This window comes from Heterocephalus glaber, unplaced genomic scaffold, assembly GCF_053883595.1.
Source record: "Heterocephalus glaber isolate CG9 unplaced genomic scaffold, H.glaber_assembly_v1.0 deba00000546, whole genome shotgun sequence".
Classification (NCBI taxonomy): Eukaryota; Metazoa; Chordata; class Mammalia; order Rodentia; family Bathyergidae; genus Heterocephalus; species Heterocephalus glaber.
This window is the reverse complement of record NW_028258147.1, coordinates 20457122-20529210: the sequence shown is the minus strand read 5'-3', so window position 1 is coordinate 20529210 and position 72089 is coordinate 20457122.

Below are 72089 nucleotides of genomic sequence, written 5' to 3'. Positions count from 1 at the left end.
TGGGAGACAGTCCTGATGGGGCCACGTAAAAAGAATAAAACATGAACTCGTTTGTCCTATGATGCAGTAGAAATTTACTTCTCTAGGTATAGACTTTGCTGACAATTTTAGTGTTTCTTTTCTGCAAATAGAGTTGGATGTTTGCAATGATTACAGTTTTCCTCATTTGGTCAGAATCTTTCTGATACCAAAACTTGTTATCTAGCAATTAAAGAAAACTGATTTAAAAAAAACCTGTGTTTTCAAAAGGAAGGAAGTCCCTATGGACTCCAGCATGCCCTGTGCTTAAATGGATGCTATAAAAATGATGCAAATATTTACTGAACAGTCTAAAATGCAAAATAAAGATATGTTTACCAAATAAAATTTGAACTTCTAAAACAGTTTGTTGAAATTTGTATAAATGGCAAGCTAATCTATTCCTACCAAAATTTTATAAAGTGGTAAGAAAAACTATCCTCAAACAATAGAGCCTTGAATTTGAAAACTCCATTTAATTTCAGAATTTCACCCCATATTTTTCCCCAAAGATACCTTAAACAGGTCCCCCAATTATAAAACAGACACATATGAGGGCTCTGTCTTTGAAATCTGAAGTGTGAAACACTTCTGTGGAGTCTTAGGCCAATTTAAGGTGCCGATGGAAAACCTCAAAACAGAACATATGATAATGGCCCAAAAGAGTGTCAAATCAATTTTCTTGGTGATAGCAAGAATACCAAAAAAAAAAAAAAAAAAAATTAAAAAGACAGAATCTTTAATATTCTTGACAGTGAAATAATAAATATTTTAAATTACTACTTTATGTTTTTCAACAGTAGTTTAACACAATTTAAAAATATATGCCTGGACAATAATTTTAGACTTAATCAAGTTAGGGTGCCCCTAGTACCACACTTAAATCTTCCCATGACAATAGATAATACTCTTACATATAAAGAGAATCTGTGCAAAGCTGGTACTCAACCAGCTGGAAAAAGGCCTTGATTTGAAAACTTAAAAGCTAAATGTGTTCTGTATTAGAATTACAAACTACTGCTCTGATACATTATTGGGTCATTTCACCAGCAGTGGACCACAGATATAAGCTTTATTAAAAAACGGCGGCATGTTTTAAATGTCCATTAATGTATGTTTAATTGTAATGAAATGCCTATAAAAGTCCATGTGACATCTACATGAAGATCAAAACAATTAATTTTAATCAGTACTAACTCAATGGCTATGGAATGAATTAGAATGTAATGTTCAAAAGAGAAAAATACTAAATGTAGAAAGGCTGAATATGAATAATAATAGGTTTATCTTTATCAATAAATCAAGAAAAATTTAAAACTCACATTTTATATATATTTTAATTAATAATTCTGTTTTTAAAATGCACATTTTATCACTTGCCAAAAAATTCCAAACTCACAAAAGTACAGGAAAACAGATTATATATCTGTTCACTCATTTATTCATTAACACAACAAGTATTTACGAGGGCCGAGGATGTAGTTCAGTGGCACTGTGCCTGCCTAGCAAGCGCAAGGTCCTGAGTTTGATCCCCGGTACCAAAATAAAAAAAAAACAAAACACAAGTATTTACTCAACAATTGTCAGGCATCAGATATAGTAACAAGAATATATGCTACCAAGTCACAAGTTGCTCATAGACTTAATTCAAACAGGCATGCACATGATTACTTAATTGCAATCAGTACAATAGGAATGATTTTGCTAAGTGTTATGTGCCCAGAGAAGAGACCAGTCAATTCTGCTGTAAAGGATACGGGCTTGGGAAGTAGTGAGTGACACAGAAATATACTTGAGAGAGATGAAATCCTCACAGAGCTCTCAATAGAATGAGTGGTAAGTAAAGGGATGGAAAATGAAAGATTACTTCAGGAAGGAAAGAGAATTTACACAGTTGTGTGGAAAACCACTATCTTCCGAAAAGCAGACCTTGTACATTTTAGAGAAAGTGAGGGTAGGGAGGATGTGATGGGGAGCATGAACTGAGCTGAACTGAGGAGATAAACTGAGCTGAAGGTAGGGAGCAAGGTGAGAAATGTGGATTTCTAGGTCCTAGGAAGGACTGAGGAGTTCAAAGCTAGTGAGTAATGCGATCAGTTTTACGTTGTTAAGCGACGAGTGAATTTATAGATAGAATAAATATCAGAATTACAGATAGGGAGGCGGTCAATAGAAAACTACAATCCCCCAAAAGGTGAGGGCCAAGGCTAAGACAGTGACAAGGGAATTCAAGAGAACAGTAGAACCTATAGAATAAACAGGGACTTGAATTTAAGGGTGGATGGAATAGATTGTGTAAATTTGTAGGATAACTCCCTTGCTTTAGACTTAGTGACTTGTCAGATTGTAGTATCATTTACTAAAATTTTAAAAAGCACTGGGAAAAAGTCCAGGATGAAATTCTGAGTTCAGTTTTGGACATGTTGAATTGATGTGCCTCTAAGATATGTTTGAAAAGATCTCAGGCATCAGCTACTTATATGATTGTGGAGCTCAGGAAAAAAAGACCTGAATCAGAATTTTTGCAATAGCTATAATATGTCCATGTTTTAAATGTCTATTCAGCATACATATATATCTGTTAGTAGTTCCAATGTGTGGCATATTGCCCCAATAGACAAAGTTTTAAAAAGAACCTGTGACAAGTATCATGGGTATAGCAGAGAACTACAAATTTTGCCATCAAAAGTTTGAACTGATAAATACCTGTGCTCATGGGCATGGACAAATGATTCCTTAACTAAATATCAATATCAACCAACTTAATGTATCTGGAAAGTGAAAACTTCTTAGTCCAAACTCAGCCATTTATTTTTGTACACTAGTTCAAATATACATTTTTTTATTTTCACTGTTTTAGATGCTGGATACTATTTTAAATACTATTTTAGATGCTATTTTGGATGCCAGAGAAATAGCAGCAAACAAGACAGTGAAAGTCCAAGGCTTCATGGACTTTACAGCAGTTAAGATTCAATACAAATACACACACACACACGCACACACACACATATACAAATAAGTCCATATCTTAATTTCAGGTATAGTAAACAGTGAAAAAAAGAAAGCAGAAGGAGACAAAGTGTAAAGAATGACTATTTTAAGAAGGGCCATAGAAGAATTATCTTTGATAAGAGAAATAAAAAGAATAATTATGGAAAAATATGGGAGAAAAACATTAAAGTCCAAAGGATCAGCAAAGTCAAAGGCCCTGAGGCAGCAATCAGTTTCTTTCACTGGAGGAAATAAATTCAGCACACTTTACAGCAGAGTAAAGGAAGGAGAGATGGCAGTACACGAGGTTGGAGAATATGCAGAGGGTGAATATTGTAGTGGTTTAGTGACTGCTGAGAGCAGTGTGGGTTTTATTCTAGTTGAAGCACAATTTGAATTCATTGTAGATGAAAATATCTGGTTTCTGTTTTCAAAAAGTTAATTATGGATGCTATGCAGAAATATGATGGGAGTAGATCAAGACTGGAAAGAGTAATACTAGTAAGGAGGACCCTAGGTGACAAAGGATCAATGCTGCACTGGGATGATGGTGGTGGAGTTAGTGAGCCACCAGTCATATTTGAGAGATATTTTAAAAGCCAGGAGACTTACTGATGCATCACAAAGTATCAGTCCCAATAAAATACTGGTCATGATAACATCTGAGGAATTCACATATCAAATAAAGTTTGTTAGAGTATAAAAACCAATACCTTTCGCTAAGTTCTATTTTCATCTGATTTTACCAAAATGTTTTGATGAGCCAACATATTTAAACAGGTTACTGAATCTATGTACGAGCTTACATAGAATGATCTTTCCCTAATATATGACTATGATTGCTAAGTTATGAGTGTGGTATATTTAAATAGACGATGTGATTTTTTTTAAAGAAACATGACATGGGATACAAAAGATAAGACATAATGTTGATTTCAGTTACTGATTTTTTTCCTTATCTTCACCACATTTCTAAATATGTGAAAAACATGCAGGTTACTATTCACTCATGGAATTTGGTACTGTATATACATACAAATCTAACAAATATTTTACTCTTTAAATAGCAACATGAAAGTGTTGCCTGTGAAATATTATGCAACATATGGATGACTGTGAAGATTTTCATACATTCACAAATTAGATTCTATTACACTTGTTACTTTATAGAATGGAGAACTGTTTTGTTCACTTAAAAATGGATGTAAAACATTTATTTGAAAGCCAGTGACTTCCATTCTGTAGCTTAGAGCAGATGAATCTAGCAGAAAGAAGTTTTTAACTCATGAAAATTGGAGTTTACTTGGCAAATATCACTAGTGTCTTAATGAAAGTGGCATGGATGCGCCTTCTGAAAATTACTGCATGGGATGAACCTTTCCACATCTGTAGCAAATGCAGACTATGCTGCCTCAAGGGCTTGGCATTTTAAGATAAAAAAGAATCAATGTTATTATACGGTATCTCTCTAGAGCATCATAATTATTCTGCATGCATACAATATTTATTTAAAACTAAAAATTAAACTTCAAGAGGTGGTCATTTGAAAGCTGGCAGTCAGTGAACAGATCCTATATTCATGAAAAAGAGAATATTTCTTCTAAAAGTTGAGAAATAGATCAAAACAGTCTCTCCAGTAACTGACACTTTAGTCATATAGATGCTTTTTATGTGTCAGATTTATTAATAAAGAAGGTCCAAGGGAACAAGAGAAGGAAATCTTGAAGATGTGACTGTCAGTTTTTGATATATCAGGTCTAATTTTGTAGCTGTGATTTTTGGATTGCAATACACACACAGCATTGTACTGATGTTTGTGTACCTCTTTGTACTCATCATTTGTGATGACTGGAAAAGAAGATAAGGCAGAGATGTTTTGATACAGGATTGAAACTTGAAACTACAGTCCTTCAATTTGAACAGTGTTCCTGTTTCATCTTTCTTTTCATGTTACCTTTTTAACTTTTGCCACTGATGTAAAAGGAAAAAAAAAAGAAAATTTGAAAAGATGCCAGGTGTTGGTTCTTATCTGGGTGAAGGATCACAGAAGTACAGGATAAAATATAGTTTGTAGTTTGTCACAGCAGCAGACTTATGAAGATCAAGCACTTGTCAACAACAACTGTTTGTCCTCCCCTGGCCCTCACAGAATTATTAAGATGGTGACATTTCCTCAGAGTTGGTATATTTTGCCAAGATTGTAGCATGTAATGTTCCCATTAGTTAAACAGGTTGTATTTTGCTGTGATGAATACAGTCTTCCTTAATCGCTTTTGGCTGCTTCCTGAAATAAAAGAGTAGCATTGTGTTACAAATACACTGGTCATTGTGAAATTCAGAATGGTATGCTGTCTTTTATGCAGTCAAAAATAACACACACAAAAAAACCAGTTCCAGAAACTGGGATAGTTTATTTTTATGATATCTAAACTGAGAATGAAACAAAATTGAAAAGTTAAAAAAGAGCAATTTCTTCCCTTTTTTTTGATAATCATTTTACTCTCCTTGCCAAATAAACAATTTTATTTTCTGCTTTTATTTACATGAACAAACCAGCTAACTATGTACTACTTTTGTATCATATCATGCAATTCTTGGTGAAAATTCTTAGTTTGGAACAGAGATCAAAAATGATGGACAATTTATTCTCATAATTTATTTTTTGACTCCTGCAGATATCAGTCCATCCTAAATGTCTTACATCCTAGTGCACATTCAACTCAGATTAGTTCTGAGAAGCTCATCTTCGTGCGTTCTTTGACCCAATGGTGCCTTTCTCAGTTTGGAGTAACTGGTGCATGGCCTCAGTTCTTGCGACAACTCTAGTTGGTCTATTTTAGTTTCTCTTGGTAGCTATATGAGGCCCTGAAGAATCTAAGAGTCTGGAAAAAATTTAGAGCCACCATTAGGGCCCAATTAATAGGAATCAAAAGTGAGGAAGAAATGTAAAGAAGAAAGTCTTGGGTAGAGATGTGATGCCACTAAAATGTAAAGACAAAGTTTTAGATGAAAAATATACTCTTCTAATTCCTTCAGGGATTTTATGTTGTTTTAATATGTATGTGGGGTTTGTATTTCCGTATGTGCCAAACAGAGCCACTTGAGAAAACCAAGTTAAACATAATAAAATTTTGTGCATATAACTAATAAAATGACATCATATTTATGATGAATACTTTACAAATTGTGACCTAATCTATGCACCTGTTGTAACTTCAGATAAGTCTAGATTCATCCAGATGGTTCTAATTAATGGCTAGTCTCAGAAATAAGAAAACAATAATGAGTCAACAGATAAGGACCACAACTTAACCAATCGAATTAATTTGCCTGAAGTGGAAATAACTCAGTATAGTCTTCTCAAGTGACTTCTTCCTATTAACGTTTATTATTAAGTTCCACTTTTCAGAAAATAATACATACATATATTAGTTAGAGGCTTATACCAGAATACAGCTTTCCTTACCAGACCACTAACCATTCTACTCTGTACAAAAAATTGCTTTCAGGGGAATAGATTAGAAACTGCCTGTATTTCAGCACTCAAAGAATCTGAGGCAGGAGGACTGCAAGTTTGAGCCCACCTTGGGTAAATTAGCAAGTCTCAGGCTCAAAATTGAAAAAAAAAAAAGCAACTGGGATGAAGCTCAGTACAAAGGTCAGGGTTCAATTCCTAGTACTGCAATGGAAAAAAATGAGAGGGAGAACTGCTTTCAATATCTGATGTGTTTCTCGTCTGATATTCACCTTTATAAACATATACATATACATGCACACACATACATTTTTACATTTCTTGATTTCACAATTTAAAAATTATATACTGACATATACTGACTTTTTGTATAGAATTTCTCTTCTATATTCCATATCTACTTGTTCTCTCTTATTCTCTGGGTATGATTTTTATAATTTTCTGCTTAAACGAAATATCAATATTTTTATAAATACCACTTCAAAATACTTTTTCACTTTGGGGTCAAAAAATTAATAATAATTATACTTCCTTTTTATCAAGGCGTTTTGTTTTTTTCTGGACTTAATGTTGCCTCCTTTTCTTCACTTTTCTATAAGCATTTTGCACTTATAATGTATTAAAATAAGTACTCCAAAGATATGGCAAATTTCTGGAAGTATCATTTCTAAATTTTAAGAACAGTTCTAGGCAGTGTCTGCTCTGGCCCTCCATTCTTGCTGTAATCAATATTTTCTTTTGATGTTGGGTAGCTGACAACCCTGTTCTTGCTGGTCTCCTCTATTTGGGAACCGGATTTTGGGGTCTTCCTCCTAGTTTTTCTTCTTCTATTCTGAAGCCTATATTTTGTACTTTTCTAAGAAACTGTATAGAAAAGATACTCCTTCACTTTAGATAGCTGAATATCTGAGCATATCTTTATTCTATCCCCAAATATCTTTGATGACTTAAAAACCACTTGGTAATGAACCTTTTAGGCACTGAGGCACAATCTTCTGAAACTCAGAGTTGTGTACTTCAGTTTTTATTCGTATTTCTCCATGATTTACTTCTGTTCTTTAAGATGTTTTTAGGTCTCAAGATCCATCCATAAACACTAAGTGAAGTAAGTCAGCCACAGAAGGTTAAATGTCACATGATTTCTCTAACATGAGAAACATGAAGTGTAAATAAACAGCAAAATAAAGGAGACATGCTAATAAACAGGGAGGTAGACTATAGAGATGAGAAAGAATAGCAGGAGTCAGGGGGAATAAAAATGATCAAGATGTGACATGTATATGTATCAATCCTCCAGCTGAATGTAATCACTAAGTATCACAAACACACAGTAATAGAAATTTTAAAAAGTAAAAGGGATTCTTAAGATCTTTTTAAAATCCGTCTTCCTAAAAGTTTATGACAAGCTGCATTACTAAGGGTCGCCATTGAGTGTGGCTCTCAGTGGGCCCTTTCTGCTTGGAGAAATGTGTGCTTTGGTTTTAAGAAATACTCCTGAATTGACTTTGGATAATTTTGTCATTTCTTTTAATATTGTTTTTATTTCTGAATTTTGTATATCTTAAATTTATTCTCTATTTTTTCTTTTCTATAGTGTTTTTTTTTTTCTATTTTTGCATTAAGTTTATTGGTACATTTTAGGTATAAAATAGTTACATTCATCACTGGGATCTTGTACCTTTACATGAGGTATCTTGGTTCTTATTTTTTTCCCCATTCCCTGCCCTCCCTTCACCCCCTCCACCCTTCCCTATTTACAAAGACTCTGTTTCCATTTTTTTCTTTTCTCATATTTTTTCTTTTGCCTTCTTTGCTTTCCCCTACCTCTCCCACTTCCCTTACTTCTTTAGACCTTTTCTTCCTATTACACAATATCAATTATACATTTTTTAAATTAAATTCTTTTATTGGTACATTGTATGTATACAACACAATTACATTTCTCATTGGGAACTTGTACCTTTATATGATGCATCTTGGTTCTTATTTTTCCCCCCATTCTTAGCCCTCCCTTCACCCTCTCCACACTTGCCTATTTACAAAGACTTCATTTCCAATTTTCCATTTCTCAGCATTTTTCCTTTCCCTTCTTTCCTTTCCCCTGCCCCTTCCACTACTGCTACCCCTTTGGACCTTTTTTTCCTATTTTACATTATCGATTATTCATTCTAATAATTGGTACATTTTAGGTATACAATATAATGACATTCATCATTGGAAATTGGCACCTTTACATAGTCTCTCTTGGTTCTTATTTTTCACCCTTGCCCAGGCCTCCCTTCAACCCCTCCATTCCTCCCTATTTACAAAGATTTTGTTCCTTTTTTTCCATTTTCTCATATTAATCCCATTCCCTTCTATCCTTTCCCCTAGCCCTCCCACTTCCTTCCCCTTTGCCCCTTTTCTTCCTATTTCACATTACCTATTATACATTTAGTCCCTATTTACACTTTCAGTTTCTCACACTAGAGAAACTATTGGTATTTACACATTTGTGTCCTATTTATTTCACTTAAGAGTATCACCTCAATGTGCATCCACTTAGCTATAACTATCTCTAATTTCTCATTTTTTATGGCTGAGTAGTATTCCATTTTATTAAAAAAATCACATTTTCTTTATCCAGTCTCCAGTTGATGGGCATTTGGGCTGTTTCCAAGTTTTAGCTATTACAAGCTATGCTGCTATGAACATGGGTGCACATATATCACTGTTGTATGATTCTTTTAATTCTTTGGGGAAGATCCCCAGAAGTGGAATAGCAGGGTCAAATGGGACTTCCAGTCCTAGTTCTTTGAGGTATCTCCATACTGATTTCCACAGTGGTTGCACCAGTCTATACTCCCACCAGCAGTGGAGCAGGGTTCCTCTTTCCCCACAGCCCCGCCAGCATTGGTTATTGGTTGATTTCATGATAGCAGCCATTCTTTCTGGAGTGAAGTGGAATCTCAGTGTTGTTTTCATTTGCATCTCTCGAATGACCAGTGATGTTGAACATTTTTTCATGTATTTATTTGCTATTTCTACTTCTTTGTCTGAGAAATGTCTGTTCATTTCAGATGCCCATTTTTGGATTGGGTCTTTAAATTTGGGTGGTCTGATCTTTTTAAGTTCTTTCTAGATTTGAGATAGTAGACCTTTGTCTGAGGAAGAGTAGGTGAAGATTTTTTCCCACATTGTGGGTTGTCTCTTCACACTGCTGGTGGTTTCTCTTGCTGTGCAGAAGCCTTTTAATAAGAAGAGATCTCACTTGTTGATTGTTTGTGCTAGTTCACGGGCAACTGAGGTTTTGTTCATAAAATCTTTTCCTACACTGATGTCTTCAAGGGTTTGTCATTATTTGCAGATGACATGATACTCTATATAGAAGACCCCAAAAACTCCACCAAAAGTCTTCTAGACTTAATAACCAAATTCAGTCAAGTAGCTGGTTACAAGGTCAACACACAAAAATCAATAGCTAACCTCTACACAAATGACAGACTCACTGAGAGAGAAATAGGGCAAATAATTCCTTTCACAATAGCATCCAAAAAACTGAAATACCTAGGAATCAACCTAATGAAAGAAATCAAAGACTTCTTCTCTGAAAACTATGGCACTCTGAAAAGAGAGATTGAAGATGATATCAGAAAATGGACAGCCATCCCCTGCTCCTGCGTAGGAAGGATTAATATAGTGAAAATGGCCATACTTCCAAAACTGCTATATAGATTTAATGCAATTCCAATTGAGATCCCAGCAGCATACTTCATGGACCTTGAGAAAACAATCCAAAAATTCATTTGGAACAAGAAGAGACCCAGAATAGCAAAAGCAATTCTAGGTAACAGAGACATGGCAGGGGGTATCACAATCCCCAACCTGCAACTCTACTACAAAGCTACTGTGATAAAAACAGCATGGTACTGGCAAAGAAACAGACCTGAGGACCAGTGGAACAGATTAGAAGATGCAGAAACAACACCAGACACACTCAGCCATCTCATCTTTGACAAAGGAGCCAAACACCCTCACTGGAGGAAAGATAGCCTCTTTAATAAATGGTGCTGGAAAAATTGGGCTTCAACTTGCCACAGATTAAAACTAGACCTGTATCTCTCACCATGCACTAAACTAAAATCAAAATGGATTAAAGATCTAAATATTAAAATAGAAACTCTGAACCAGTTGGAACAGAGGTTAGGTAGAACCCCGATTATACATTTTTAATTATAATATCAAGATTTAGAGGGCATTACTGAAGCTTTTACCGAATTTTAAAGGATATAGAAAGCATATTACACTTATCTTATTTGAAATAAATTTGACAACTTCTATGAAGTACCTTGGAAGAAAAATTAATGAAACTTACTCTGGAAGAAATATAAAATTTGAATAGCACCTATTAAAGTAAGTATATTCCTAGCTTGAAAACCTACCTATATGACAACAACAGGCTCATATACATTTTAACTGATGAATTATATCAAACTTTTTTTTTTTTTTGGTACTGGGGATCGAACTCAGGTCCTTGCGCTTGTGGGGCAGGCGGTGGAACCACTGAGCTAAATCCCTGGCCCTTATATCAAACATTTAAAGCAGAAAAAGAAGGAACACTTCTCCCCTCATTTTAGGAAATCAACATTGTGCTAATACTAAAACTGGATAAAGATAATAGAAGAAAATTTGTTTCTTTTTATTCCCAGACTATTTTGGTTTGGGCCTATTTTTCACAGTTTAATGGACAGATGAAGAGTAGGCATATCTGCCCTGTTCCCCACCTTAGGGAGAAAGCATTGTATCTTTTCCATTCATATAAGGCGTTCTCGGTGGAAGTATGGAGTACATGTCTTTTGTCTGTTGAAAAGTTTCGTTCTACTTCCAGTCTCCTGATAGCTTTTCCATGAACAGCTGTAGAATTTACTCCAATACTTTTTCTGCAACTACTGATGGTATCATATGGCGTTTTCCTTGCCTCTGTTAAAATGATGACTTATGGGGGTGGATCTTCCTATGCTGAACCAACACTGCCATCCCTATAATAAAACCACTTTCTACATACTGCCAGATCTGACTTCTAATAGTTTGTTTTTCCTATTTTTGAAACATTTCTCTTTTTTTGGTACCAGGGATCAAACTTGGGTCCTTGCACTTGCGCAACAGGCGGCGAAACCACTGAGCTAAATCCCAGGCCTTTTGAAACATTTCTTGACGCTATCTTCCAAACTTCCTGAGCATCCCCCCACCCCATGTATATGTGTGTCTCCCTCCCTCTCTCATTCTTATTTCTTTTCTAGCAACATCGCATTTCTTATAGCTGTAATATCTTTTTTTATCAATCAGGATAGTAATTTTCCATAAACTGTTAAGTTTTATTTGTGTCCTATATTGACTTGCTTTCTCTCAGTTTATGCTTTTCATTTATTTTGATCTGTATTTTATGTTGGAAACTTTCCCCAGACACTGAGGGTTCCATGGCTGTTCCTTTATATTGAAAATGAGGCACAACTAAGGATTAAAACACACTAGTTACACAACTGCTTGAATCCTCTTTGTATGTGGGAGTATTGTTACTTACGGCTATTTATGTGAGGGTTCCTTAGACTATTTACATGAGGGGATGTTGAAATGTGAGTCTACAGTCTTTTCACTGGAGTTCATTCTCTGTTTAATTTTAATTTTTATTAGTATATGTTGATAGTGCATAAAGATTACATTCATTGTGGGGAGTCGGTACATGTACATAACTCATCTTCTTTATTCATTCCCTTTTCTTCCCTTCTCTCCTCCACCGTCTTTTAGTCTTAAGAATCCTCTACATTTAGGGGTCTGTGGAAGAATGGAGGGTGGAGGACTTGGCTCCAGCCACTCTGGAGGGCTGCACGGGCTAGCTGGGCAGTTCACCAGGCTTCCTGTGCCCGCCGTTTCCCCCTATGTACCTGGTGGCTAGGACGCCAACACTTCTAGTTGTTTTTTTCTCAGAGAGTTAATCTCCAGCCTTTAAGGTGAAGGCCACTAGGGGAGAAGCAGCCTACAGTGATGTGAGTATCGGCTTAAACGCCAGGAGTTTCAACACTTCAGCAAGCTTGCTTGAATATTCCTTGCCTGACATTGTGGGTCTAAAGCTTCAGTGGGCACTTTACTGGCAGAAGGGCTTCAGCTGTCTCAAAAGTTATAATTCCTTTTTCGTAAGATACTTTGAAATTCATTTTGAGGTAAAACTTTACTGAAAGCGTTATAGCTGACCAGGTGCATTAAACTAAATACTTTTCCTTCATCTACTAATTTTGTAATTTTGATGAAGAAAGGAGGGCTTTAGGCTTTTTGAGTGACTTTCCCCTATAAAATCCCATGCTGCTTAATGCTCTTGTTTCTATTGTCCCTTATAGGCAGTAGGATTCCCGCCCCTGCCCCGGAGCCTCACAATGGACTCTCTAAATTATAATTATCATGACAAATCTTTTTATTCTGACCAATAAAATCGACATGTTTTATTTTATCCCATTTTCTGGAGCTACGTAGTTTAGCCTAAGTTTTCTAAAGTAATCGTTAGTCTTTTTGAATTTGGGAAACATATTTCTTTAGACCCCATAATACACATAGAGTATAACTGCTTGAAGTTAACTTACATTTTTTCTTAGCAATAGGATTTCAAATAATCAGGCAGAGAAAAACTGCACACACTTGGTTCCAAAATGTGTTCTTGAGCAACAGCTGAGTGGGCCTCTCAAACTCACTTACACACATATACCCTGAAATATAAGACTGTAGCATCGGTCACAGCTTTTGTCCTTTCAAATTCCAGCTTTTTCTTTACTCAACCCTGTTTTTTTTGTTCTGAATTTTGTGTCCTAGAAGCTATTCCAAACTGGGAAATAATGTGGATTTTTATAGATAGTAAGTATGTGTATATCATTTTGTGTGGCATAAAACATCTCTTGTAACTTTGCCTTTGTATAATCATATTTGATGATCAGCACTATCAGCACTTAATCTGATGATAAATTTGGAAGTTTTCTTCAGAGAAAGGGTTGTTGGGGATTGTTTTAGGGAAAATAACACATTTATCAGCTTATCATTTTTGAAGCAGTGATGTAGGATGCAGTGCTGAAGGCTTCATATCACCTGGAATCTGGAGTTCAGCAGAGTGCAGGCACTGGATGTGTCATGGGAACTGTGTCTGGCAGGAATAAGTGAAGTGGGGTATAAGGAGAACAAAGATACACACACCTATATTCTCATGGGCACACACACATATACACATTCATATGCATACTTGTCTTTATTGGATAGCCTTGCAGGTGCTGATTTGGAGTCAAAAGCCATCACCAGCCTCTTTGTTTTCATTTAAAATATAGCTAGAAAAGTCTAAATTCTAGGTTTCTCAGTCTCTTCTGCAGTGAGAAACAGCCACCTGATCGGAAAGTGTACAAGGAAAGCGAAAACTCTAACTTCTTTTCGTGTGTAGAAGGCAGAGTAGAGGCAAGAGGCACTTGGATCACCAAATCAAGTGACCAAATCCTACTTGCCCAGAGGAGTAGAGAAAATGATGGAAAAGATCTCACTGATGGCCCGGCTGAACTGCTGTGTGAGCCCTGGATCTCTAACCCTGGGTGTTTTGTAAAACACAGATGCCCTTTCCTGTCTCCAGCACAACAGCAGAAGCCCAGAGTGTTCAGTTACTTAGAACTGGACACACACCTCTTCTGTAAGAGGTTAAGGCATAAAGTGATTCAATTTTCAATAGACCACGAAGACCTTGGATAGTTAATATTATATAGTAATATAAAATAAATTATATTTTAAGGGAGACATCTTATAGCCTTTATAAATTCTCCAAGAATGAATACAGTATGTAGGATTTCTCAAAGTATTTGACCATGTGCCTCCTACTCTCCTCACTTTTTTAGCAGCTTTATTGAGATATAATTCACATGGTACACGATCCACAGTCCACCAGTGAATTTCAAGTGTAGAATTCAGTTGTGTTCAGTATGTTCAGTCACCCAACCCTCACATAAAACCTTCACATAATCTAATTACATAACATTCTATTACCTCCAAAAGCAACCCAGGATCACTTTTATTTGCTAAATATTCTGAAGAAGGAAGTATTGTGAAATATTTTAATTTCATGGCAAAGAACTTTATTTTTACAGAGGTATACATTTTAAAAAGTGAGCATTATCTTTCAAGTTGGCAACACAGACTTACAGCACTTTAATTTCATGGTAAAGAATTTTATTTTTACAGAGATATATACTGAACAAAATGAGGATTATCTTTCAAGCTGGTAACGTGGACTTGGCAAGAAATACTATTAAGTCAATATCTAAATTTATACCTTCAGTATTCTTACCTCTAACAATTAGGACCAAAGTTCATATGGCTGTCAAAGGTTAGCTGTTATATAAAAGATGAGACAAAAACACTCAAGGAGAAATTGAGATGAGAATGGGTGACCTGTCATGTTTTCTTCTTATAAAGACTGATCTGAGCACAGTTAGAAAGTAAGGGAAAGATCCTTTTGGACCTCTCACTCCTTATTCATTAGGATGTAGAAATGCAGTGGCTGATATAACAGTCCAGAGAGAGGAAGCAGGCAGGAATGGTTCCTGCCTGGACTTAACTCACTAAGAGCAGATATCTGTCACCGTCATGCTCACCAATATGGACTCAGCCATGCACTGAATTATGCCCCCATAAAAATCATGTGTTGAAGTCCTGCAACTGATGCAAATATATTTGGAGATAAGGCCCATAAGAAGGAATAAAGGTTAAGTGAGGTCATAAGTATGGGTCCTAAATCTGTGAAAGTGGTGTTTTTCTAAGAAGACGATGAAACACCAGAGATCCTTCTCCCTCTCTGCATGCCTCAAGGAGAGGTATTAGGAAACATCAAGAAGCTGGCCAGGTGGTAGACAGAAGAGAGGCAGCAGGAAAAGCAAAACCTGTTAATAATACATTGATTTTTGAATCTCTAACTTCTAGAATTGTGAAAAATTCTATTGTTTAAACCACTCAGTCTGGCGTGGTGTGTTTTGGCAATCCAAGCTGACTGATACATCAGGTAACCAGCACAATGCCCTTATTCTTGCACACAGAAAGGAGAAAAAAGAAAGAGAAGATAAACACATTTGAGGAGGGTATGACCCAGACATTGTAAATATTACTCACTTCCCATTGGTCATAATTTAGACATATGAATATATAAAACTATAAAGAAGGTAGAAAAATACCTGGTAAGATAAATTGTTCCCTGATAAAATTCTGCATGTGCACATGTGTGTGTGCTTGTGCACACACATGTGAGTGCATGCTCATGTCTGTATATACTACTAAAAAGCAAAAGGGGAGCACAAATATTACAGGGGACTTAGTACTCTCAGAAATAAGCGGTCTCTCCTAGTTTTAGCATCTCTTTTTAGGAGCCTGTTGGTTTTTCCACAGGTGTAGACTTGGCTTGTTGTTCTTTAAAATATTCTGCAATCCCATGTTTTTCCCTCTACATGGTGTTTTTAGAGAATAGTGATTTTACTAATTTACATGGAATATTAATGGGTGATAAATTAGTGGCTAATGGGTGATAGTGTTCTTAAATAATTTCTACCCTTTTTTGATGGAAATTTTGGAAATGACTGTACTTTAACTATAATCAGTAAAATTTTAGATATGAATATTTCAGTTCCCCATGCAGATAAATTTGAGCAGTTCTTATTTCAGTCTAAGATATTTTATCAATAATTATTTGTGCTTAGGATCTACTCAATAAAGATAAAACATTAAGTAATCGTCTTGAATCCTAATTTTCTAACCAATTGTTTTCAATAATTATCCCCTTCTTCATCACATTCCTTTGGAAGGGACTTTTCTTACACATTTGCATCTATCTCTGCATTCAGAAAGACCTCATAATGTCTACAAATGGCTTACAGACACCCAGAATTTTAAGATGTAGGAGATCTAAGGGATCCCAGCCATGCAAATGGCTGTGTGGAATACACTTGTTTATTGAAGGAAAAAATATATGGGTTTCACACTGCATTGAGACAGTGGGGATGCGTGAGTCTTTGAACATAATGTATCTGGACCCTGCCCTCTTGGTGTTTAGAGATCAGTGAGCTTATGATATTGGGATGCTTTGTGTGTTTATTTGCATGCAGAAAAATTAACCCTTATTTTCAGTAGGCTCTGCTGTGAAGAGAAGATGAGGGGCAGGTCAGAGGATTAAAATAAGACATTTGCTTTCTCTGTGCACTCATGTGTTCCTTCCCTTTGAAGGCTGCTTCCTACTTACTGTCAGCAGCCATAGGAGGGTCCAGTGTAACAACAGTAGAATTACTGGTTCATCTGCATCATGGCCATGGTCTCAGACAAGCTCAGACTGGGTTGGCCCCTTCTCTGTCAGATAATCCCCACTGTGTGATTCTTTTGTAGTTACTGTGTTACTAGTGGACAAGTGAAAACAGCTGGCAAATAGTAGATGGGAATGTGAAGGGGATCTTTCAAACTGATAATCTTTAATTAAAAACATAATACACTGGTAAGTTCACATCTCAGGGCCACATAACACATAAAGTATTTTTATAATGAAATTCAGCTGGTACTTTCTTTCTCTGATGGGCTTTCTTGGATAGAAGCCAAATGGATTAAAGTTGTACCAAATTTGATCATATACCAGGAGATATTATCATTAAGACTTAATATGTACAATTTAGCTTATGCATTTCTATCAGGAGAGCCAAAATTAATTTAATTTTATGTGGGTCAAGGGACAATTACGGGGGCCTTTGCAATAGGGTTCAGCTTCTAAATCATCAGCTGTTTCCAGTGATGATGTACAATTTTTGTGGTTTAGGGGGACAAGTGACAGGGCACAAATGCAATGAAGGGCTGACTAGGGCAGGGGATACCCAAGCTGTGCATACTCTGCTGATAGCTGATTTCTCTTACTACAACAGTTAGCAGTTTGTTTTGTCAAATGGCCAATAGTAAGTATTTTAGCCTCTGTGAGCTGTGAGATTTGTGTTAGAACTACTCGACTCTATAATTATAATGAGGAAACAGCCAGAAACAGAAACTCCATGGATGAATGTGGGTGTATCCTAGTAAAACTTTATTTATAGACATTGGAATTAGAGTTTTATCTCATTTTAGTATGTCATAACATTATATTCTTCTTTTGATTATTTTCTGTCATTTACAAATAGGAAAAGTGTCTTAATTCATAGAGCATGGCTCATAGGCAGCAGACCAGACTGCTGACATCTGGGCTGGTTTCATCTTTATTCAACAAGTAGCCACTGAGTGACTGTCATGTGCCAGCCATGGATCCTAACACTGAGAGCCAGCAGCAAACCAACAAGAAAACAAATAAATAAAACCTTGGCCTGTTACAGAGCTTATGTTCCACGTTTGTCAGCTGCCATCGCCTATCTCCCAGAAGAGTCGTTCAAATGATTATTGTTTATAAGTATAATAAAATTTCACATCCATGACCCAGTTAAGCCACAGATGAAGCTAGTATTCTGCAATTTCAATTGCAAGTACGTTTTCGTACATAGCCTTCTATAACCATATTCATTTTCTTACTGTTGTATCATACGTATTCCTCACCCCTCACATAGTACCTGGCACCAAAGAGGAATTTATGGTAATTGAATGATATTTAGTACTTTTGGTTTAATAATTAACTAACACTATTCAATATAATGAAGGATGATAAAGAGAATCTAAGATCAATTATTTCATGTACCAAAAGAAACGTTGTTAACTGAGTCATCATTGTGAAAGACATGCTAAGCTATGAAAAAAAAAAGTGAGAGTTCAACTCTGAAAATATAGTAACTATTTCCTGAAATAATTGCGCCTATATTTCCATTCATTCTGAAAATATACACTACTACTTTATAATGAAGCACAGAAAAAGTCAAAACCACAAATAAGGGCTGTGGGACTCGTGTCATGTGAGAGTGTGCCTGATTGCACCCTCCTGACTCCCTGACTCCGCTGGATGCATGCACTGGAAATGTTCCCTTACAAAAGGCCTCTTTTGCTTCCTGGAAGGCTCCAGGGCTGCCTTGCAAGCAGCCTTGCCTCCTTCTTGCCATTCTGGTGGTGAGTGGTACAGAAACATTTTAATTAATGGTGAACTTCTCAAAGTTGAAGTGCAAACAATTACAGCTCAATTTTACTTTTGGCCTCATTTTCCTCATTTCCATTCTCTCCTCCCTTTCCATTAGATGACTCTGTTTCACAGTCTGTAAAGCTGGCTAATGGTTCTGCTTATGAAAGAGAGGGCCTTGTTTCTCTCTACTTCAATTAAAAGCAGCAGAGACAAAGAACCCTCATGCCAAGCACCTCTAGAGGAGTCCTTCTGAGGGGTAGACATCTCCCTCTTCTCTAGCTGGGCAATGATTTCTTTTTTTTTCTAGAAGGGATTATGTCTTCCTCATAACAACTGTTTGCACACAAGACTCAAGGAAAGTTCATAGCACACATCACAAGTACATCTGATATGTAAGTGAAGTGATCTGTAGCACTGTTAATTAGACCTAAATTCTTGATTTACTATTTATAAAACAAAATTGATTATTACTTCATCAACAACATTTAAAGCATCATTAAGAGAGGTCTGCTCTAGCAGCCTCAGGTTAAATTTTTTAACAAGCACTTTAGTTGCTAATCTGTGTTATTGCCAACATATGTAAACTTCCTAATGCTAATTGCATTCAGCTGTGAATCAAACAATGTCTAATTCTCTTCAGGATTAATTATGCACATGTGCCGCCTGCATTCCTAAACATGGTTCTCATAAATAATAAGAGATATATCTAAGCAGATGGGATTTTTCCAACTAAATGATCTGTTTATCATGAATAAAACAAATGACACATACTAGGCTTCAAATGCAGAGTCACTGCAACTTCACATATTTTTAGCATTAATGATTACCCCAACATTTGTTTACATGAATACATTTTTGAACAACTGAGCAGCAAACCATGTTTGCTCACATATATTTGTCTCCAGTAATATTTTTAAAAAATTGAACTGAGAACCAGGAACAGCATAGTTTATTTCAAGTACTACGTAAAGGCAATTCTATACACTGACGATTCAAACTCTTCCATCCCCAGGGAATGCTTTTACATGGACTTCGTAATTAACCTGATAAAATGTTATGCAGTCTTCTAACTTTATAAAACACAATATATGATGGGCATCTTCTACTATTTCAAAATTAGAATCACAATCATTTTACCAGTTCAATTTAACAATAGTTTAATTCAACTCTTTGTCCTGTAAGAAAGATAATTTTGAAAGAAAATGAATTTACACAAAGAAAAAAAGAACATAGAAAAATATATGGTATTGTTAGTAACCTAATGCGGTTTTAATCTGAAATGGCCCCCAAAGTTTGATGTGCTTGGAAAATGACTTGCCTTTAGGAGGTAAGGTCTAGTGGAGGACCGGGGTCACCAGGGGCAAGATCTGGAAATGAGTATCTCCCTCCATTGGCTCCTATCTTCCCTCTCTGATTCTTGGCCACTGTGACATGAGCAGCTCTCCTCAGGCTCTTCTCATGCCACTTCTGCATTTGACCTGGCCTAGCATGGAATGAAACTAAAACAAACCTTTCCTGCTTTAAATTGAGAGTGCTGTGTGTGATGTCTCAGCAATGAGAAAGTGGCCAAAATACCCGTACTATTTCTATGAGGTTATAAGGTTTTAGTCAATTATATAGTGCCTCTGTAGTTCAAGTAGACTATGTGTGAACCACAGTTAAATCAGGGTGTCTTGTCATTCCAGAAAAATTATAGTATCTTTTTTTTTTGGTAAAGAGACAGGAGAAGGATTTATAAGAGGTAGATATAGGATGCACTCAAGAGTGGAGTGTATATGCTTAGAGAAATACGGCATTATAATATTATTTTTAAAAGAAATGATATTCAACTTTACAGTATTAGGATCAGAACAGTGGTTCCTTCCCCAAATTCAGCAGAACAGGACAGAGATTTAGTATTGCATTGTCAGATGGGAACTGCTAGCCATTTGACTTAGTCACTTTCTCATTGCTGCCACAAAATATGTGAGCCCTGCCTGTAAATTAAAGGAGGAGAGGTCACATGTCAGCCCTGGCATGGTCAGTTGCCTCCAGGGAGACACTGCATGGTGGGAGGGACCAGTGGAGGAAGAAAGCTGCTCACAGCATGACTTTCAGGAAGCAGAGAGTCAAGGGAGCATGGAAGGTAACTTCCACAGTGAAGCGCCTCTTCTGAACAGCCGTGGGACTGTAACGCCCTATAATCAATCATCTCCAAAAGGTCCGGCTGGCGATCACATGGAGCTTCAGGAGGACATCTAGATATAAACCACCACACCATTTGACTGCTGAGTACTTAAGATGTGGCTAGTCTGAACCGAAGTGGGTTTAAAAGACTGAGTATGAACAACAAAGAAAGCAGATGTAAAATAGTATTAATAATGACTTGTATATTAATAAATAATATATGAGGTCAAATATATTAAAATTAATTTCACCTGTTTATTTTAACGTTTTCAGTGTGGTAGCTAGCAAATTTAAAATGACAAATATTGTTCACATTGTCAGTAATCATCTGGAAGGTTTTACATGGTCCAGTAAATCTAGAGTAGGACAGAGCTATAGTCATTTTTTTAAAAAGTTTTTAGAGGAATCTGACACATATCAGATTTAGTACCACTGTTCTAGTATGAAGGGAAGATGGGCATGTACAGAACATGCATGGCTTTACATTCAGTGATCTACCCCATGCAGATCAAATAGAAGTATATCTGAGGTCCAGTAACTTATCCAAAGCCACAAAACCTCAATAAATACCATGCAATAAGCAAAGGATCCAGAGATAGCTTTTTGTGACCCTAAATACCATGTTCTTTCCTCCATAGCTAATCCTGTTTCATCAAAGCATAGATGGGGAAAGAATGAGTGATACAGGGACAGGACCATGGACACAGAGTGTCATTAGAGTCAGACAACAATTTTCTCAGAGCAGACAGTAATATTTAAGAACAATTGGGTGGGGGATTTAGCTCAGTGTTTACGCCTCCTGCCTTGCAAGCTCAAGGACCCGAGTTTGATCCCTGGTACCAAAAAACAAAATCAAAAACAAAAACAATTGACTTGACAGGCTTGTGCTAGATGTTTTCACATTTGTTGCTTTTATTCCACTTTCACTTAGCTCGGGTCTATATACTTTTTGGGTCAAGACATAGGAAAAATTGCTAAGAGACAACATTTATCTCTCACAATTTCCACTCCTTTCTCCTTCAGATACTTAGCACTAAGTCACTGCTATCCTTTTCTCTTTTCTTTTTATCCCATAATGACCAAAATCTATCTTCTCTATGACTATTCTTAACTAAGATTTTCTAGGTAACTAAATTACTTGAGGATTTATTTGAAGGGGATTAAGAATAATTTAATTTTATATAAACAGAATGTGAAAGATCCAAGTTGGAAACCTGTGTCACCTACTTAGCATCAGTGTGAACTTACATGTTTTCACCTATGAGATTTATTTTCTTCAGTTCTGAGAGACAAGAGCACCTCCTCTACAGGCTGCCTGGAGGTTGTCTACAGATTGTCACAGCTCCTAGGCCCAACCTGTACAAGGTTGCTACAAACTAATGCTCCTTCCATTTCCCCCTTTCCTTTCCCAACTTCCACGCACCTGTTAGCCCTCATACCCTGAGACTTAACCAAAAGGGAATTATATGGAATTCTCAGTGGGAGATAGAATGACCAAGGTGAAACTTTAGTCTACACTAATCTTTTGCTTTCTTAAACTATATAATTCTTAAGTAAATTACTTTTAAGTAATTTAATTATAATTAAGTGGTCTGCTTAAAAAGCCCAAATTTTGTGATTCTTCTAGGAAAACATTATGCGCTTGCCACAGCTTCCATGGGAAGCTGGGAAGCCTGTAAGTTGAGGCCATTTAACATTAATGTAATGACTATTTCAAATTTATATTCTTTCCTTTTTTTTTGTTAAACAATCAGCCACTGCCCTTGCTTATAGCTTTGTGAAGCTATGTGAGGCTTCCGGAAGCATCTTACACTGCTGGTCAGGGTGTGGTGAAGGGAATGTGGCTAATAGCAATAGAATTCAGGTGAAGAGTTGTCTGGCTCACACTATTGTTTCTAGACTTTATTGGGAAGCATTCCCACCTCTACAATTTATATCCCTCATGGTGCACTGGGACTCCTGAACCTCGCCTCCACTCTCCAGGCTATGTGCAGTCTTCTTCTCCACCTACCTTTTCAAACTTGGCTCATTTAGATTAACATGATTGTTAGTATTCAGAGTTTTCAATTATTTAGATTCTTCAAATGTGTTTTCTTCTGCAAGCAAATATTTAGCTGAGCAGGCTGGACCGTATAGATCAAATAAAACTGTGTGGAATTTAGAAAGATCCAGTAACTTATCCAAGTTCACACAGCCTCAATAAATACCATACATTAAGCAAAAGAGCCAGAATTGGCTTTTTGCAATTGAAAATGTCATGTTCTTTCCTCTATAGTTAATCCTATTTTATTAACACATAGATAGAGAAAGAATGATTGACATAGGGACAGTACCAGGAGCACAAAGTATTATTAATCAGGACTAGAAAATCAAAACTAAAAAGAAAACAAAAATGAAACAAAGGAAAAATCTAGATTTTTTTTTTGCTGTCAATACTTTAATATAATGATGAATTATGTTTCAAAAAAAATGAAGCATTTATGATATTAAGACATTTTAAAAATACATTCAGTTGTTACATTTCCCAAATTTGGAAAATCATTATTTCAGACAGTTTTCCAACAGGTTTTAAAATTCAATGTCTACTGAACTTCACCTTGCTTCAATTTCCTTATCAATTCCAGGGACACCAACCTAGTCAATACCTCAGAAGATGGTTTGGAGGATTAAATAAAATAATGATTATAAAATGCTTAGAATAGTACAGTGTTATGAAAATACACTTTTTGTGCATGTGTGGTGTGCTGGGGATCCAACTTGGAACCTTGTACTTGCAAGACAGGCAGTGGAACCACTGAGCTAAATCCGTGACTCTACATTTTAAATGATTGTTTTTCTTCTTCTACATCATTAATAACTTAAAATTTTGATCAATCCTAAATTTACCACACATTTTGACCATAAGTTTTTTGTATGATTTTCTAATCATGAATTTGAACTAATAATCTAAGAAATAAATAATGCATACAGATTTTTAAAAATATATTTATAATTTTTATTTTATGAAAAAAATCAAAACAATAAGAAAATAACGAGAATAACCATATTTAATACTGGTAATTTGTTTAATTTATACTAGTTTCTATTATTTCATTGATAATAAAGTTTTGTGCTATTATCTACATAAAGATTTTTTAAAAATCCAGCTTTCCTAAAAATTGCAAAACACCAAAAAGTACGAGAGAGAGAGAGAGAGAGAGAGAGAGAGAGAGAGAGAAGGTAAACTTCAGAATAGTGAATGAAATGGCACTATTGGATATTGGATAGTATGACGGGTACACAATAGGTCTATACTGAGGCCTAGAGCCTAGGGGCATTTTTATGATTTTCACCTCTCACTTTTCTCTGGGCCCAGGCCCACATGGAAACACAAGCATCTGCCATCCTCCTCCTCACTAGTGTCTTTCTCGATTTGATGAGGATATTCATGCTGTTCCTTAGAGTATAATAACTGCCAAGAGACATGTTAAATGATATCATTGATTATGAATTACTTTAAGTTCATAAATACTCTTTTTAACAATTAAGCGTTTTGTGTTTCCAAAAACAATTTTAACTACTTGGCACTTAATATAGAATACTTTCTATTTTACAGGTGTTTAAACAAGCCTAAATTTGCCATTTTCATTAAACACCTTAAAACTCATTTAATTTCTAAAATATATGTCTGTAAATGAATTGCCATCTTGTGTAATATGAAAGGTGCATGGGTAGTAGGCTGCATTCCAAAAATATAAGATATTTTTCTAATGGATGCTAGACAATCTCTCCCCTTTCATATCAACATTTTAACCTTTCGAGTTTGAAGTTAAAAATGAACTTAACAAATAAGCTAATTCCTTTTTTTTTTTTTTTTTTTTTGGTACTGGGGACTGAACTTGGGACCTTGTGCTTACAAGGCAGGCAGCAGAACCACTGAGCTAAACCCCCGGATCCAAACAAGCTAATTTCTGCATGGTCTATTTGAAATGTAAAGAAGCAAAAAGGAAAAATCTCCTGTGTATCTTTAATCATTAAGCTATTCTTCAGCTCCTCATAAATATTATGAAAATTTTATATGTGAGGTCCTAGCTTAAAATAGTGAGTCCAAAACAAAACAAGACAAAAATGAAAAAAATAAATAAGTTCATTTCAAAAAATTAAAATTATCATCTGTTTTGACTCATCTGACCAGTATATATTTTCTTTTAAATATATACATTTTATATATACATTTCTATTAATGTTATTTCTTATGATTTTTAAGATTTCTTCTATTTTAAAATTCTATTATACCTACTTCCTTTAAAACATTGAATTTGAGTATAAATTCATTTTGTTTAGTATTCTGTATAAGTAACTTAAGTTGGCATTCCAAATCAGCAGAAAAATAAAATAGGTTTTTAAAAGAACTATAGACTAGATACTAAAATAAATTTCATAATGCTCAGACCCAATTCAAAAATGGGCATCTGAAATGAACAGACATTTCTCAGACAAAGAAGTAAAGGCAGCAAATAAACATATGAAAAAATGTTCAACATCACTGGTCATTTGAGAGATACAGATGAAAACAATACTGAGATTCCACTTCATCCCAGAAAGAATGGCTGCTATCAAGAAATCAACCAATAACAAATGCTGGCGGGGTTGTGGGGAGAAAGGAACCCTTCTCCATTGCTGGTGGGAGTGCAGACTGGTGCAACCACTGTGGAAATCAGTATGGAGATACCTCAAAGAACTAGGGGCAGAGGTCCCATTTGACCCAGCTATTCCCCTGCTGGATATCTTCCCAAAAGAATTAAAAGAATCATACCACAGAGATATATGTGCACCCATGTTTATAGCGGCACAGTTTGTAACAGCTAAAGCTTGGAAACAGCCCAAGTGCCCATCAACTGGAAACTGGATGAAGAAGACGTGATTTTTCTATAAGATGGACTGCTACTCAACCATAAAGAACGAGAAACTAGAGACATTTATAGCTAAATGGATGCATATTGAGGCCGTACTCTTAAGTGAAATAAATAGGACACACATGTGTAAATACCAAATAGTTTCTCTAGTGTGAGAAACTGAAAGTGTAAATAAGGGTTAAAATGATTAAAACAAATAATTGATAATTTGAAATAGGAAGAAAAGGTCCAAAAGAGTAGGAGTGGTGGGAGAGGAAGGGGAAAGGAAAGAAGGGAAAGGAAAAATTATGAGAAAAAAAAAAAATGGAAACGAAGTCTATGTAAATAGGGAAGGGTGGAGGGGGTGAAGGGTGCACAAGTAATGGGGAAAAAATAACCAAGATACATCATGTACAGGTACAAGCACCCAATGATAAATGTAAACATATTGTATACCTAAAATGTACCGATAAAAGAATTTATGGAGGAAAAAAAGTATATGTGAAAGAAATTGTAGAATAGATTATATTTAGAAGGAAATTTAGACAATATAGAGTAGGCAAAGTTTTGTCAAGCTCAATTCTAAAGGCCAAATTTATGAAAAGATAGATTGTTTTATATATATTACTACATTAAAAAAGCTTCTCTTTATTAAGCAATATAAAAGACCTAGGGAAAAATATTTGTTGGCAACATATTAACATCTTTATTATATAAAGAGTAAAATATATTTATACATTTATTAAAAGTCAAAACAAAGGCCCTGACCAAAGAATAAGCAAAATCATAAACAATTAATAAATTAGGAAAGAGAAGAAAGTTGGCTACACATATACAAAAATATTTAGCTTCATTTATAGTCTAGAAGTATTACTTAAAGAAAAATAGAATCTATATCGTGGTTTAAGATTAGAAAGATAGAACATTAATCTGAATGTTATTAAAATGGGAAAAAAATGGACCTTTTTTACATAATCTTATTGATACGTGTTTATGATACATAGCAGTTACATTCAGTGTGGAGGGCTTGATCCATTTAAATAGTGCCTCTTGATCATTTTTACTCTATTCTTTCCTCACCGCTTTGCCACCTTCCCCAGATCACCTTCCCATCTCTACAGAGCCTACCTCCTTGTTTCCTAATATGTATTTTATTTTGTTCTTTTAACTCTTTACTTCTCTCTTTATTTTATCTTTTATTTAATTCTTTTAATTGTCTCTCGTATTACAGTAATCATGAGATATTTAATCATTTGTGTCTAGTTTATTTTAGTTAATATATTTCAAGAGCCATCCATTTTCTTAAAATGTCTCAAATTTATCCTTCTTTATGGCTGAGTAGTATTCCATTGTATATGTTTGCCTTGTTTTCTTTATCCATTCATCTGTTGATGGAGATATAGGCCACTCATTATGTAATTGTTGTGAGTTGTGGTGCTATAAACATGAGTGTGCATGTATCACTCTAATATGATAAACTTTAATGCTCTAGGGAAGATACCAAGAAGAGGTACAGCTGGGTAAAAAATAATTTCTATTTATAGTTTTCTGAGAACTAATCATATTCATTTCCATGGAGGAACTAATTTACATCCCCACCAACAATGTAGGATTCCTTTTTCCCTACAGACTTTTCAGTATTTGTTGTTTCTTTGAGTCCTTGACAATAACCACTGGAGTAAGACGGAATACCAGTGATATTTAGATTTATAAGAAATATACATTCTCGAAGGCTTGTTTTCTCCCTAAAAAACAATGCCTTTGGGAAGCTATTTGGTAATAAATATCAAAAAAACCTTAAAAATATCAAGAATAAGAGTGATAACGATCAACTATTCCAGATTTAAAGTGAATGAGTAACAGGAAATGTAATGTAAACCCTGACTTTATTCTGGGTGGGGAGGTAGGAGATGGGAGTCAGGTACTGGAAGGAATATCGCTGGGCAGTTGATGACATTAAAATATGGAGCATGAAGCAGGGTTAACTCCGTCATTCTGATAGTGTAACAAAACAAACTTTCTCTTAGGAAAAGCACACCGAAATGCATTGTGGGAAAGGAGCAGACTTTTGGCAACTTAGTCTCAGATGGTTTGGGGAAAGAGAAAAAAGGAGTTGGAGAAAGAGGGTGAGGAAAGGGAGAGGAAGGGACAGAGAGGGAAGGAACACAGAGTCCAGACCTGGAGAGGCCCAGAGCAAATGGATGAATTGAGGCAAAGGGCTCAGGGTATTCCTGAAGATGTCTGGAAGTTTGAAGCTATCAAAAAATTAAGTGAGCAACAGATAAACAAGTTTAAGTACTCAATGTACAAATAACTTCACTTTAAAAATTTCTTTGAAGGAAATAATTATGAATTTACTACAAGTATTTATCACACTATTGGAGTGACAGTGAGAGGAAACAGAATGGTCAGCAAATTCACGGAAGTATTTAATTTATAAGACAGAGTTCTTTACAAATATTAAAAAAAAATTTTTTTGAGACAGGGTCTCACTATATAGTTCAGATTGGCCTTGAACTCACTGTGGAGTCCAAGCCGGCCTCAAACTCATGGCAATCCTTCTGCCTCAGTCTCCTGAGTGCTGGGATTACAGGCACACGACACCACACTCAGCAGTAAATCCAAAATTAAAATAAATGTCCCTTGACAATAGAAAATATCTCTAAAATGATGCCAATTTAGAATCAGAGGTTGTAAAAATACATTTTAAAATGTACTACATTTACAAATATTAATAGTATGTTAACTGTATACAAATAGTTGATTTCTATTAAGATCGTTTTGATGTAATCTATAATTCTTTCTGAAAAACAGATTCAACAGTTAAGGGCAGAGATTTAAACAAAGGGATATCTTCTTCCTGAAACAAATCTCCAAGATTTCTTTTGGAGGATCTTTTGCCATCATCATAAGGCTGCCTCGTGACTTTTGTAGAGAACTAGGAACTTTGTCTTCCTGGGCCTTGTTCTCCGTAAAGACCACAGTAAGAATTACATTCTAGATGTGTACTAGTAAAAGGCAAACATATATTACTATTATGTGTTGAAAACTTTCCTCTTCCTAAAAGTTTGTTTTTAATTTCTGATTAAAAAAATGAAAACAATTCCAAGGTCCTCTTAAAGTATTGTGGGTTGTAGGTGCTGTGTTTATAGCACCTCACCAACAGCTTAGCTTCCAGTATTCAATTCTGCTTGTTGGATGCAGTGTGCGAGGCATGCAGGATGATGCGTGAAAGTCAGTACACTGTGAAGAAGGCACGGATTCTCATGGCAAGCCTGAGGTGTGTTGTGATGTCCTGAATTCCTGACAGGCCTCCGAGTAACACTGATGAAAACTCACAGCAGGTCATATTTGGAACAGCAAGATGTTGGGATATACGTCTCATCACTGTGACCAGGTCACCTATATACCCAAATAATGTTCTTTCCCATCCATGGATTTTGTGGAGACTCTTTTGTAACCACTGTCATATTATCTTAGGCATCAAGAATAGTCTTTACACACTTCTGTTTCCTAGTGATCTGGACCCAGATTCATACAGTTTCCAAATACTAACAGAGAGCATTATTCATAGTGGAAATTCAGACAATATTTACTATTAGCTATATAATTCATAATTTACAGATTTTTGAATATGTGTCAAATTTTTAATATATTGTACACTGTAAATATGTAAAAGTACTTGCTATAAATATATAATAACAAAATAAATTGGCCAAGGCTTGATTTTTAAGAATGCCATCATGATGATTGTTTAGAAAAGGTGGGAAACATGAAAGCTGCCTTTTAAAGAAGTGAAACACTATTTTAATATAAAAGTGTTATAATAAAACTCATAGGATATGTTTATTCACACAATGAAAGTTAATTGACATTTTAAGAACTAAATTTTTGAATAGATAGTGTGATTCTCAAGATTAGATGACTTAATTTTTCATCTTTCATAATCAGTACATTCTGAACATTTAGTATTAATTGTTAGATCTTATTTTTTAGTGAGTGGAAGAGTAAGTAAGTTGAAAAGTCACCTTACTTTGATATTCTTGGCAATGACCAACAAAACTGATAATTTGAGCAACTCCACTAAAAAAGTTGAAAATTCATGGTCTATTTCACAGCCTGTTACTAGAAAGACAGAACAACACTGCTCATTCCAACTCGTAAATACTATTGCCTCGTAAACTTCTAAAAATTTGTCTTTGGGGAGCTCCAACATGGGCCAAGTTTATTTTTATAATTTTAAAAAGTTAAAACATTGCTTGTGAAATATGTCAGTTTATCGAATAACATAAAATAGTATTACTTCACTTTTTCCATGAAATTTTAATGTATATTCTTTTTATCACCTCAATTTATTACAGAGTGCTGATTTTTTCTGCATTAACTCATATTTTAACTTATAATATATGAAGACTTTTTTCCTAAAGCCTATCCGATCATCCATCAGGCTTTGATAGTTATAAATGCTAGTTTAAATACAAATAATTTTAACAGCAAAGAAAATAAAAATTTATAATTTCACATTAGACAAATATGTTTTGCTTGGCAGTTAAGCTCACATATTACTGAATAATACAGTATTTCACTGCAACAACAAATACAGCATATATATATATATATATATATATATATATATATATATATGTCTGTCATATAAACAATGGAAAGCTTTCAAAATGAACTCATTACAGGTATTAAATAAACCCTAATTACACCTTTTTCCATTCACTTAAGATGACCTGTTACTTGGCACTTTTTGGATGGAAACACTCTCATTCAGTTCATGGGATATTTTCAGCTATATTAGTGCTAGTAGTAACTGCCTTATCCAGACATGTAATTCTTACAGAAATATGGGAATGGAACAACATGAAAATTAATATTCTGCATTTCCCCTGTAGACATTAGAAAGAAAGATTTTATATTATTTTTTCAGAAACCTGATATAAGCATGTATAACTTAAGGATCACATTCACATTATTTCCCATAATTACTTAGCACCCTGTATACAGTACAATATTTATTTTAGGTGAACTACGGTGGTGAGGTTTTGTAATTTCTTTGCATAATGTATATATATTTAGAGAATATATTCATAGGGTTGACAGACTTTATAACTATTCCTGCTCTACAATACAGCCATTGAGACTTTGTCTTTGAGTCATCTAAGCATAATCTTACGAATTGTTTTCAACTTCAGGGAATAGATTATAAACTATTTCAAATTTTTTAAAAATTTTATGACCATATGTGTGTATATAATATTTGTATATGTGAAAGAGATTCATAATTTCCCATGTTAAGTCTGTCTCAATTAATTTATTCATGTATTTCCCCAGACTGTTTCCTCAGTGGTGAGAAACATTACATGAAGGTCAGTGACCTGACTCCTAAGAATAAAATCACTTTTCTACATCTTTAAATCATCTAAGGGTGCAGTGACTTTCTTTACTTATATAAAATTTGAAATGTATAAAAAGAATGTATGAAACATACACGTGAGGATGAAACACACAGAGATCCCCATGGTCCTACCCCTCCAATTTAAGAGCTAGAACACTACTGATAGAGCTTGATCTACTTACATGTTCTCATTTCTCTCTCTTCCAGAGGAAAACACGATTCTAAATTTTGTTTGCCATTCTAATCCATTCAAAAATCATTTTGTCACCAAAAATGTTATTTAGATTGGTTAGCTTTTGAGTTTTACAAAATTTGTGTATCATCAATTTTTTATATTATTTAATAGCATTGACAATCAAATCTGACATGAGAGCCAAATAATACCACCCACTTGTTTTTGTAAACCCAACGAGGTGAAAATGGTTTTTATAATTTAAAACCGTAAAAAGAAAAAAATGTGACCCAGAGCCTCTACCATTTAATATCTTGCCCTTTGCAGAAAAAGTTTGCCAAACCCTGCCATTAAATATCAGTTCTCTTGATCATGGATTTGGTCCCTCATCCTCCAAGGCTTTGCTATTATGCACAGGGTTGCTGTAAGCAGTTTTCTGTTCCATTTGTAGAAGGATTTCTTTAGTGTTTATTTTTGGGAATGGTGAACATACTGTAAAGTATTCTTTGCAGCGGCCATCCAGTCTGTCCCCTCTCTAAGCATTCAGTTCTATAATTGCAGCACACAAGCAGCTAAGTGAGTCAGTTGAGGGATCTTTTAGTACCAGGCTGTTTAAACACAAACATGGTTCTGAAATACTTAGAATTACCTTACATTGTATTTCCACGCTTATGTAAATAAGTGAGTAGTTTTATCTCCTTAAATTTTTGTTTGCAAAACCAGGCATCAGGGCTTCTGGTCATAGTCTGCAGACCCTTGCTTTAACTATCAAGATATATATTCTGTGTTTGGCCAGAGGTAAAAATTTAGTTTCATTTTTTAATTGTTTCCTTTTAAAACCCTTTAACTGATTCTTTTTCTTGTTCTAAAGCACAGGGTGGGACTTCCATTTCACTGCAAAAAAAGAAAAAGTCATAAGGTGATCCTTTTCTTGTATGCACGTTACAATTGCAAGAAGTATTTTTTCTGTAGTTTTTGGAAAATTACCCTTTACTCACTGTCCTTTTTATGTATATTAAACTTTGTATTTTAGATTATTTTATTTTTGTGTGTAATACAATTGTTAGAACTCTCTTAAGCGAGGTTTTATAAGTAGCAAACTCTGTTTTTCTCAATTTTTTTGTACTGATAATGATTTGTGTTTATCCTTGGAAGACAGTTTCATTAGGCATAGATTTCTAGGTTGACAATTATCCCTGAAGATAACTGCACTGTGTTTTTGAGCTGTTACTGTTTAGAAATTTGCTCTCGCTCTACTAATTGTTCTTCTGGAGGAGATCACTATTTTCTCTACAAGATGATAATTTTTTTGTTTTGGTGTACTTCAGTGTAGTTCAATGTGTCTAGGTGTAGACTTCTTTAGAATGTGCTTAACATGGATTGTGATTGTTATTTCTGTGATTTAACGTGTTGCATCAGTTTTGGAAAAAGACCAAAGATGAATTTTTCTCTTTCACCTTTTTTTATGCTTTCTTTTAAGATATTAAAGTAGATCTATGTCAAAACACCTCAGTTCCAAATCTTTTAGTCAAGGTAAATATTAGATGCTACAAAAACTGTGGAATATTGATTGCTTAGATGAGATCTATCACATAGTAAACATTGCTTCAGATACCCAGTATGCCCTCTCAGTGACTTTAAGGACATTTTGTGTCTTCAAGGATGGTTCCCTGCCATCATCCACTTAAAAGAAGATGGGAGAAAAAGTATGTGGAAAAATCACACTGAACAGTTTTGGACATCTTCCCACATTTCACTGGCCATCAATCAGCCCTATGCATAAGGCATAAATCAGCATATATTCTTATTAAACACAGGGAACAGGTAGGATAAGTAGGCTACCTAGTGCAGCGTAACTGAATGCCCCGGAAGAGAACTTGCCTCCTCTTGTCTGCTCTACTTCTTACATTTTATATTCTTGTCTGTCTGTGTAGCAATGGGGTTAATTTCTTCAGATATATACTCAAGCTCATAGATCCTCTATACATTTGTATCTTACTGGTTGTTTAGCCCTATCTTGGTCTGTGCTGCCCTCACAGAAAACCACAGTTTGGGTAATTAATAATTAACCTAAATTTTTGCTCACATTTCTGGAGACTGGGAAGTCCCAGGTCAGAGAGATGGTATCTGTTGTCTCCTTTAAGGCCTCCTTTCCAGGTTGACATGCAGAGGAGTAGAAGTGAGCCAATCCTCTGAAAACTCTTTTCATAATGACATTGATTCAGTCATGAGAACAGAGCCTCATGACTTGAAAAACCTTTAAAAAGACCTTACCTCCCAGAACTGTGGTGTTGGGAATTAAATTTCCATAATAATAAATGTTCTAGTGGTTCACTCTCAGATCTGATTGTTTTGAAAGTGCCTTACTGTTTGACCTTTTTCATAATACTATTATTTCTTTAAATATATCACACAGATACTCTTTATTTTGTAAATGTAAATCCAATATCTGAGGGTTTGATGTTCTAAATGTATTGCTGGGTCTTCCTACTCTCAATAATCATGTCCCTTCTTTAAGATCCTGGCCTATAATTGATTATTCATATTGAATTGATCTTAATCTATAAAAGCCAAGGATTATTTTGTCAAAAGAGCTCATGATTTTGTTTCTTCCTTGCAATTAAAAGGAGCTACATTTTTAGAAACATTTTAACTCTTTCCAGGCTTAAACTATGGCCTCCATTTTAGCCACCTCCTCCCTTCTCTTATATCCACCATTTTGTTATTCATATCTGCCCTTTGTGTAAATCCACCTTCAGTGCTTTTTATTGCTCATGCGTTGGGTTTTGGTTTACATGATAATTGTGGTCATAATGTGGAACAGCAAACTTTATTTTACTATAAATGAGCCAGAAATGCCAAAAACATATTTTATGCAAGATTTAGCACTTCCATAATGGGAAGAAGACCTGTCAGAATATCTAGCATGCTTCCATTAATTGCTTACACTACCAGAAATTAGTTATTCGAACATTATGTTGTAAAAGTTTCAAAGACTACAAACTTCTTTTAAATTCTGTATGTTGCTCCAACAACGCTGGACAGCAAAATACCATGGACTGAATGCGTTTTAAAAAATTTTGTTTCTTTATGGTTATGGAGCTCGAACATCAAAGGTCAAAGTGCAGTGTGGTTGATATGTTAATCAGCATTAAATTAGTGTAAAACACTACTGAAGTAATCAACTTATAAATATAAAGAGTTTATTTTCACTCACAGTTTGGGAGTTTCTTGTCCAAGATTGAGTGATCCTGATGCCTTGACCTTTGTGTGGTACACACCATGGCAGGAACACACAGCAAAACAAAACTATTCACTTAATGGCCAGAAAGCAAAAAAAATAAAAAAAATAAAAAAGAACAAGTAAGAGGCTGGTGTCCCATAATCCCCTTCAAGGGTATAACCCCAAACCTGTAATACATGGACTTCTGTGGGACAGTTATCCAAGCATGGCAGTTGTTTTTTAGTAAGGGAGTTTGTCTCATCTAGTACACAGCTGTCTTCTGGATGTTCCCTCACATGGTGTTTCCTCAGTAAGGGTGAAAATTGCACCATGCTTTTGTTCCTCATTCCCTCATTTATTCCTAATTATTGCCTAGGGAACTTAGATCCAAGTACCATTACGTTGAAGGGTGAGAGCATCAGAATGTGAAGATTTTGAGAAAAATTTCTCTGAACATTTGTGGCTGATATTCTTATCATTTTGAATAACCACAAGACTTCAAAATAACCAATGATATTTCATTATTTGAAATGAGATATTCTTAACAATATTTCAGTCATGATTAATTCTGCCGCAATCTTTAAAATGTCTTTTTCTGTGTCAAATTTTTTTTGTTTCATGTAGAAACAGAATCGGTTATCCCTGGAGACACGTTTTTATCTATGAGGAACTAAGCTTGTGTTCCTTCACCCTTCTTACTCCTCATCACCTTCCCTACCAAGTATTTTGGATTTTCTAAATAACACTTTAATGAAATGGCCTATGCATTCATGAATTCAATTCTTTTCTGTTCCCACTGTCAGCCAAGTCATTCATTTCAAAATATATGTACTAGGAACACTAAAATATGTATTGTTATAAACTTGTTTTTATTTGCATTTTCAACTATACATTAGGCTTATATTTATCCAATGTGCAATTCAGTTGATTGGCATAAAGGCATGAGTTAAGTTAGGGTGAATTATTTTTACAATGTGAACTTTATTGGTGTTTAAATATTACTTATGATAAAAATGAAGCTATTATCTATAATGAAAAATTCTTCTCCATCTTTACCATTACAAACTGGTTAGAGAACTATATTTAAGTTTCCTTCTACTAGAAAGATAAGTCAGCCAATAAAAAAATATATAATCTATACAAATTTGAGTTTCCAATGATATAATTGCTATACAACTTTCAGGGGAATTTAGTCTTTGTATGTCTCTAATGTAGCCTCCAACTATCTAAAATTAATTAAGTAATCAGAGAAGCATGACTAGAAGCAAAATCTTCTAGCAGCCTTTGGTCACCAAGCACACAAACTTTAGTTTGCTCATCTGTAAAATGAAGATCTTGGATCATTTGATCCAAATCCCAAATACTGAATATAAGTATTGATGTACAGATTTGCATATGAGAAAGCAGAAAGAAAGTGATAACCAGAGGTTATTTGATAAAAGTTAATGAAGTATTTGGTGAAAAGATTCTCCCAATTATTTTCCTGAACCAAAAAATTCTTATTTAAGATCATTTCAGTCTTACTGAAAAACAATACATTGGTTTATATACAGTATAGGACTTTATACATTACTGTTAATAAACAGTAATACCAAGAATACCATGGGAATAACATTCTTTCTTAGTTCATTTTTCACAATCTGCTCTAAAGTCTATTTTTCTACTAGATTGTAAACTCTGGTAGGACATGCTTTGTTAATGGAACTGTCTGCCTTTATTAAAATCTAGTGATAAAAGTGGTAAAATTTCTAACAATTTTATCTCTCTTTTATTCCTGTCTCATATCTGTTGAAAAGAAAAAGTTCTAGGAAGATGTTGAAAGACAAGGAAACCAAAATCTTAGGTAAGTCTTCAACTGGATAAGATTCTATTTGTTAGAGAAGAATCTATTCCTCTTTCCCAATACATGTGAAAATCCCTTACAAAATGGAATATATAGAGAGAATTGTGTAAAATAATGTTTCTTAAACATGCGCATGTACCAGAATGACCTGGAGTACTTAAATATTGCTCAACCTCACTCCTCAGAGATTTTGATGCAGAAGGTCAGAGCAGTAACCCTAGAATTTGCATTTCTAATATGTTCTAAAGTCTTGTTGATGATACTGATCTGGGGACTACATGTCCAGAGCCACCTTTTAAAGTATTTTAAGGTTTTTTAGTCCTTCCATAATCCAAATGATGTCTCCAAACTAATCTAGATCATGAAAAACTAAACCAGATCATTATGTTTGTTGTGTAGGCTGACCTCAGCAGGCCATAATGATACATTTTAACACAATCTTGGAGAACCTGTCTTTACATTCAATATAAGAATGTTGATTGCATCTGATATGATTTCTTCAGCCACCTGTCTATCTTAACTCATTCATTGTACTACATAGGATCTTTTTGTATAGGAAAATCTAAGAGAGAAATTTTATTCAGGCATCAAAATATATTGTATTAGATTTATTTTTTGAATTGTGAGTTCAGTAACTAATCATTTTTCTCTCTTTGAATTGATTCCTAGGCATCTCAGAGGTGAATTTTCAGTCAATTTCTAGTGTGGTATTTCAGAAATTATATTGGACACATGTGCATTAATTTTACATTTGGTTTTAACTTATATCATTTACTCCAATTTTTTGTAACAATAAATTTTCCTTGATTTTTCTTTTTGTATTTTTATAATTTTTTTAATGAGTAAAGGTAATAATTATGAAATAAGTAAGTACCTAAGTAGTTAGAGACAAGTACATGTGCGTTCTAATGGTTTCAAAATTAGTCCAGTGAAGTTGAAATAAATTCACTTAGAATAGCAGGGTAGAATTTGGGGATCTGTTGTATTTTCCCCTAGCATTACACTTACAACGTAGCTATCTTCCCATTTGACACAGTCAAATTAGTTATTTATCAGTATTAACTGAGGTTTACCACTTGTTTCACATAGCATAAGGAATAATTATTTTAATATGAAAACATAGCTCACAAGGGTGGGGGCTTTTTCCATTGGAAGGAAAATGGGACAATATTTCATAAATTTAAGTGATGCTGTTTCCTGTTATACATCTGGAATTTCATGTTTATTATTATACAGAAAACTATGAAAAAAGAGGGGAACACTATGGTAGATTATTCTTACTTGTTCACATAAACTATGTTTAATTCACAAAGTGATAAATCTGGAAAGCAAATGAGGATGGAGATTGCTTTATATTGTTGTTGTTCAAGGGGCCTTCTTTTTCACTATATTGTCAATAAAATATTCTCCATATATTTCTTCAGTTCTGTTGATTCTTTTAAATAAACGTTGAGTCAGAGGGAAATCATTTCCATATTTCATACAGAAAATACATGTGTTTTCTATTAAAATTTTTGGGAGTTATTTGTTTTAACTGCAGAGATTAATTTACTAGCATGTTCAATGTTTCTTGATGCTGTAATTTCTTTTTAATTACACATGAATGCCATATGTAGTTCACTGACACTTTTTATTAATTCTTGAAAGAAAATTTACTCACCACTCATGTCATTTGCATCATGGGGTGTGTGTTCCTTGTTAAATGATTCCTTTCTAATTTCTAAGTAATTAGATAATTAAGGGCATGTTTCTAGGGTTCTTATGCAATGATAACACCCACTGGCTTAAAGACAGCAGGATTTGCTTTTATTGTATATCATAGTGCTGAGCGTCCTCAACATGTTGTTTTTCCTAATTAAAGTACCTTTTGTATTTCTGAATGTTTACCAGTTAAAATAATCCTGTTAAACAAGCTTCTTGATTTCTAGGTTGCAAAAGTTAGTTCACTAGTGGTGAATGCTGGAGTACCTTAGTGAATTCCACTTAGTACCTCTGATAGGTTGTCATCATCATATACTCAATCATGGAAAATACCTATAGTTGATTATAAGAGTTGATTATAAGATGATATTAAATGCCAGAGTATCAGATCAAATATCTCAGCCCAAGAAAACTAATCCTTCCGATAATAAACATAATTGTAACAGCTAGTACTTTTCTAGCATTTACTTTTTGCCACACACTATGAACGAATACTCTATTAGTCATCATGAAAAGGTTTTGAAAACCTTACATGTCATAATAATAGGATAATGTGCCAACAGCACTTCTCTAACCACCAGTCCCATAGTGGACTCACAAGACTTTCAGCCAGAGACCCAAGGTGTTAAACATCTTCACAGTTTGGCTTTTCCCCACATGTATGATTTTCATCTACCACTCTTCACCTTTTCCCACTCTCCTTCACTGTGGTGCCTTTAAACTCATCTACACCAGAGTAAATGGAACTCAGTGACTATATATCCTGGGCAATACATTCCCTTGACTTTGACTTTGCCTCTGCTAGTACTTTGATCTGATGTTCTTCCTCTTGTTGCCATCATCATATAATGAATTGCTATACAGCCATACCTATATTGCATCTCCTTTGTGGAATCTTTCCAAGTACCATCCTTAGTAAAGCTCATAAAGTCCTGTGCTTTGAGTGCACTTCTTAAAAATACATAATATGTAATTTATTATTTTGGGTACAGAAATACTTTCAGTATTATTTAGAAATATTGTGGACTTTTTACTCTTGTGTTTTGCGGTATATTTTTATTTCCTTTCTTCTTGTGTATCGTTGCTTTTAATATATTTAATATGACTGACTATGGCTTCTGCATCCCCCAGCTCAATTTTTTGTCATAATGTCCACTTCTACCTAATTGTACATGTTCTAGCACTAGTTGAACCTTTTCATGATGTTGTTGCTAAAATATCCCAGAAGTCCTGGTTAACTAAATCACAAAGCAAATGATTAATTTTTATTTGTCCTATAGATTTATACTCATGACCACAACATCCTAACATTTAATGTATCACCTTATTTATATACTGACAAATAAAAATTCTGCAGTATATACAAATGGTGTACAACATGATGATGTTCTGATCTATGTACCCATAGATGAGTGACTGAACCAAGATAATTAACATATGTATCACCTGGTATACATATCCACTTCACTTTGATTCCCTTATTCCTGGGAATTAAATTTAATATATGTATTTATTCATATGAAAGACTAATTGTCAACTTAGGAATTCTTTTGACACACACACACACACACACACACACACACACATCTACTGAACCAGCATTTCTCTATCTTAATAGAGGCGCCTCGGGGCCATTTGTGGGTTGTCTTATTGACACCATGTTTTATTTTGTTTCTAAAAGAATGATTTTTATGTCTTTTTTCTTTTATCTTCAAACTTTACTATTTTTCTTATAAGCAATCCTTAAGTACATAATACATTAGTAGTAATGTATGTATTCTGCTTTTAGATAATAGCCATTCCCCTCTTCCCAAAATGTAAACTTTTAAAACATAGAGCTCTTGTCTTTTATCTCATGTATTTATTGTGTTCTCTGCATACCAGAGTGGTTGAAGTGTGCTCTGGAGCCAGACTGTCTGGCTTCCAATTTCAAGTACTCTGGACCTAAATTTGTGGCCTTGAACAAGTTCTTAACCTCTCTGGCCTCTATATGACAACTTTAAACTGAAGAAAATATCCATATGTGCTTCACAGTGTTGTCAGGCTTACATAATAAGATGTATCTAGCAGTTAGAATAATACCTGGCTCAGAACAAGCCCGTGACAAGTAGCTGCTGTTGTTATCAAGAGTTTTCTTATCCCTCCCACAAATGGTGCCTAGTCTCGGAGTCTTCATAGTCCCTAGGTTAAAAAAAAAATGCCTGAAGATTGGACTAAAAGCTTCTGTAAGACAATTCTTGATAAGTTTTCAGTGAAATGTGTCAACCTGCTAAACAGATCTCTGTGAATGTTCAAAAGTGCTTTGTCTTATTATTATTTCTTAAACTATCTCTATCCTATATCTCTACATCCCTTCTGTGTTGCTCAGGCAAACTCCAAGAAAAGCCTGAGGAAACAGGTAGGCCTTTCAACTTGTACCCTGAATGCACAACTAAATCCACAGCTAATGAAGTTCATTCAGATTAAAAGCACTTCATACGCCTATGATAGCTCTTTATATAATGCAGTTAGGAGTAGAAAATTCATGGTATTTCATGCCTACTTATATGCTTTTCATGTAAAAAGATACAATATAATAAAAGTCAAGGATTACTCATGTTAATTTATTATATTTTGCTGATATAGTCACATCAAGGGCTTAAGAAATATACTTCAATGGCAGTATAAATGAAGGAAGGATAGTTTAAGACATGGTGCATAAATGCCCACCTTCCTGCTGCTTTTAATGACTCTTCATTTAGAAATACGCCCTCTTTCATTTGGATAATGGCCTATGTTAGAATTAGACTTCTTTAGGAGAAGAAAGTATAAAACACATTGAGCTAATTGTTTAGTTAAAAATTCAACAAAATTATTCTCATTTGCATGTATTGAAATATACCAAAATCAAAGGTAATTTCCCCAGAATTCTCATGAGCAGTAACTTTTAGAGTAAATCTACTATACATACCAATTTAGTTGAACACATTTTGCATAGCTTCATTTAATTTTAATTGATTGGGTTTAGTGATTTTGAAATTTTAATTGGAATAATTCATGTTTAAATAAAACCCAATCTGTGCTCTTTTAACTTAAAACATTCACGAAAATATCATCTTTGATATGAAGCAACAACGAAATACAGCACACTTATATGCAAAATATTAATTTCAGATGATGGCAGGGGTATCGGAATATAAAAAATTTCAAGGGATTGGTAATCAAATTAGCATTGTGTAAAGCCATTATGGGTATGTCGATTTAAGCAACTACAGAAATCAATATGTCATACAAAGAAGTATTGAGAATAAGCGCTAGAAGAAGTGTTGATAATAAATACTAGAAGAATTTAGAGGGAAAAAGTATTGCAGTGGCCTTAAAACAGTAGCCTGTTTTCAAAGAGGAGGTCTGGTTGAAGACCTAATAATAGGTTATGTTTAAAGAGAAGACTAAAGGGGAAATGATGTAGGTGATTAAAAGATGGAAAGAGAACAGGCAGATTTATTGGGACACATAAGGGGCCATGACCCCTTCTAAACCCTATCTCTGTGTTGTATTTATAGATTTTTCTTGCTTCCTTCCTCCAACTTTCTCTCATTCTGTTTTTCTTTTTCCTTCCTTCCTTCCTTCCTTCCTTCCTTCCTTCCATCTTTCCTTCCTGAAGAACTTCCAAGATGTATAACTTCCAAGTCGTACTTTAAATACATATTTACATAAGCTTTAAATCCCACAAAATCTCAATGTTTATCTAGTAATAAACCAAAATGATGGAGGAAAAGGGCTTTCTTGTTAGGACAGTAAATGGACTAGTCTGAATGGAATGCAGGGTTCACACTCACATGTCCCAGGGGATGGGACCAAATTACAGGGCTCTTTTGTTTTCACACTAACATATTCAACTATTTGAAAATGTATCCTGTGTATAATGGGAAATCATCAAAATATTTTGAGGGAGTATTTATTGAGCCATCACTGTGCATACTGGAGACTTGTAATTACAGATCTCATGTAGGCAACCATCATTATTCTACTTGAGAAGAACTATCTCCAGGGTCATGAAGTCAGTAAATGGTGGAGCTGGGACTCCCTGTCTATGTAATAAAAGAATGAGAAGATGAACCTGGCAGCGTTTTTTTGTTGTTGTTGTTTTGTTTTTGTTTTTGTTTTGGGCCAAGTCCTCAGGGGGTGCCAACCCCTTTCAGCAACACCCTGAAGAGCAGCATTTCTTAGAACACTTACGTTATGGTTTCTTGAGGGAAAAAAACCCATTTATTCAAGATACCAAATTTAGAAAACACTGTATGGCATATGCTACCCTAAAAAGTTCACAGAGTATTCATTTTTGAGGCTTTAAGAAGTTGTGTTGGAAATATATATAATTCAACTTCTCTTTAACATTTCCCAAACTTATTTAATCATAGGATCTACTTTTTACTTCATATTTCTGAACAGCTTGAGGATAAGTATTTTGTGAAACACTTAGAAATACTGACCTATGGGACCTTTAAATATCTGAAGCATCACTAATTCACAAAACAAAATTTTAATTCATTTTAATGAGTCAAAACCAGGAAGTACAGGAAATATAGCTACAGAATAGGAATATTAAGAATTAGAGGTATGAAATACATGCCTTTCCTATTTGGAAAGAAATAAAATAGAGAAAAATATCAGCTTTCAATATTTAATATTTTCTTGCTATAAAAGTCACTCTGGTTAAAGCCAACAACATCTCAGTACACAATAAAAGGATTAAAATTGAGCAAAAAAAAAAAAAAAAAAAAAGCCGGGTGTGGTGGTGCAGGCCTATAATCCCAGTACTTGGGAGGCAGAGGCAAGAGGATCACCATGAGTTTGAGGCCAGTCTGGACTACATAATGAGTTCAAGGCTACCCTGAGCTACATAGTGAGACCCTTTTTCAACAAAACAAAACAAAACAGCCTGCGAGAGAGAGTGGTCCTGGGTCACCAGAAGCCCCACTCCATCCAGCCAGCACCAAGCTGACCCACGGGGACCAGCCAGAAGGTGAGGACCCCTCACCACTGGCCACGCCTGCGGCACTGTGGCGATCCACCACTGTGGCGATCCACTTAGTTGGGCGAGTGTCTGCAGGATACCCCCCTACCGCTGGCCTCTGGCCTCTTGGCTGTACTGCTACCTGGTTCCTCACTACAAAGACACAGGGAACACCAGACCAGCTTAATGGGTAAGTTGGAGGGATCATCACCTCCCATTGGAACCTGGACTATCTTCAGGGGAAGGGCACTTGGAACCTGCAGTACAACCTTGCAGAGGGCAAACCTTCAGGACGACAGGGAGCTCAGCTTGGGACTTGCTGCCAGAAATCTGCCTGAATCCCACGGGTCTGCAACTGGCTTGCTGAGACTCACTGATTTATATCTGCACACTGCTGCCCAGGTTGTCTATTGTGACAGCAGAGACATGCCCTGAAGGAAGCCCTTCATTTTCATTTTTATTTTTTATTTCCAAAATTATTATTATTATTATTATTGGGGTTTTGAGGGGTCTTATTTTTACTTTTTTGCCTACTCTTTTCAAATTTTTATTTTTTTCTTTCTTTTCTCTTTCCTTTCTCTCTCAAACTCACTTTCTTGCTGTTCACATTGTTCTTCATCTCCCTTTTTGTTCCTGTTCTGGCCCTAATTCAGATTTCTACTTTATTTTTCTTTTATTCTCTTTTTCCTTCTCTTGCCTGTGTTCTCTAGCCTCACTGCTAAACTTCCCCTATCCTTCTACCTACCTATCCCTCCCTCCCCAACTCCTTCTAATTCCCCATTCCAAAGGGAAAATTTGGTATATTGAAGAGTTTATTCACTATAAACATAAGTTGGGTTGGTTCTCGATTTTGATTTAATTCACACAGTTAAAGTTGATAGATTAATAACTTTCACAAATTGTCTTTTTCTAAGGTGTACTTGATGCTGTGGTGTTGCTGATTGCATCACTCGGGCTGAGGTGCTGTGATTGATCTAGTCAGTGGTCCTTCCTGGTATAATGAAAATGAGATAGCCTCAGAGTCATTAGAGACTCAAAATCTAAAGACCAGCTATATCTTGAAGACACCTCTGAGAAATAATCATTGCATAAGGGTTCTAACTACAAGCAACAAATTGCTTACAATAAGCAATTTCGAAGTATCAACCCAGAAATTGAACCAAGGGCAGTACCAAAAATAAAAATGAGAAGACATTTAATGCAAGGAACAAACTCAGACTTCCGCCCCAGCCAAGGTAAATTCTGAGGGAAATGAGGTGGAAAAATCTGAGAATCAACCACCTGGACACCCTGAACTGATAGCATAGGAGGTAACACGAAACAGATGAATGAGGCTCTAGAAAAAGAGAAAGCAGAAATAATCTCCCAGATAACTACAGAGATGATGGGCAGAGTGAAAGACATGATTAGAGGCTCTAGAACAGAAACAGATAAAAAAATATATGAGCTCAGAAACACGCTAGAAGCCATGAATGCCCAGCACAAGAAAGAAATGGAAACCATGATCACCGAACATAAGAAAGAAAGGGAATCCATGAAGCAAATTCAAACAGGTATTCAGGAGATTAAAAACTCCATTGAAAGTATGCACAACAATTAGGTGATTCTGAAGATAGAATATCAGATTTAAAGATGGGATTGCAGTTAAGGAGCATGAAAACAGAGATTTCTTAAAAATAGTAAGGGACCACGAGAAATAAATCCAGCAGCTGCTAGATGATGCAAAGAAGAGTAACATAAGACTGGTAGGAGATCATGAAAAAAGAAAGAAAGTACAGTTGAAGAAAGTACAGTTGACATAAAAAAACTGTTCACATAAGTAATAGTTGAAAACTTCCCAGACAGAGGTAGAGAATTGGACATACAGATAAGTGAGGCATATAGAACTCCAACCAGCCACCATCAAAAAAAATCTACACCTAGACATATAAGAGTCAAGATCCCAGAAACCCAACAGAAGAACAAAATCCTACAGGCACTTAGAGAAAAGAAACAAATCACCTGTAAAGGAAACCCCATCAGAATCACAGCAGACTTCTCAACACAAACCCTCAAATCAAGGAGAGCCTGGAGTGAAGTATTTCAAGCCCTAAAAGAAAATAGCTTCCAACCTAGACTGTTGTATTCTGCAAAATTGTCTTTCAAAATCGATGGGGAAATTAGATACTCCCATAACAAAGAACACCTGAGAAATTTCATGAACACCAAACCAGCACTCCAAACAATTCTAAGCAATATCCTAGAAAAAGACAACAAAGGTCACATCAGCATGAGGCTTAATAGAGGGAAGCCACCAGGCAAGGTAAGAAACTAAAGGGAAAGGGGGAAAAAGAAAGAAGAGCCAACAACAGGAAAACATCATGACAAGGATGGGTCAGTATCTATCAATTATAACTATCAATGTTAATGGCCTCAATTCACCAATCAAAAGAAGTAGACTGACAGAATGGATTAAGAAGCAAAATCCAACAATATCCTGTATACAAGAAATACACCTAGCTCAAAAAGAAATTCATAGACTGAAAGTAAAAGGATGGAAAATGGTTCTCCATGAGACAGGAACCCAGAAAAAAGCAGGGGTAGCAATCTTATTTGCAGACAAAGTAGATTTCAAACCAAAACTAATTAAGAGAGACAAAGATGGTCACTACATCCTTGTGAAGGGAACACTCCAAGAAGAAGAGATGACAATCATAAATATATATGCAATATATAAATACTAGTGCACCCAGCTATACAAAACAAATAATAATGGACATGAAAACCCAAATAAGCACTAATACAGTTGTAGTGGGGCACCTCAATACCCCACTATCACAAATAGACAGATCATTTACACAAAAAATTACCAACAAAATTCAAGAACTGAACCAAGCTATTGAACAAATGGACTTAATAGAAGTTTACAGAGTGTTCCGCCCCACAAAATCAGAATACACATTCTTTTCAGCTGCACATGGGTCATTCTCCAAAATAGACCACATGCTAGCTCATAGGACAAGTCTAAATCAATGTAAAAAACTGAAATTACTCCCTGGGTATTATCAGACCATAGTGCAATAAAATTGGAAATCAATAACATAAGAAACTGCAAAACTCCCACAAACACCTGGAAATTGGATAACACCCTCCTGAACAACCAATGGGTCACAGAGGAAATTAAAGAAGAAATTAGACAGTTTTTGCAAGTAAATGATAATGCCAGTACAACATACAGGAATCTATGGGACATAATGAAAACAGTTCTATGCAGGAAGTTCATAGCAGTGAATGCCCATATTAGGAAAACAGAGAGAACTCAGATAATAACCTAATGCAGAGCCTCAAACTCCCAGAAAAAGAAGAGAATAACAAACTCAAAGCTGACACAAGAGAGGAAATTATGAAGATCAGAGAAGAAATCAATGCAATGGAGACTAAGAGAACAATACAAAAAATTAATGAATCAAAGAGTTGGTTTTTTGAAAGAATAAATAAAACTGATAAACTTTTAGCCAACCTTATCAAAAAAAGGAAAGAAAAGGCTCAAATCCACACAATTAAGAATGAAAAAGGGGAAGTCACAACAGATCCAGCAGAAATCCAGAGGATCATCAACACCTACTTTGAGAACCTGTACTCTAATAAAATGGGAAACACAGAAGAAATGGACAGATTCCTAGATACATATGAATCGCCAAAGTTAAATGAAGAAGATATAAAAATTCTAAACATCCCAATTACAATGAGTGAAATTGAAAATGTAATAAAATATTTACCAATAAAGGAAAGGCCAGGTTCTGATGGCTTCACTGCTGAATTCTACAAAACATTTAAAGAAGAACTATCACCATTACTCCTTAAACTCATCAAGGAAATTGAAAGGGAAGAAAGGCTTCCAAATTCATTCCTGGAAGCAAGTGTTACTTTGATTCCAAAACCAGGGAAAGACCCAATCCCAAAAGAGAACTACAGGCCATTCTCCCTAATGAATATAGATGAAAACATCCTGAACAAATACTGGCTAACAGAATACAGAGGGTCATCAAGAAGATCATACACCCTGACCAAATCGAATTTATCTCAGGGATGCAAGGATGGTTCCACATATGTAAATCAATAAATGTGATCAATATGATCATCTCAATCGATGCAGAAAAAGCATTCGACAAAATCCAACACCCATTTGTTAAAAAACCCTACAGAAAATTGGAATAGAAGGTCTTTATGTCAACCTGATTAAGGTTATCTATGAAAAACCAACAGCCAACATCATACTAAATGGTCAAAAATTGAAAACTCTCACGCTAAAATCAGGAACAAGACAAGGATGCCCACTATCACCACTCCTGTTCAATGTAGTTCTGGAAACATTAGCCACAGCAATTAGAAAAGAGAAAGAACTAAAAGGAATAAAGATAGGAAAGGAAGAAGTTAAACTCTCATTATTTGCTGATGATATGATACTTTACATAGAAGACCCAAAAAACTCTACCAAAAGACTTCTAGACTTAATTGACAGACTTAGTAGAGTAGCTGGATATAAGGTCAACACTCAAACAACAATAGCCTTCTTATACACAAATAACAGACTCACTGAGAGAGAAATTAGCAAAACAATTTCTTTTACAATAGCATCCAAAAAGAGAAATATCTAGGAATCAATCTAACAAAGGAAGCAAAAGACCTCTACACTGAAAACTACAGCACTCTGAAAAAAGAGATGGAAGAGTATATAAGAAATTGGAAAGACATCCCTTGCTCCTGTGTAGGAAGAACCAATATAGTGAAAATGGCCATACTTCCAAAACTGCTATATAGATTTAATGCAATGCAAATTGAAATTCCAACAATATGTTTCACAGAACTAGAGAAAACAATCCAAAAATCCATTTGAAACCAGAGGAGACCTAGAATAGCAAAAGTGATTCTAGGCAACAGCGACATGGCTGGGGGTATCACAATCCCTAACTTGAAACTATATTACAAAGTTACTGTGATAAAAACATCATGGTACTGGCAAATAAAAACAGACCAGAATATCAGTGAAATAGATTAAAAGATGCAGAAACAACTCCAGACATACTTAGCCACCTCATCTTTGACAAAGGAGCCAACCACCATCATTGGAGGGAAGATAGCCTATTTAATAAATGGTGTTGGAAAACTGGATTTCAACCTACCAAAGATTAAAACTAGACCCATACCTATCACCATGAACTAAACTAAGATCGAAGTGGATTAAAGATCTAAATATTAAAACAGAAATGCTAATCTTGCTGGAAGATAAGTTAGGCAGAACTCTTGATGACACTGGCATAGGAAAAGACTTTATGACGAAAACCTCAGTAGCACAGGAACTAGCAGAAAGAATCAACAACTGGGATCTCATCTTATTAAAAAGCTCCTGCACTGCAAGAGAAAGCACCAACAGAGCTAACAGACAACCTACAATGTGGGGAAAAAATATTAACAGCTGTATCTCAGACAAAGGTCTACTATGGAGAATATATAGAGAATTGGAAAAAATCAGACCCCCCAAATTCAAATACCCAATTCAAAAATGGGCATCTGAATGAACAGACATTTCTCAGACAAAGAAGTAACAGCAGCAAATAAATATATGAGAAAATGTTCAACATCACTGCTTATTTGAGATATGCAGATGAAAACAATACTGAGATTCCACCTCACCCCAGAAAGAGTGGCTGCTATCAAGAAATCAATCAATAACAAATGCTGGCAGGGTTGTGGAGAGAAAGGAACCCTTCTGCATTGTTGGTGGGAGTTCAGACTGGTGCAACCACTGTGGAAATCAGTATGGAGATACCTCAAAGAACTAGGGGCAGAGATCCCATTTGACCCAGCTATTCCCCTGCTGAGTATCTTCCCAAAAGAATTAAAAGAATCATACCACAGAGATATATGTGCACCCATGTTTATAGCGGCACAGTTTGTAACAGCTAAAGCTTGGAAACAGCCCAAGTGCCCATCAACTGGAAACTGGATAAAGAAGATGTGATTTTTCTATAAGATGGACTGCTACTCAACCATAAAGAAGGAGAAACTAGAGACATTTACAGCTAAATGGATGCATATTGAGGCCGTACTCTTAAGTGAAATAAATAGGACACACATGTGTAAATACCAAATAGTTTCTCTAGTGTGAGAAACTGAAAGTGTAAATAAGGGTTAAAATGATTAAAACAAATAATTGATAATTTGAAATAGGAAGAAAAGGTCCAAAGGGGTAGGTAGTGGGAGGGTGGTGGGAGAGGAAGGGGAAAGGAAAGAAGGGAAAGGAAAAATTATGAGAAAAGAAAAAAATGGAAATGAAGTCTATGTAAATAGGGAAGGGTGGAGGGGGTGAAGGGTGCACAAGTAATGGGGAAAAAAATAAGAACCAAAATACATCATGTACAGGTACAAGCAACCAATGATAATTGTAAATGTACTGTATACCTAAAATGTACCAATACAAGAATTTTAAAAAACCAGCAAAAAAATAAGTTTAACCTTTATTTTTATCTAAAATATCTATCTCTTGATTTGTTAATATTTTTAGCCATAGAAAAGTGACAGTCTATTCTCAATGATAGAATACTATCTCTAACTTTCATTTGACATTTCTTGTATTTACTTGTATTACAATTATTTGTGAATATGTTTTGGTATATTACAAATTCCTTGAGGGAATAGCTTGTAACTGATATGTCTTATTGATAGTGAACTTATTACTTCACATCATGTTAATATCTGTTGGAATCACACCCTCCCACACATACATACCTACGTGCAATCCCATCACATTTTGATGTTTAAAGAATGGCTTTATTTTCATTATTTTTGAATTCTTGACTGCTAAGATACAATGGAGCAAAAAGGAAGGCTTCTATCTAATCAACAGCCAAGTCAAATGATTATAGGGAAACAAGCACACTGTTTGAAGAATGTGTTTGGAAGTAAAATGACACAGTAACATCAAACATCATCATATAGGCTTTGGATGAAATTTTCACAATATTTTTTCAGTGTGAACAGCAAATTCAGGCTGCCATATCTTCTTGTGAATAACTTCAGGTTGATAATTTCTAGATAGCCTACAAGTAAGAGGTCATGACAGTCATTTTCTGGAATGATGTCATTATTTTTCACATGCAAAAATATCCCTTATAGGTAGATAATTCATACTATCACCTTCTGAATGTCTAGATCTCCTCAGCCTGTTTATGGCTTAGTGGTCTCCTCTGCAAACAATTAAGCACGTGATTTTCAATTGGACCCTATGTAGTTGACTATGACCTGTGGGAAATAAAAAAGACATTGATATCATTTATAATTCCAGAGAAGGAGGCACATTATGTATAATGGGGACTCTGCAGTAAGAAAGTTAGAGAGTATCCTTGTTTTAAATTACTATTACATATCTGCAGACTAGTGATGAGCTGAACACTTTAGAGCTAAATACATCACAAGATAATTGAAGATGTAAGCCAGTCCTCCAAGAGAAAAATAAATGAGGCTAATGACAAAGTCAACAAGCTAAAAGAAATTTGGGGGCAAGGAGTTCATTGTAGGATTGAATTTTCAAGCATTAGTTTCATCTCAGTTATGGTATTGAAGAAAATAAAGTACTGCAATGCCATCCTTAAAATCCTTTTTGAACATTGCTGAATTCTAATGACAGTTTCATAAAACTGTTCTATAGTGTAGTGATGGAAAGGTAAGTAAGACTTCTAAAGAGGACCTTGAAGAACACAAAATGAGTGGGCAAGGTGGTGGAGGAGGGTGGTGGTTCTTTTTACTGTCTAAAAGACTTCGGAAATTAGCATATTGCCCTTTCTGTTTTCAGTCATATTGGCCCCTTTTATCATCTTTATCTAAAGTTCAGTCATGTTTTATTTGTTGGTTTTGTTAATCACTGATTTTGTTGGCTTTCCTTTACATGAGATTTCCTCATAGGTTTTGGAATTTAGATTTACAGGGTCATTTTGAATAGGAATTTGTTTTGTTGGTTTAGTTTGATTTAATTTGAGGGTTAGTTCTTTTTCTTGGCTTAGTTTTTGGTCACAAGATGTTTCCTTGTCCTTCTGCCTCTCTAAGCCCATAATTTATTTGTGTAAGACCATAGTTAAAGTAGACTGAATTCTAGCTTCCCTCATGAACTTAGAGTCTGGGGCCTCCCCTGGTTCCAGCAGTGATACCGTACACAGGAACTGAGATGTTCCTGCTTGGTCCAGCATCTGGCTTACAGCCCAAAAGTCACTCCCATTCAGCTTTACTTTCAATTTGAATTATGTTCCTTCTGTTTGCTTTTATGCCAAGCTTTGTGTTGCTGTTTCTTTTTTAACTTTTATTTTATCCTTACTGTTAAATGTTTGGAATAAAGGCATGCTTCAAAATAGCTATTGACAGAGGCATTATGATCCAATATCTCCAGGATATTTATATTGTTAAGGACTCCTAGCTCTTAAACCATAGACTAAAAAGAGGGTAAAAATTCTCTAGTGAATCAGTAATACTTAGGGTTTAATATGCCCAAGAGTCACTACAGAACTTTGTTACAAAACAGATTCAAAAACTTCCCCCTAGAGAGTCTGATTCAGTATGGTAGGAGGATAGTGTGGAGCCCTGGCACCTACACTTTTAATAAGCCAGCCCACTCCTTTGGGCAGTTACAGCAGAGCTGATAGATTCTTAGTAACCAATACCTGGAGTACGTTGCAATTTAAGCATGAAGACGATTGGTTATGGCAACAGAGAATTCTTTGCTTGTGCATTGTTCAACTATTTGTGCTCCCTTCTAGGATTCAAGCCATCCTGTGAAGAGAGGAGCAAAGTTGACAATGCACAGGACCAGATGTGGGTGCAGTGTGAGCTACAGAGAGGATCAAAGCCAGCAATTCCGTGGAGTTCTGTGTAGCATGGCTGCCAGAGGGAAATCTCTGATCAGTGATGCAACACAAAGGGAAAAAAATTGTATGGGTTAATATAGTGTTTCCTGTTAATTAAACATTTTAATATAACTTTGTAGCAAGAGTGTTTGTCCTATATTCCACAAATCCCCATGACTACTGAGAAAGGCCGAAAAGGAATATGCCACTCAAAATTATTCTGAGAAATAATCACCTGTGGGAATTCATGAAAAAAAATGGATGGATTAAGGTGTTAAATTTATACTGAAAAGAACTTGGTTAATAAATGGCTTAATGACAGTGTTATGAAACAATAAAGAAATAGTAGATAACAGGCAGCTCATGAATTCTTAACTGTAGTGATGTGGAAGTTCTTAACTACTATAAAAATGCAAAGACTTCTTTATCCACTTGTTTGTCACTCCAATTTGTAAATTATAAAATCAATAAATATCTTGTGTCTCAGGATCTTCTTGTTTGGGATGACTAACTAGATCTGATTTCATACAATCAGGCATTAGTACACAGGAACGGTACTTATTCCTGGAATTGAAAATTAGATCTCTCTTGTATCTTTATTCACTCTTTCTCTTCTCTTCTTCTCTTTTCTTTCTCTCTCTCTCTGTCCCTTAGCCAAAACCTGTGACAAGGATCTCTAAACTTGAACAAATTATGATCATTACTTTACAAACTAGACTAGAAAATTTCCTCTATGCCTACAATTCTCTAAACCATTTTGGGATATAAATGAGAGAAAAGTCTCCCAACTTACTTATCTTTTCTGCTGCAGTCTTTAAACGGACCAGGATCCATGGTTTGTCAAAAAATTAGAGCAGTTTGTCCAAAGCTGCTTCAACTAGAATCTCCTCTGGGCATAGAATCACACCTTATGAACCACCTCTGACACTTTTCTAGAAATTTAGATGGCAAAATACAAACAACAGTTGTTTTATAGCTTAGGTTTATATTTTTTAGTTTGGTATAACTATGGCTGAATGAGAAATTAATGATGGTAATATGTAAAAGGAATGAAACACCTTATGGAGGGGGCCTGCTTGGGGAATTGTCAACTCATAGAAATGCTGTATTTGCTAGAATATGTACTCAAGAAAGTGAAACAAAATATACATTTTTCCTATCATGAACACAATTCTTTAAACTGAAATCTACCTGAAATATTAAGAAATGGACATCATCTTTTACCAGAAAAACATTACATATGTTGCAATATTGCTTTCTCTTTGAACCAAGGATATATACCTGATATCTGTCATTCCCCACAATTTTTTGATAAATAGAGCATGGTGTTATTCAAATAATATCTGCTGACTAATAAGGAAGGGAAATATCATATTAGTAAATAGAACATGCCTTTTGAAGATTGGTTATAAAAGTATAGTGCCTATAAATAAACATTTCAGATTAAAATACTGACTTTTATGGAAGTGGTATTTAAATGTGGCCTCATAGGAAACAATACAGTTCAGTGGCTGAGCTATGGTTTGTGTGGACAGACTGGCTCACACATATTCAAGCTCTTGCCTCATGTGAACTACGTGATTTTGAGCTTTGGTGCATCCTTTCTAATCTACGTAAAGGAATTAGTCAAGGTACTGTCAGTCATAATGCTTAACCCAGAGCCTGTCCTCTTCTCTCCTGGAAGTATGTGTGGGTTGGCTGAGGGGAGCAGTAGGGAGTAATAGTGGTACAATGAGAGGATGAGAAGGAAGACATGTGTGACTATCCCATATTATACACAATGGCCTGTTCTGAGTAGCAGATAAGTGGAAAAAAAACTTCTGAAAGTTAATAGATAGGAAATAACTAGTGGTAGACAAGGAGTTTCATTGCTGAATCTTTGAAGAAGGACTTCTTACCAGCTGCACAGTAGGTTGTCTTTAGGAGGGTTCCAGCTGTCAAAGTGAAAGTTTGCCCTTTTGAAGTAGTCTACATCCAGAGACAGGGGAAGGAAAAAATACAGAATTTTGGACTGTGCAGCTTTCTAGACATTCCAAAATTTTTCTTTTCTTTATAATTTACCCAGTGTGAGAAACTTTGCTAGAAAAGCCTAAAACAGACTAAGGAATAATCATATTATTACAGAGTATGTATTTCCAGACCCCAGTGAGTTTTTGAGTAGAAAATTTGTGACATTTCAATTTTAAAAATATGTAGAGAACTGACTAGATATCTCCCCCAAAAGATGAAAAATATTCAAAATCAGATACATGAAAAATTAAAACAAAAAAGAGGTATTATCTTAAGCCCATGAGACTGGTCATTTTTAAAAAGATGTATGATAAGTGTTTATGAAAATGTAGAGAAAAGGGAACTTTTACACTCTATTAGTGTTCACACAAGTATTATAGAAAACAACATGGAACCTTCTCAAAACATTAAAATTAGATGTAGCATATCTTTCCTCAGTGGTGTTGCTGGATATGGATCCAATGGAAATGAATTCAGAATATAGAAGAGACACCTGCACCCCATATTAGTTGTTGCACTATTCACCAAAGCCAAAATATGGATTCAACCTAAACTTCCAACAGCAAATGGACAAAGAAAATGTGGTACACACACACCATGAAATACTACTAAGTCTTTCAAAAGAAGGAAATCCTGTCATCTGTGAGAACACAGATGAGACTGGAGGATGTTAAGATAAATGAGCCAGTCACAGAAACACATGACCTCAGTTATGTATGGAATCAAACTCATAGAGAAGAGAGTCCAATGTGGTTAGATTTCAAAGATTCCGGTTAAAAGATTCAAAATTTCAGTTATATAGAAGGAAAGAGTTTAAGAAATCTATTATACAACATGGTGACTCTAGTTAATAACCATATTACCACACTTGAAAATTGCTGAGAGTAGATTTTTAAGTGTTCTTAACATACCCACATACACATACACACAAAGATAAATGTGTGAAGTAAAGCATTTAATCACTGCCTCTATTTAGATTTCCACTAAAGATATTACAAAATAATATTTTGTACATGATGAACTATACAAATTTTATCTATCAATTGATAATAATTTTTAAAGAAAACGTAAGTATTGAAATAATAGCATAGACATGGAAAAGATGAAAAAGAAGGACATTTGTGAGATTTATAATGAAGTGGTATTAAGAATACCTCTGTGAATGCTTGTCCAAATATGCATGGTACAAAATTCTTACAAAATAATGTCTGTAAAGCCAGTTTGTACAGTGACTAGGGCCATAAACAAAAGGATCATAAGATAGCGAAAAATGGAAGCCATTGTTATGCCAATAATTTTGAGAAACCTTTTCCAATACCAGTGATAGATTTGTATCAATTCAATGAAAGCATTTTTTTCCTATGACATTGCATTTTTAAAAAACGTGCTTCTGTTACCAAGTATACTCATTTGTTAGACAGTAATCTGGATTGTGGCTACAGTCTCTGACCAGGTAATTTAATGACAATTGATGTCCATCAGTAACTGCATGGGTTGTTCTGGAGAAAGGTTTCCACCTGGCAGGTTTTATCCTGGAGCTTCTCTAGCAGTCCTATGGCAGGATGTAGTAAATGTTATATAAAAATAACAAAACATTTATGTCTCTAACTAATAGAGTGAACCAAAATAATTCAGACTTCTACTTGGTTGGTATAGCAAAATTAATTGAAGCCAGAGTAAACCATAGGCTCAGGAGGTAAATTATCAAATATTAGAAGTCAAGGTTGCATTGTTAGTATAGGTTTGACAAGATAAAGATCACTGTCTTACAGAACAGAAGATGAAAAAGAAGCAAGATGAAGGGAGTAACTAAATTAAGACACCAATCAAATTCACAGCTGAAAATCCAGAGATGGAAGAAAAGAGGGATTAAGGAAACACTATAGGTTTACACATAGGTCCCAGTAGTCTTAATGAATAATAGGATAATGATAACATTTAATGAGCATCTACTATGTGCTTCCCAGTGGTGTAAGTAGAGCAAATGGATTAAGAGCTACTATCATTGACCTTAGTTTACTAGGCTTGGAAATGTTGAGTAATTCTCTCAGTCAGTAAGGAATGAGGAGTGGAAGCTTAATTAGAACTGTTGAACATATTCTCAGACCTATGCTATAAACCATTATGCACCACTGCCTTCCCAGGGAACAGCCTGAGAAAGAAATTGCCAGGAGGGTGGAGACTTAGATATCTCAAAGGACTTCTAATGGTTGGTTTTGCATGGCAGTATTTTTGTAATTCAAGGAGGCCTTATCAGTCAATCGCTTAAGGCTGGGTCCATTGTTGCAGACAAATAATTGATCTTAACCAATCAACCTTAATAATACTTTACTTTCCATATATAATAAGTACATTTTTAGAAAAAGATAATCATTGATAAGCTTTCATTGTACAACCATGCTGTTTGATTGATTCTACTCCAAGTCAGTTGAGGACTTTGTTATTTATAAAATAACAAAAGACAGTTGTTCATAATATATGCAACATAGAAATTATAAAATATATATTAGCTTGTAATATTATAGGGCTCCATAAATTTCATGAAGATTATAAAAATATTACTTATGAATGATTTATGTTACCTCAACAAGAAATAACCAAACAATATTAATTTCACAATTACTATAAGTATATAAAATAAGTCAAACTATTTAGAACAGGATAAAGGTTATATAAAAATAATAAAGGTGATGAGTTTTCAACATCACAATGAAAAAAACTCTTCACCAAATCTAATAAAGAGAATTTCTTTAGGAAGGGCTGGGGATTTAGCTCAGCGAAGCTGTGCCTGTCTCACAAGCACAAGGCTCTTCCTGAGTTCGATCCTTGGTACAGGGAAAAAAGAAAAAAAACATAAATGTTTTAGGAGTCCATCCTAGCTCTCCATTTACCCTTGGGTCAGCTGTATTACAGCACTCCTCTTACTTGCCACGTGTAATGTTCTTTCCTCTACCATCCAATTCCTGCTTTCATGAAAAAATGCAATAGTAAAGTTTAAAGTTTAAAATAAATGGTCCCACTACCAGCCTGTCGAGCACTCACTCACACGAGATGTGAAAGAACATACAAAGACGACCTTTCCTCAGACCCATAATTTCAGCGCACACACTAGTCCTTGTGTGTGTGTGCGCACGCGTGCGCACTCTTGCTCGGGCTGTCTGTTGAGGGTGGTAATAAAGACTCCGGGAAGTGATCCCCGTTCCATTTCACTCATTTCCTCGACTTCTGTTTAGACTCAGGTCCTTGAGTGACTGCCTCCTGCAGTCACAGGCCACCTCTTCTGTTCCTATTTTTCTTCCTGGCCCTTCCGTCTCTTTAAATCTACGTCATGCCCCACCCGTCCTCTTCTCTACCTGCCCACCCACATGGAGACCGCCCCTCCATAACATTTTTCATTTTTTAATCCTTTTTTGTTAATACATGTTCGCAATATATAATGTTTACATTCCTTATGTGGAGTTAGTACACGCACATAACACATCTCAATCCCTTTTCATCCTTTTTCCCTCCCAACCCTCCACTCTCCATTTCTTGATGCTGCTTCCCATTGGAGAAAGATCTCTCCACTTCCTATTATCTATCTTTTATTTATTTTTTCCTCAGCCACAACTGGGAGTTTATATACTTTATTGTATTCTACTGCTACTTACCACAAAGGTTCCAAATCCTGAAGGTGGGAAGCAGTTTTCTGAGTAGATTACTTAATGTGGTTCTTATAAGTCAAATATAGTGAAAGAACATCTGTCTTACATTCATGATCAGAGCTGATTTGAAAGGCAGTTTCTTGAGCTACTACTATGATATAGGTGTCTTAAATATTGTCTGGAGGCTACATTGTAAGTGGATTCTTCACTAGGCAGAAACTGATATTTGTAATGCATACTGGAAAATAAATGTACATCCTGTGTGAAAAAAAATCATTAGGAAGTTTTCTATTTAAACATTTTGTATTCACTTGTGTGGATGGGGAGAACATGAGCTCCACACTTTTCCACAAACTAATAAACATTTTATACACGTTACTTCAGACAAACATTTTAAAAATATTTAAAAAGTTAAATTATGAGTTTAGAACCACACTATTAATAGAATTTTTATTGTAAAAAACTTTTGACTTCCATGCTACACTCATCTGCAAAATGGAGAGGGAAAAGTAAAAGTTGAACAGTGAGGTCATTGATAGTCTTTCTAGTGTTAATTCTCTCTGATAATAAAACACCTTGTGAGTGCTGCCTAAACACTAGCAAAAAATTCAGAGTATAATGTATTTAGCCTCTTCACATTTTTCAATTATTTTGTAGTTTGAACTGTTGAAATGAATTACTATGTAATACCTTTTGGTATTATGTAATAGCTGACTTTATTAGAAAGCACCTTATGGTTCCCAGTGAACAATTTCACATATTGTGAAGTCATCATGCAATCTGGCACAGTGGACATGTTATATTTAGAAGAAATTTAGTACTATGACCATATTTTAGGTCATAACTAATATAGTTTGGCAAAGAAATGTTTAAGTATTTAACCTTATTTTATTAAAAATCATATATTTACAGTAGGCCAACAAGGTACTGAGACAATATTTATTTTGTAACAAAAAGTCATTATATTGCCATATTTCTCCAAACTAGAACTCAATATTAGAAATCTGTATCCAGAGTACATAAGTAAGTATCTTAGTGAGTGATTTCCAGTGCAAATGTTCATAGAAGAATAATTTCTTTTCTGTCAGGCTAACAGTCCTGTCACAATTAAATATGGTTAAACACACACACACATCACATAACAATATCCTTGGAAATTGGAGACTTTATACAAACAAGAGCTAGTGGTATCATAAAGAAAAACCAGCCACAAGGATACAAACCTTAAGTGTGCTGATATAAACATGACTATTTTTATATATCTGAAAATAGTATGTCCTGTTTCATTACCTAAAAGAAGTACTAAAAGAACATTTAGAGACATGTTTTGAAGAAGTATATGTGGTGCTATCAACATGACTTCTACAAAGACAATGAGAACAATGCCATCGAAATACTGTAATACACCATTTTGAAAAATTATCCCAGAAGATTCTATGGCTCTTTATAAGTTACTCACACAAACGCTTTTATATTCCAATAGATATTCTCAGTGGCAGAATAAAGTAGATGAATTTGGGGCATTAGTCTTTACAAAATAAAAGCTCTCTCTTCACAAATCTCAGATAGTTTACTTACAGTAGAATTCTTTTTTTCCTGGATTTCTAGTACGAGTGAAGTAACTTTTCATCTATTTTAATAAGAACAAAAATCATATTCAATTGATGAGAATTGCCAAGGTATTTTAGAAATGTGAATCACATTTGTCAATTAATTCAACCCTGTCTCTTTCTGAGATTATGTCAAAATACTCTTTTAATGCTGTGAGTTTAACAAAATCCCTGTTCTCTGAAGTAACTTACATTTTATTGGGAGTTAGAGCAGCATGATAAATGAAGTAAAAAAAATGAATATTGTTTGAATTTTCCATTAGTCATAACATTCCATATTTGTTATCCAGAAGAGATTTAACAATTAGTTATTTAGCAAAAATATTATTTTAATAATCAATTATTATTTTAAAAACTAGCCCAAAGATTCTTTTACAGTAGAGGTGTTAAGGCCCCATGAGGTTAAAATATTTGATTAAATTACAGGCAGGTCAGGGCTTATATTCACCCAATAGTGCCTTATATGCAGTATGAAGCCAGAGTTTTAAAAACAATTTTCAAACAATATATAATATAAAAGTACAAGTAATAATTTATAAAGCAAGAACTTAAAGCAGAAGATTCTATGGGTTATATGAACACAAACAAGAGTAAGGTAAATATTAATAAAATTGAAACATGAGTATCTGCAAGGGAAGAGAAAAAATATGATTTGAAATACAAGAAACACTTAACACATTAAAGAATAAAGAATTCTATCTAAGTGAAGACTTTTGATTCATAATTTTTTTTCTTTTGGTAGTTAGCCCAGAAATTACTTAGAATAGTCAAACTTTCCACATCAGTACTGTGTTTGTTTACATGCTTTGCATTTCACATTTTAAGAGAACTTTAGTATCGGGTCCCTGGTTGGGGTTGTTTCATATGGGAAAATAAGGAAGGACTGAACACTGGCAACAAGTTTAAAGGCAAGTCTGAGGGGGACAGAAAAGTGATATTCACAAAAATTTGATGAATCCACTCAGGTACATGAGAATGAACAATTATCATAAAAAAAAACTATCTATTTTATGGGAAATGGAAATTATGGTTACTTAATCAACAAGTACTGACTGTAGCTACTGAATGTGTCAAATTAGGAAACTAGGATTTAACAATGAATGTTTTAAATTTCATTTGTCATTATTCCTTATAACTGAGGGAACATTTTTGTAGAATTAAAAGGTTCTGCACTACACATACATCAGGTTTCTCTTTTGTCTGTCTTTTTCGAGTCCATTGCCAATTCTTAAATGATTGATAAAAATCATTAAATAAGGCAAATACTGTACATGCTGCAGTGTAATGAGGCCTATCAAGCAGGGGGAATACTACTCATCATGATATTAAAATTAAATGTAGCATTTTTAAAATCCTTGACATAAATAAAGAAGTTATTTCTCTGGACCACTGCTTTTTCCATAAACTCAATGTTCTATATAAGTCACTGTCATAGGATATATTTTATTTTGAGGCAACCCAGTCATTTTCTCCCATAAATAGTACCAAATAAAGTATCATTTATTTAAAAATTATGTCTTCCAAGGTCTATGATATGCCTAAGATACTAGTTAGAGAGGCTGACTGTAGTTCCTGTAATTTATACACGTCTCTTAAGATCACACTCTTACCATCCTTCAGATATGCAGGTGATGTTTTTAGTTTGAAGGTTAATTGGAACAGTATATGTCTTTGTTCGTAGGGTGCATTTTGGGGAGTGTACTGGGGAATGAACCCAGGAAGTGCTGAACTATATTTCCAGCTTTTTGATTTTTTTTTTTTTTTAACTTTGAGACAGATCTGGTTGAGTTTCCAGGAAAAGCTCAAATTTGTGATCCTCCTGCCTCAGCCCCTGGAGTACCTAGTATTACAGGAGTGTGCTACCACACGCAGTGGGAGAGCATATCTTTACATTTATTTTTAGGAACTCCAATGATATTTGAAACTCAGGATTCTGGGTAGAATTATCTAAAATATTTCTTAGTAAATCTGTGGGAAGGGAAAATGACCAAGGAGTTTCAGAGTCAAGAAGTCAGTGAGCAATTAAGGCAAAAGTGTCATGTATATTAATAACCACATAAAATACTCTAAGGGAGCATCTTCTTATGTATAGTGATTTGCTATTATGTCCCATACTTCATTTGAAAATTAAAGTTTTGCAGGCAAATTAAGTTTTAAAATATAAAACATGTAATTCCACCTAGTTGTATTTTTCTAATCTGTTGCCTTTTTTCTGTTGATTCCATCATATCTACAAAGTAAAGTGGGAAATATTTTAATCCATGGGGAAAAATGAAATATTAAATCTTGGTGGATTGCTGAAGAATTTATTTTAATAAATGATAGAAATAGAACTTAATTCTTCTATTTCCTAGCTTAGAATGTTTTGAATCAGACTCAGTTGATGAAAACCTTTGTAACCAGAGTATTTTATGGAGGTATGAATGAGAATCCTCAAATATTGAAAATTACATATTAAAAAGACTTTTTAAAAATTACCATCATATGGAGAAGTAATCTAGCTCCAGGGTGACCAATGCAAGAACATATGTGAGTTCCCGGTAGAGATTGGACTGGCTAAGGACAATCAGCTGAAGGTTCATGGGTTTTAAGTGCTTGTGGCTCACTGAAGCTTAAGTGAGGATTTCCTTGCAATGCGTACAATGTCCCTTCTGTCCCTTGTCATGAGTTTAAAAACCTCACAGCTTGTATAATGTAACCATTTGGGGACCGCTTTCCCTTGGACTAGTGTAATTCCTATATGCAATAAACTGAAAAGAGACATAAAAAAATTAAAAGTTACCATCACTATCAGTGATTATTGAGTATACAAGTATTAAAAAGCTTGTGGGGTCATAATTTAGAAAAACCACTGTTTGAGGTAATTTTCCTTATCTGCCTTTATAAGCTAATTAAAATTTTATTAATTTAGTTCTCACTTAAAAAACACTACAAGTTCATTGAAACTTTGTGGAAAACTTAAAAATATCAAAAGAAATATAGAAATCATCAGTAATTCCATTGCTGTGAAATAATTTATATTTGTTATCATTCATTTTATTTTTCTATGTATCCACTATGTTTTTAAATATTAGGAAATGGAACTTTTTTTTTTTGTACCGGGGATTGAACTCAGGACCTTGCCCTTGTGAAGAACCACTGAGCTAAATCCCTGGCCCCAGGAAATGAATCTTTTAGTACATGAAACTATGATGATTTTTAAAACTTTAATATGGTCTACTTTATCAGTATTGTATTTTTATATTTTCCCCTTTTCTATAGAAATTCAATGTACAAAATGAAAAATATTGCCACACATACGGCCAAGAATTAATATTTTTAATATGCCAAGACTTTTTATTAGTCAATGATAATGTGAATTTTTAAAATAATTAAACATGATAGCTAATTCACAAGTGAAGAAATATAAATAACTAACAAAGATACTCGTGAATATTTAACACATTTAATAAGTAAAGAAATGCTGGCCAACACAATAATGTTTAATAACAGCAAGAACAAGAATGAAATGAATGAGGTAAGGCAGGAGCAAAGGAGAGAGGTGGAAGTAGACCAGCATACCCACCATTAATGAGAATGCTGTGAGGCAGGAAGTTTCATATGCTGCCAATTGGAGATCATGAGCAATGACATTGGACTGATGAGTGTGAAAGTCAATGGGGGAGAAAATATAGACCCAAATGAAATAATCAAGGGCCTCATTCAGAGGAGCAGCAGTTGCAATGCAAAGGAATAAAAATATTATTGATTACATTCATATTAAATGCCAGATGTTTTAGCAGGTGTCCCCTGCCCCATGTTTGTCATTTTATTTAATCTGTATAAAGAGTTTGGAAGAAGCCTCATTTTAAATACTAAGAAATTTCAACTCAGAAATATGATTTGTCTGATGGAATGCTGGAAAGAAGATTAGAGGTGGACTCAAGTCTGTTGTTAAATTTCAAACTTTTTCTATTACATATTTTGGAATATCAGGTGGAATATAGTATATGACAACATAAATAATAAAACTAAAGGTAGAAAGAAGCAGTATAATTTTTCTGAGAACTTTCAAAAATCTGGGGAAGTGTGAAGAAGGGAGGGTAAGGAGGAAAAGGGAAATAAAAATGTTTAAAATGCAATATATGTGTACTTATCACCCAACATGAATGTAATTATTAGGGATCACAAACATGTACCAGTAAAAATGATCTTTATCTTTAAAAATTCTTTTTAAAAGAATTTTAAGATTCTTTAAAAATTCTTCTGATTGTATATCTATGGGTATCAGTCTGGGACTCTAATGCCTGGGAGAATTGCAACTCGAGCAGAAGTTGCATTGTTAGAAAGGATGTTGGGAGCAAAGGCGCAACAGCTATTTTGGTATTGAATTAGGAAGAGCATGGCTTGGCGGAGCGGAGCCGGGTGGGGCCGAGTGGGGCCCAGCGGTTGCAGGCTGACCTGGACTGGCTTCCTCCGGTTTGCTGCACCAGCTTGCCACCTGGACAGGGTGAGGAGGAGCCCCCCCCCCGGGCACGCCCACCAGCCTAGGGCTTGGCCTTGCTGGCGCCTCCAACAATAGGCCACGACCCCACCCCGCCTCTGGCCTTTTGGCTGTGCAGCTACTTGGTTACACACTGCAGAGGCACAGGGGGACATAAAAGCCATTGTCCTGAGCGGCAGATGTGAACAACAGTGAGAGGGCCTGTCTCAGGATCCCTGATGAAAACAAGCTGACTAGAAAAGTGAAGAGAATCTCTGCAATAAAGGCACACCAGACCACCGTGATTGGTAAGTTGGAGGGACAGGGAGCTCAACTTATCATCACCTCCCATTGGAACCTGGAATCTGCCTGAATCTTACGGGTCTGGGACTAGCTTACTGAGATTCATGGATTTATAACTAACTGCACACTGCTGCCCACATTGTGTATTGTGGCAGCAGAGACATATTCTGAAGGAGGCCCTTCATTTTTAAAGGTGATAGATTAATAACTACCACAAATTGTCACTTTCTAAGATGTATTTGATGCTATGGTAGTGCTGACTGTATGACTTGGGCTAAGGTGTTGTGATGGATCTAATCAGTTGTCCTTCCTGGTATAATGAAAATGAGATAGCCTCAGAGTCATTAGAGACTCAAAACCTAAAGACCAGCTTTATCTGGAAGACACCTCTGAGAAGCAATCATCCCATAAGGGTTCTAAATACATCAACAAAGATACTTACAATAAGCAACTTCAAAGTATCAACCCAGGAACTAAACCAAGGACAGTACCAAAAACAAAAAAGAGAAAACATTTAAGGACGTCACAAACCCAGCCTTCCACCCCACAAAAGGCAAATTCTGGGGGAAATGAGGTAGAAAAGTAAGGTAATCAACCACCTGGACACCCTGAACTGATGCCACAGGAAGTAACAAAACAGATGAATGAGGCTCTAGCAAAATTCAAAGCAGAAATAATCTCCCAGATAACTACAGAGATGGTGAGCAAAGTGAGAGACATGATTAGAGACTCTAGAACAGAAACTGATAAAAAAAAAAAATAGATAAGCTCAGAAACATGCTGGAAGCCATGAATGCCCAGTATAAGAAAGAATTGGAAACCATGATCACCCAACATAAGAAAGAAATGGAATCCATGAAACAGATTCAAACAAATATTCAGGAGATTAAAAACTCCATTAAAAGCATGCAGAGAAGATTAAGGGAATCTGAAGATAGAATATCAGCTATAGAAGACAGGATTGTGGTGAAGGACCATGAAAACAGAGGTTTCTTAAAAATAGTAAGGGACCACGAGAAATAAATCCAGCAGCTGCTAGATGATGCAAAGAAGAATAACGTAAGACTGATAGGAGTCCACGAAAAAACAGGAGAAAGTACTATTGATATAACAAAACTGTTCACAGAAGTAATAGTAGAAAACTTCCCAGACAGAAGTGGACATACAGAGTGAGGCATATAGAACTCCAACCAGCCACCATAAAAAAAAAAATCTACACCTAGACATATAATAGTCAAGATCCCAGAAACCCAACAGAAGAACAAAATCCTACAGGCAGTTAGAGAAAAGAAACAAATCATCTATAAAGGAAAGCCTATCAGAATCACAGCAGACTTCTCAACACAAACCCTCAAATCAAGGAGAGCCTGGAGTGAAGTATTTCAAGCCCTAAAAGAAAATAGCTTCCAACCTAGACTATTGTATCCTGCAAAACTGTCTTTCAAAATCGATGGGGAAATTAGATACTTCCATAACAAAGAACACCTGAGAAATTTCATGAACACCAAACCAGCACTCCAAACAATTCTAAGCAATATCCTAGAAAAAGGCAATGAAGGTCACATCAGCATGAGGCTCAATAGAGGGAAGCCACCAGGCAAGGTAAGAAACTAAAGGGAAAGGGGGAAAAAGAAATAAGAGCCAACAACAGGAAAACATCATGACAAGGATGGGTCAGTATCTATCAATTATAACTATCAATGTTAATGGCCTCAATTCACCAATCAAAAGAAGTAGACTGACAGAATGGATTAAGAAGCAAAATCCAGCAATATGCTGTAAACAAGAAGCACACCTAACTCAAAAAGAAATTCATAGACTGAATGTAAAAGGATGGAAAATGGCTCTCCACATGACAGGAACCCAGAAAAAAGCAGGGGTAGCAATCTTATTTGCAGACAAAGTAGATTTCAAGCCAAAACTAATTAAGAGAGACAAAGATGGTCACTACATCCTTGTGAAGGGAACTATCCAAGAGGAAGAGATGACAATCATAAATATATATGTACCAAATACTAGTGCACCCAGCTATACAAAACAAATATTAATGGACATGAAAACCCAAATAAGCACTAATACAATTGTAGTGGGGCACCTCAATACCCCACTATCACAAATAGACAGATCATTTACACAAAAAATTACCAACAAAATTCAAGAACTGAACCAAGCTATTGAACAAATGGACTTAATAGATGTTTACAGAGTGTTCCACCCCACAAAATCAGAATACACATTCTTTTCAGCTGCACACAGGCCATTCTCCAAAATAGAACACATGCTAGCTCACAGGACATGTCTAAATCAATGTAAAAAATTGAAATTACCTCCTGTGTATTATCAGACCATAGTGCAATAAAATTGGAAATCAATAACATAAGAAACTGCAAAACTCCCACAAACACCTGGAAATTGGATAACACCCTCCTGAACAACCAATGGGTCACAGAGGAAATTAAAGAAGAAATTAGACAGTTTTTGCAAGTAAATGATAATGCCAGTACAACATACAGGAATCTATGGGACATAATGAAAATAGTTCTACGCAGGAAGTTCATAGCAGTGAATGCCCATATTAGGAAAACAGAGCGAACTCAGATAAATAACCTAATGCAGAGCCTCAAACTCCCAGAAAAAGAAGAGAATAACAAACTCAAAGCTGACACAAGAGAGGAAATTATGAAGATCAGAGCAGAAATCAATGCAATGGAGACTAAGAGAACAATACAAAAAAATTAATGAATCAAAGAGTTGGTTTTTTGAAAGAATAAATAAAATTGATAAACCTTTAGCCAACCTTATCAAAAAAGGAAAAGAAAGGCTCAAATCCATGCAGTTAAGAATGAAAAAGGGAAGTCACAACAGATCCAGCAGAAATCCAGAGGTTCATCAATACCTACTTCAAGAAACTGTACTCCAATAAAATGGAAAACACAGAAGAAATGGACAGATTCCTAGATACATATTAATTGCCAAAGTTAAATGAAGAAGATATAAAAATTCTAAACATCCCAATTACAATGAGTGAAATTGAAAATGAAATAAAATATTTACCAACAAAGAAAAGCCCAGGTCCTGATGGCTTCACTGCTGAATTCTACAAGACATTTTTAAGAAGAACTAACACCATTACTCTTTAAACTCATGAAGGAAATTGAAAGGGAAGGAAGGCTTCCAAATTCATTCCTGGAAGCAAGTGTTACTTTGATTCCAAAACCAGGGAAAGACCCAATCCAAAAAGAGAACTATAGGCCATTCTCCCTAATGAACATAGATGCAAACATCCTCAACAAGATAATGGCTAACAGAATACAGAGGGTCATCAAGAAGATCATACACCCTGACCAAATCGAATTTATCTCAGGGATTCAAGAATGGTTCCACATATGTAAATCAATAAATGTAATACACTATATTAACAAAGTCAAGGACAAAAACCATATGATCATCTCAATAGATGCAGAAAAAGCATTCGACAAAATCCAACACCCATTTGTTAAAAAACCCTACAGAAAATTGAAATAGAAGGTCTTTATCTCAACCTGATTAAGGCTATCTATGAAAAACCAACAGCCAACATCATACTAAATGGTCAAAAATTGAAAACTCTCACGCTAAAATCAGGAACAAGACAAGGATGCCCACTATCACCACTCCTGTTCAATGTAGTTCTGGAAACATTAGCCACAGCAATTAGAAAAGAGAAAGAACTAAAAGGAATAAAGATAGGAAAGGAAGAAGTTAAACTCTCGTTATTTGCTGATGATATGATACTTTACATAGAAGACTCAAAAAATTCTACCAAAAGACTTCTAGAGTTAATTGACAGACTTAGTAGAGTAGCTGGATATAAGGTCAACACTCAAACAACAATAGCCTTCTTATACACAAATAACAGACTCACTGAGAGAGAAATTAGGGAAACAATTCCTTTTGCAATGGCATCCAAAAAAATGAAATATCTAGGAATCAATCTAACAAAGGAAGCAAAAGACCTCTACACTGAAAACTACAGCACCCTGAAAAAGGAGATCGAGGAGGATATAAGAAAATGGAAAGACATCCCTTGCTCCTGTGTAGGAAGAACAAATATAGTGAAAATGGTCATACTTCCAAAACTGCTATGTAGATTTAATGCAATGCCAATTGAAATTCCAACAATATACTTCACAGAACTAGAGAAAACAATCCAAAAATTCATTTGGAAGCAGAAGAAACCTAGAATAGCAAAAGCAATTCTAAGCAACAGAGACATGGCTGGGGGTATCACGATCCCCAACTTGAAGCTATACTACAAAGCTATTGTGATAAAAACAGCATGGTACTGGCAAAGAAACAGACCATAGGATCTGTGGAATAGATTAGAAGATGCAGAAACAACTTCAGACATACTCAGCCACCTCATCTTTGACAAAAGAGCCAACCACCCTCATTGGAGGAAAGATAGCCTATTTAATAAATGATGTTGGAAAAACTGGATTTCAACCTGTCAGAGATTAAAACTAGACCCTTATCTATCACCATGCACTGAACTAAGATCGAAGTGGATTAAAGATCTAAATATTAAGACAGCATCACAAAACTTGCTGGAAGATAAGTTAGAACTCTTGAAGATATTGGCATAGGAAAATACTTTATGAACAAAATCTCAGTGGCACAGGAACTTGCAATAAGAATCAACAACTGGGATCTCATCTTATTAAAAAGCTTCTGCACTGCAAGAGAAATCACCAACAGAGCTAACAGACAATCTACATTGTGGTAAAAAATTTTTAGCAGCTGTAACTCAGACAAAGGGCTACTATCTCAAATCCATAAAGTACTGAAAAAAATCAGACGTCCCAGATTTAAAGATCCAATTCAAAAATTGACATCTGAAATGAACAGACCTTTCTCAGACAAAGAAGTAAAGGTAGCAAATAAACATATGAAAAAATGTTCAACATCACTGGTCATTCGAGAGTTGCAGATGAAAACAACATTGAGATTCCACCTCACCCCAGAAAGAGTGGCTGCTATCAAGAAATCAACCTATAACAAATGTTTGGTGGTGGTGTGGAGAGAAAGGAACCCTTCTCCATTGTTGGTGGGAGTGCAGACTGGTGCAACCACTATGGAAATCAGTGTGGAGATTACTCAAAGAATTAGGGCTGGAATTTCCATTTCACTCAGTTATTCCCCTGCTGGGTATTTCCCAAAAGAATTAAAAGAATCATATCACAAAGATATATGTGTACCCATGTTTATAGTGGCACAGGTTGTAATAGCTAAAGCTTGGAAATAGCCCAAGTGCCCATCAACTGGAAACTGGATAAAGAAGATGTGGTTTTTTATAAAATGAAGTACTACTCAACCATAAAGAACAAGAAACTAGAGTCATTTATAGCTAAATGGGTGCATATTGAGGCCATACTCTTAAGTGAAATAAATAGGACACACATGTGTAAATACTGAATAGTTTCTCTAGTGTGAGAAACTGAGAGTATAAATAAGGATTAAAATTATTAATAATGAATAATTGATACTTTGAAATAGGAAAAGGTCCAAAGGGGTAGTGGTGGTGGGAGGAGATGGGCAAAGGGAAGAATGGAAAGGAAAAATTATGAGAAAAGAAAAAAAAATGGAAATGATCTATGTAAATAGGGAAGGGTGGAGGGGGTGAAGGGTGCACAGATAACGGGGAAAAAATAAGAATCAAGATACACCATGTACAGGTGCAATCACCCAATGATAAGTGTAAACGTATTGTATACCTAAAATGTGCCAATAAAAGAATTTAAGCCAAAAAATAAAAATAAATAAATATATGAATTAGGAAGAGCAAAAAGAGTGAAAAATAGATCCTTAGTATGAAAAGATATAAGAATATACAAGATGGCTAAGAAAGAAAGCAGGGAAACAAGCAGAGTAGAGAGCTTGTAGAATTTTTTTGTAGAAAATTTGCATTTAAGAAGGGAATAACAATTAACTGCAAAAAAAAATCCTTGGTAAATAATATAGGAAACATTTATATTCCTTTATTGTCACCATCATCACCTAAATCTCACTCAGTTTCTAAGATTCAACCAGAGGAGTAATTTTTGCCATCCCTTGCCTTGATTTTCTCAATTTCATGTTATCAGAAGGGCCTGATGTATCTCTGTCTTACATGGAAATCTTAGAGTGGGTCTCAAGCAGGAAGGGGCATTTATCTCCAGGGACATTTGCTAATGTCTGAAGATATTTTTGAATGTCACAATTCAGGGATAGAAGGTGTTTGCTACTGGCCTCTGTGACCTGGGATGCCACTAAACATTTTACAAGAGACAAAATAGATTCATATTGTTTTCCTACAACAATGAATTGCATTTTCCAAAATCGGAATACAGCTACAGTTGAGAAGCCCTAGTAGTTAAAGACATGTCAAATAACTCCCAGTTTGGATGCTGTTTTTCAAGGAACAAAAACAGATAACAGTTCAATAGGTGAAGAAATGCTTAGGTACAGATTTAGTTTCCTGATCTTAATAATACAGGAGCCAACTAGTGAGCCCCATTTAACAAATACATGTGAACCACAGAAGGAATGTGATAATGATGCATTGTCTCCTGTCTTCTTATGAAACAAGCTTATCATGAGTTTCTTTTGCTTCTTTTGTGTTTTAGACACTTAAAGAAAAAAAGTTAAGCAGGACTGACTTTGAAATAAAACCCAACATGTTTTCCAGTTGATTTTGATTTAAAGGAGGCCTTTGGTAGAGTGCCTTAGGGTATGCTGGCAATGGCTATTTATCTTTATTCTGGGTAGTTTATATATTTTAAGAAAATGATGGATGGAAGCTTTAAAAAAACTCATTATGGTAATTGATTATTATAGAGAAACCTTGGGAACCTTACAAAAGAGAACTGTATTCTCTTGGTATCTTAACTTGAAACCAGACGTGTAATTAGAAGAATCCATAAACATTTGTCACAGGGCAAGAAGCCTGGTCACTGAGTTTAGAAAAATACTCTGGAGTCACTTTATTGTCCTGTACAGAGATGACACACAGTAGTGGCTGTCATGAATAACAGGAGATTGATATGCTCTGTGAAACAAAAGACCACCCATGTGGAACCAGTGTAGAAAGTAGTGATAGGAATATTTGGTTCATTTCTTTAGAAAAGTTGAGTGTGGTTCTGTCCTTGCAATGTTTCAGCATTTGTGAAAGAAGACAAAAAATTTAGCTGAAATGCCATTGCTGTTGAAACAATTATTTTTACTTTTGATTTCTATTTTCTTAAAACCTTAAACAATAAAAATACAAGCTGAGAATATCATTAAAATACACCCCTGAACACACACACACAACCAAAGAAAATAGGAATTCATAGACTATATATATATATATATATATATATGGAGAGAGAGAGAGAGAGAGAGAGAGAGAGAGAGTCTATATATACAGTGTTCAACTGTTGGTTTTTTCTTAAAAATACAATATGATGTTGTTCTTTTCTTTTTTTCTGAAAGATTAAGAAATTACTGCAGAGAAACCCAAGTTGGTTCAATATCAGCAAAGAAAAAGTGAAATTGTATACAATGATTATGATTATGTAATAAGGTAATATAGGCATTTATAAATTTTAGTCCTAAAATTTATTCTTGGTACGGTGGTTGGAAGAACAGTTTCAGCTTCCTAGATACCTTGAACCCATATGACTTTCTATAAGGAGACCGACTGCCAGGGTCCCACTTGATTCTGTTCCTCCGCCACTGGAGGAAACTACTTTCATATCTTCTTTAGGACACTCACTTAAAATCCTCAAAGTGGGCCAGGAATTTAGCTCAGTGGTTCTGCCGCCTGTCTCAGAAGCACAAGGTCCGAGTTCAATCCTCAGTACCAAAAAAACCCCTTCAGAATATAATCCTCAAAGCCTCAAGTTGTCATCACCACTTCTTGCCATAACTCTACCAGATAGGAGGTAGAAGGGATACTGCAAGTCTCATCTCTAAATACCCGAATAGACTTCTGTCCAATGTACACCTTCTTCTGGATCTAAGAAACCACAAATGACAGCTCTAGAACTTTATGTTTCCTAACACATTCTGACCTCCCAGTTACATTTGCAGTTAAGGATTCTAAAATCTAAGTAGTCTTCTTCCAAGATGAACTATCACAAAATGACACACATATTATAGCCTCCATGATTCATGGTGAATATTATGAATTAGGAGAATTGTCTCCAAAAGC